The 71453-nt window shown below is 50.8% G+C and overlaps 6 protein-coding genes across 6 annotated transcripts; 3 read left to right on the top strand and 3 right to left on the bottom strand.

The window, feature by feature from the left end:
• Nucleotides 1-1654: 1654 nt before the first annotated feature.
• Nucleotides 1655-5284, top strand: MIND_00393600 (CxC2 domain-containing protein; the record flags this gene model as incomplete). Its single annotated transcript, XM_037360765.1, has 13 exons — nucleotides 1655-1813; nucleotides 1865-2327; nucleotides 2375-2598; nucleotides 2649-2842; nucleotides 2900-3062; nucleotides 3113-3261; nucleotides 3309-3709; nucleotides 3755-3934; nucleotides 3986-4130; nucleotides 4179-4445; nucleotides 4489-4889; nucleotides 4940-5043; nucleotides 5090-5284. 13 exons carry the CDS (start codon nucleotides 1655-1657, stop codon nucleotides 5282-5284), a joined length of 3045 nt encoding a protein of 1014 aa, XP_037223650.1.
• A 17475-nt stretch (nucleotides 5285-22759) lies between these two features.
• Nucleotides 22760-23962, bottom strand: MIND_00393700 (uncharacterized protein; the record flags this gene model as incomplete). The annotated part of the gene is made up of 1 exon (XM_037360766.1): nucleotides 22760-23962. The coding sequence occupies one exon, from the start codon at nucleotides 23960-23962 to the stop codon at nucleotides 22760-22762; it is 1203 nt and encodes a 400-aa protein (XP_037223651.1).
• Nucleotides 23963-24890: 928 nt separating this feature from the next.
• MIND_00393800 (uncharacterized protein) lies at nucleotides 24891-26783 on the top strand (the record flags this gene model as incomplete). Its single annotated transcript, XM_037360767.1, has 5 exons — nucleotides 24891-24956; nucleotides 25029-25161; nucleotides 25210-25624; nucleotides 25673-26243; nucleotides 26292-26783. 5 exons carry the CDS (start codon nucleotides 24891-24893, stop codon nucleotides 26781-26783), a joined length of 1677 nt encoding a protein of 558 aa, XP_037223652.1.
• A 12610-nt stretch (nucleotides 26784-39393) lies between these two features.
• Nucleotides 39394-40884, bottom strand: MIND_00393900 (uncharacterized protein; the record flags this gene model as incomplete). Its single annotated transcript, XM_037360768.1, has 1 exon — nucleotides 39394-40884. Exon 1 carries the CDS (start codon nucleotides 40801-40803, stop codon nucleotides 39394-39396), a length of 1410 nt encoding a protein of 469 aa, XP_037223653.1. The 5' UTR covers nucleotides 40804-40884.
• An 8332-nt stretch (nucleotides 40885-49216) lies between these two features.
• Nucleotides 49217-51419, top strand: MIND_00394000 (uncharacterized protein; the record flags this gene model as incomplete). The annotated part of the gene is made up of 5 exons (XM_037360769.1): nucleotides 49217-49553; nucleotides 49594-49778; nucleotides 49828-50152; nucleotides 50200-51181; nucleotides 51236-51419. The coding sequence occupies 5 exons, from the start codon at nucleotides 49217-49219 to the stop codon at nucleotides 51417-51419; spliced, it is 2013 nt and encodes a 670-aa protein (XP_037223654.1).
• Nucleotides 51420-57627: 6208 nt separating this feature from the next.
• On the bottom strand, nucleotides 57628-59536 carry MIND_00394100 (uncharacterized protein; the record flags this gene model as incomplete). The annotated part of the gene is made up of 3 exons (XM_037360770.1): nucleotides 59020-59536; nucleotides 58524-58969; nucleotides 57628-58476 (listed from the first exon to the last, which is right to left on the bottom strand). Exons 1-3 carry the CDS (start codon nucleotides 59423-59425, stop codon nucleotides 57628-57630), a joined length of 1701 nt encoding a protein of 566 aa, XP_037223655.1. The 5' UTR covers nucleotides 59426-59536.
• Nucleotides 59537-71453: the final 11917 nt, after the last annotated feature.

A 71453-nucleotide genomic window follows, 5' to 3' on the forward strand; every position in this document is an offset into this window, starting at 1 on the left:
CAGCCCGCTCTCGACTGTTTGGACCAAAACGACAGAGACGCTCCCTACGCTGTCATCGTGGGCGCTCTCACCTTTATCTGGACGACAATCAAACCCCTCCTCTGGCCGACGTGGTGCTCGAACCGAATCATCTTTGCCGACTTTGCCAGCGCCTGAAGTCTCACGCAGTTCTGTGAGTTCGTCATTACCAGTCCGTATAACTATTGATGTCCAGCCAGTTTCATGTGCAACCACAGCTTCTGTTTTTTGTATGTGCGCGCATCCACCTTAACGTGTCATGGCGCTGCCCAGTCCCTCAGTGCTATGCAGTCCAGCATCGTTCTCCACTTCCCCTTCTCCCATTGCAACGGGAGATAAGTGCACTCTATATGGGGTTTCATGATTTTACTCGAGTGCGGATGGATTGGTCTGATGTTCGCTTTCCTCCCGCGCGTGCCACGGACCCTGGTTCATCCTAATCTCGATCATATCTGTCCATAGCAAAATTTATTTCGCTGTAGTTGTGAATCATTGAATCAGTGACCAAAGATCTGTCGCTCACCTGACCGCTTCTTCGTGACTACTCACCACCACGGACGCTTCTCTGTGTTTAAGGTTTCAGGTGGGAAATCAGGATCGGCACAGTGCTTCCCGCAACCTACTTTTGGCGCAATGTTGCCGTATGATGTCCACGCTCGTCTGGGCAGCATGGGCCGAACACGTATGTAGCCAAACTTGAAACTGCAGCCTTATTTTGTAGATCCACCCTCCAGACGATTTAAAGCGCAGTCTGGTGCGTTTCGAAAGTCGCGCCAACATTTCCGAAGCTCAAAACAAGATGGCACTGGTACTTTACCGTGGCACAAGTGGGCTTGGTCCATTCATAGCCCTTACAGATAACTGACGCAGTTTGAATCCCAGACAACCTGAAAGACTCAGACCGCCAACGGCAGACCTATAACAGCATCCCGCGCCACATTTCCGACCCAGTCGACTTGCTTTTGGGCGAGCGCTACTTTATGAACGACTACTCGAAGCTTCTTCCCAGTGACTGGTCATTGGTGACCTCTTACGATATCTCCTGCGATTGGCTCTGCCGCTGGAATAATTTTCTTTCGACTTCTCCACACCATTTCTGGACAGGCCAACCACATGCTCTTTATCTGCCTGAACTTCTCCCAATGATTACGTGCGGAGAGGCGATCGAAACGGAATGGGCTAGGTCCTTTTCTTCGTCGATCAAGCAATCCTGACTCTGATTTTTTTTCCCCAGCGCGAACCAGCCTGACGACCGCGATACAGTTCTGCCCGAGCCAATGTTCAAGGCTAAGCTTTGAAGCTGCAGATGTCGTAGTAGCGATGCTTGTAGTCACTAAAAATGAATGATTCAAATTCGCATTTGTGTCTGATCATCTCATCAGTATCTGCACGTGTCACTGTGCGTGCCATCAATTTGTCAACGCGTCTCACCAAGTACTGCCAAGGCTCTTCTGACCCGTTGTCCTGGTCTGTGTATTTGCCTTTGCCCTCCATCCACTCAATGTCTAAGCAGCGCAGGAGACAACCCAAGTTCCATGTTGGCGGTCTTCCTCCGAGCCAAGTACAAGGAGACACCACGATAGCCTTCTCAAGTGGCCGCAGAGTCGCATCCCGTCTGCTCAATGTCGTCCCCACGATGGCAACCCGTGCGCAGTTGACGGAGGATCTGGCCGAATGGATGCCTTTCACGGAGCTGGCCGACGACGAGCTGGCGGCAATAGCTCAGACGATATCTTCAGAACCACAGCCATTAGACGATGACCACACCTCCGGCAAACGGAAACGAATTGCTTCTGTATGCTCCTCTTGGGCCATATATATGCTTCTAACTGACTTGCTTCCACAGGAAGACCCGATGGCTCTTTGGCGCCGGATGAGCGGTGCCTATCTGGACGAGTTGCTACGAGGGGAATCTTTAGGGAGACACCACGGCCGACCCTCGTGTGCGGCCTGTGGCGAGATTCTCACCGAGAATGCCGAATCCCGCGCCTTTCGCTGCGTCGACTGTGGCCCCTTTCTGCAGTGTGAAGAATGTCTTCGCAATCGTCACGAGCAACTACCTTTACATTCTGTCCAGGTGCGTGAACGGTTAAATTACTGTTACTCTGGCCTAATACTTTCTTCGAGAAGGTCTGGACCGGATTCTGGCGCCAATGTACCCTTTTCAGTCCGTCCGTCTCACAAACAAGCATTGGTCTCGGCATGGTGTACCAACTGGGACACCACGGATTTCCATGCCCACATCCCGACCCGCGACTGCGAAGGATGGTTGTTCTCGATGCTGGAGGCGTTTTCAAAGTCGATATCAGGTACGCAACCAGTTTCTCGGTCTGCAAATCGAGCTGACAATCCCGAGATTTTGCGCGTGCAGTCACAGTCTGCGTCATAAGCATATGCACCCTCTCTCAGTTACTCGACAACGCTTGGTATCCCGCGACGACCATAGAACCCGCCACATGTGCCACATTCCGAGTTCTGGATCTATTTAGGACTCTCAAGGTCGTGGGGAACATGAACGCCCACGACTTCGTGGGTTCTTTGGAGCGATTGAGCAATGCGACATTCACGGAGCAACTCCCCGTATGTGCCGAATCTGTCTTCAGTTTTTAAGATAATTTGACGCTGGTTAGGATCGCTACAAGGCCTTTGGGCGTATGAGTCGACAATATGATTTCCTTATGCGGGCTAAACGAGCCGGGCGTGGCCATGCGATGGATGGACTCGCAACTACGCCTGCGGGTGGTCTGGCCGTCCGTTGTTGGGCATGCCCAGATCCTGAGCGTAACTTGCCTGATGGATGGGAGAATGCCGACCCATCGAAATCGTAAGTTATTCAACCTACCGACCTCTGCGATGACGGAACTGACAAGGCTTAATACAGATACATTTACTCCTTAATGCTGGCGCTGGATGCCAATTTCAGACTGAAGAACCGCCTTCGCGCAAACGAGCGGCAAGACCCTGCCTTAGGAAATGGTCTTGGTTATTTTGTGGAGACCAACGAGTACAAGGAGCACCTGCGCCACTACGTTGCGGAAGAAGATGTGAGTTTTGTTGTTTCAAAGAGAATCATTTCTAACCCATTTTGCGCCAGGTCAGCACCTGCATCGCCTTCGCCGCCTTGATGCAAAAGGAGACAAGACTGACCACTGGTCTCAGAGTATCGGGTGTAGGCGGATGTGTATGTGCCCGCCATGGCATCGTTCGGCCGTTAGGATTGGGGGACTTGCAAAAGGGGGAGCGGTAAGTGGTGACGAAGTCCTTTCATCGTCACTTATCCAAAATTGCAGCTATGCCAACATGGACTGGGTATTCCTCAACGCAGTCGGGGGGTTGGGGGTGCGACGACTGGTCATCTCCTACGACATTGCATGTCAATGGAAGCAACGCATACGGGAGCGAGCAACCAAACTCAGCAAGAACTCGGTCATTGTCACCAAATTGGACGATTATGCGCTACAATTCGCTCTTCCCGTCTGGCACGCGGTCGCGCACGAGTCAAGTTGTCAAGCCGCCAATTCCTTGACCCATGCAGTCGGTGTCGGGAGAACGGATGGAGAGGGCATTGAACGCACATGGGCAATCCTTAATCCTATTGGATTCTCTACAAAGGAGATGGGGGAAGGCAATCGACACGACACAATCGAAGATAAGATTGATCATGTCAATTTCGAAAAGAACGTGAAGCAAGGTTAGATCCAATATTGTCGCTGGTCGCAACTAACTCAAATGACAGGAAACACACTTGCGAGGAAGATGCTTATTGCTTTGGCGGAGCGGGAGACGCAAATCAACGAGTTCGCGGAAGTTGACGACAGCTTGGAATCATCCTTGCGCGAGCAGTGGCAACGTCAAGTAAATGCCTGGAATGCGGACAATACGAGCCCGAACCCCTACGTTTCGACGGCTAAGCATGGTAGGTTGTCAGCGACAAAAGAGTATGTGCGCTTATATGTCGTTTGCAAAGCTGGGCCTTCCGAGGCTCAAATTCTGGCAGAGTTGAAGAAGGCGGAATTGGAACAATTGCGTAGCGGCCGCGGGAATGAATTGGCAGCAGGCAGAACAACGGCGGCGGCATTCATCAAGGGTGCATTGCAATTGGAGGACCAGCAGTATGTCATTTATTATTTGAATTCGTCAGTGCTGTTGACACTCGCTAGACGTCGCATTCGCTTCGAATCCAGTGGACAAACGACGCTGACAGCCGAGCGTTCCAGCCAGCTCGATGAATTGCGTGTATCTGTGCTGAAGAAACTGCATACACTGCAAATGCACCAGATGGTCTTCATGCCAGGTGTTGAGGAGCTGCGAGCTGCAGAGGAAGAGCGCCGTGATGTGGATGCTGCTCCCGCCCCAGCGGAGGTTGCGAAACTGTGGCTCCCGAGCGACCTATCAATGGAGCAACGTGAGGCTGTTTGCCGGCCAACGTTGGTGGAAACGGGAGGCCCAGTTGCGTCTTGGACAATGCAGCGACACCCTAGCCAAGATTCGAGGTCATCTCCATGCGAAAACCCACCTAATCGACACTCGTAATGCCAACGCCGTTGGGCAAAACTCGAGCACCAGGTTCGGCACCTTAATCGGGCGAGTGGGGGATCAAGCGCGGCGTCAAGCAACGAAATATCGAGAAGCCAGAGCGGCTCTGGTGCGTTTGAAGGGGCCAGAATTTGCACCCCAGTTCCGAGAGCTGCATGACGATGATTTACGGGTGCATATCGAATCAGAGAGCGATGCGCAGGCCCGAGCGGCATTGGGCAAGCTGGGCTCGTCAAAACGTGCGCGCAATGAACCCTCGTTGACGAAGAAGGTGGTGCCTGTCTCATGGATATGGTTCGCAGGGGGGGAGGCGAATAAAGAAGAGCTTCACGATTGTGGGTGGTTTCAAGCGCTCATTTCATTTTGGCTAATATACATTGGATAGCGGTGCGTGTTCAATGGACCAAATCACTCGCTCGACGTGACCGCTGGATTGAAGAGGTACATCTATTGCGGGAGGAGATGCGGCGAGTTATCAAGAGTATCGAGGTTTTTGCGGGGGGAATGGAAGGAACGCGAGGATGCAAGGACCGAGGTGGACGAGGAATTGGCGGCAGGATTGATGGCGTACGCCAAGCGTCAGAGCTTCGTCTACGGGGAGGTCGAGAAGGCCTTTCGGGGCATCTGGAGTGCCTCCACTGTGGCGGCAATCCGCGCAGCTGCAGATAATAGCGCTGAGCCAATGACGTCAGCAGCTGACACGGCTGAGCTGACACACGGACCGCTGTAGCGTTACTGCTGTATTAGGACATAAATATTGATCTATCATCACTCATGAACAAGGGACTGATCTGTAAATCTAGCCGAGCTCGGCTGTGGTTAGGTTTTTTTCAGAGAGGGTTTGAAGTAGGGGGAATTTGACAAATGCACTAGCTCAGCTCAGCCTGGCAGGAGCTAGCGGATTTGACACCGGGTTGCCTGGCAGTTGCTAAGACAGTTGTCAAATGCTGGCAACTACAGGTGCACCTCCGACTTTATCGACACGAACTATGTCGCTCGGAATGGCATTCCGGTCCGCACCCTGGCGCAACCGATTCCGGTCTTTAACGTTGATGGCACTCCGAACGACGCCGGCTCCATCAACCAGATCGCGGACTTGGTCTTACGCTACAAAGGCCATTCCGAGCGTGTTCAACTTCGCCGTCACTCATCTTGGTAAACAAGACCTTATTCTGGGGTACTCCTGGCTGCGGAAGCATAACCCGGAAATCAATTGGGAAACCAAGGAGGTCAAGATGACACGGTGCCCCCGCGGTTGCTCCACTTGCCGCGAGGAAGAACGCGTTGAACGGACTGAGCTACGGCGACTCCGGCTGCTCCAGAAGCGACTCCGCTCCGGCCCGTTCCCCTCGCCATGGACCTCTCTGGGCCTGACGACGGAGACGATTCCGTCTCCGGTGACGACTCCGCCCTGCCTGATCTGATGCCGGACTCTGACGACGATGAAGACGATGGTCAGCTTGAAGATGGTGACCGCATCTTCTACACCTCATTCCGCCCCTCGGAGGAGATACGCGCTGGCAGTACTGTCTCACAGCGCCTGGCCGAAGCCTTCGCCAGGAACTCCGCCCCTCCGCCCTCCGAGATCCCGGACTGGGCTAAGGAGTTCCAGGACGTCTTCAACAAGGAGTCCTTCGACACGCTACCGGAGCGGAGAGCCTGGGACCACGCCATTGAACTCGTCCCCAACGCTAAGCCCACCAACTGCAAGGTGTACCCCATCTCACCCCTCGAGCAACGCGAGCTCGACGCGTTCATCGAGGAAGGGCTTTCGACGGGCCGGATTCGCCCCTCCAAGTCTCCGATGGCGTCTCCGGTCTTCTTCGTCAAGAAGAAGGACGGCGGACTCCGCTTCGTCCAGGACTACCGTGCTCTCAACGCGATGACTGTCAAAAACCGGTACCCCCTTCCGCTGATCAACGACCTCATCAACCGGCTCAAAGGCGCTCGTTACTTCACCAAACTCGACGTCCGTTGGGGCTTCAACAACGTCCGGATCAAGGAAGGTGACGAGTGGAAAGCAGCTTTCCGGACTAACCGAGGCCTGTTCGAGCCCTTGGTGATGTATTTCGGCCTGACAAACTCGCCCTGACGTTCCAAACGATGATGAATGACATTTTCCAGGACCTTATCCTCTCCGGAGACGTCATGATCTACCTTGACGACATCCTGATCGCCCATTCCGACCTCCGGAAACACCGGCAGATTGTCCAGGAGGTCTTACGGCGACTCCGGGAGCACAAGTTGTACCTTCGAGCGGAGAAGTGCGACTTTGAAAAATCGTCAATCGAGTACCTCGGAGTCATCATCTCCCACAACCACCTCGAAATGGACCCCGTCAAGGTCGAGGCGTCTCCGCTTGGCCGACTCCGGAAAACAAGAAGGACATTCAGCAGTTCCTTGGGTTCGCTAATTTCTACCGCAGGTTCATTCGGGACTTCTCGACCCTTGCGCGCCCTCTTTTCGTGCTCACCAAGAAGGACCAGCAATGGACTTGGGGCGACGCGGGAGGCCTCCGCGTTCCAAGCGATCAAGGACGCAGTCACCTCGGAACCGGTCCTGGCGATTCCGGACGATGCACGGCCTTTCCGACTCGAGGCGGACAGCTCTGATTATGCGACGGGGCGGTTCTTTCACAATCCGCCCCGGACGGGAAGTGGCACCCTGTAGCATTCTATTCCAAAAGCTTAAATGATGTCCAGCGCAACTACGAAATCCACGACAAGGAGATGCTCGCGATCATCCCGCACTTGAGGAGTATAGACACTTCCTCGAGGGCGCTGCGCACCCTGTTGAGATTTGGACTGACCATAAGAATTTGGAGTACTTCAGGAAGACGCAGCACCTCAACCGGAGACAGGCCCGCTGGTCCCTCTACCTCTCCCGGTTCGACTTCACGCTGCACCACAAGCCCGGCCGCGACATGGGCCGACCTGACGCCCTCTCTCGGAGACCCGACCACGGAATCGATTCCGACAACTCCGACGTCGTCCTTCTGCGGCCCGAACTCTTCCATGTCCGCGCTCTCGAAGGTGTTTCCGTTTCCGGCCCTGGTTCTGAACTCCTTCGCGACATCCGCGATGCCCTCTCCGGTGAGCCTGACTTAGAGGAGCCCGTCGCACTAGCGGCCCGGCAACTCCTAAAGGTCCAAGGTCAAGCTCGAGGCCCCCGCTCCTCGCGCTCCGACGAGTGGGCTGTCTCCGGTGGTCTTCTTCACTTTCGTGGGAAGATTGTCGTACCTAAGGATAAGGACCTCCGGAGACGCATCATCGAGCTCTGCCACGACACTCGAGTTGCCGGACACGCTGGTCGCTTCAAGACCTTGGAGTTGGTCTCCCGGAACTACTGGTGGCCTCAGATGTCTCGCCATATTGGCCGGTACGTCGCGACCTGTGACTTGTGCTGTCGCACCAAAGCACTCCGGAGACTGCCCCACGGAGAGCTGCACCCGACGGAAACGCCCCCAGAGCGTTGGCATACCGTCTCCGTCGACTTCATCGTCGAGCTTCCGGAGGCCCATGGGTATGACGCGATCATGGTCGTCGTCGACACCCTTGGGAAGCGTGCCCACTTCTCGGAGTGTCACACCACGGTCGACGCAGTAGGGGCGGCTCGCCTCTACTACCGGAATGTCTGGCGCCATCACGGGACTCCGGAGAAGTACGTCTCCGACCGCGGCTCGCAGTTCATCTGGACTTCACCCGAGAACTCTGGCGTCTAATCGGCATCAAGCCTGCCACGTCCACCCGTACCACCCGCAGACAGACGGTCAAACAGAGCGCGTCAACCAGGAGCTGGAGCAGTACCTGCGGATCTTTACCAACTATCAGCAGGACGACTGGGATGAGCTGATTCCGGCCCTGGAGTTCGCCTACAACAACCACGTTCACTCCTCCACGCAACAAGTCCCCTTCATGATGGACACGGGACGACTCCCGCGCATGGGCTTGAACCCGGAGTCCGTTCCGCTATGGAGTCCGTGAACGAGTTCCGCGACCGGATTGCCACTGGTGTTGCCAAAGCCAAGGCCGCGCTCGCTAAGGCCAAAGAGGAGTACAAGCGCTACTACGACCGGAGACGCACTCCGTCTCCGGAGTTTAAGGTTGGCGACCGTGTTTGGCTGGATGCCTCTGACATCAGGACGACTCGCCCCTCGGAGAAGTTCTCCCACCGCCGCCTCGGACCGTTCAAGATAGTCAAGGAGATCAGCAAAGGTGCCTACAAGCTCGACCTCCCTCCGCGCTACTCGAAGCTCCACCCGGTCTTCCCCGTCGTCAAGCTCGAGCTCGCCCAAGACGACCCCCTTCGACGGACGCCCCGGCTACGACCAGCCCCCTCCGGACCTCGAGGACGGAGTCCCGGAGTGGGAAGTAGAGGAAATCCTGGACGCAAGGGTGAGGTATAAACGGCTGAATTACCGTCAGATGGAAAGGCTACGACGCGTCGCACGACCAGTGGGTCCGCTTCGACCGCGTCTTCGCCCCGGAGAAAATCGCGGAGTTCTATCGTAAGTACCCTGGCAAACCACGGCACATCGCCTCTGCAACCTTCGACTCGATTCCATTCCGGTCTATGCGTCGGGACGCCGCATTCAAAGGGGGGTGATGTCAGGGGAACCTCCCTTTCGGCCCCTCGGAGACGATTCCGATTCGGTCCGACTCCGGTTCCGACTCCGGCGATCGCATCACCGCCTCCGTCAGGCGCATCGCCGCCCCCGCCTGGCGATCCCCTGGGACCTGGCCTGCGACATGGCGCAGGCATACTGCACGGAGCAACGATCAACCTTGGCGCGTCAAGAGCGCAGTATATAGTTCCGCTACCTAGCAGGCGGACCCTTAGAGTTTCTTCTCTTTGGATCCTCCCCTGCTAGGTCAGCCTCACTTGTATTTGCTTACTTCTATTCACTCTTTGGATCCTCCCCTGCTAGGACCTTGATCTCAGGCCTCCGGGGTTGCCCTTACAGATGCAAGTGCATTAGTTGCGGCTCAGGTGGTTGGTGCGCCTGCCCCGAAGGACGTTGGGGTGCGGTGCCTTGTGAAGAATCATTTGACCCGTAATCCGACTCCGAGTCCAGTAAAGCTGTGTCGCCAGTCAGCCTCCCAAAGGTTGTGGGTGGTGGATTCAAGATGGGGGCAATCGTTGTCGTTGGCTGGATAACTGGAAGAGGGGCTTCGGGTTGCTGCTTCTTTTTCTGGAACTTCAGATTGCTGAAGAGTCCCAGACTGCGAGGTCGAGCGGAATAACGCAAAGACAGCCGCGACAGTTGTCCTCCGTTAGCTACCAAACTGGTCCAAAAACGAGTGGATCCTGACGTTGTGGTGATAATTCGCACATTCTCTTGGTGAGCCAGATGCATGTATGGGTTATCCAGTTCTAGACTTCGTTTAGTTGCTGTGTGCTCCATGAAATTGGGGTGAATTTTCTGGTGTGGCAGTAGGTCGTTGAATTGGACTTTGGCAGCCACGAAGCACGGAATCCTGGCCAAACGTAGGCCGCGAATAAGTTCAGGCAATGCTCTGTTGACCCAAGTGCCGAGATAACCTTTGTCCGCCAAAGGAAATGCCTTGTTAGATTGAAGCGATGTCCGCATCCCGACCCAGGCAATCCACGCCTCTCTTCGTCGCAAGGCCCATTGCAACTGTGTAAAGTCATCTAAGGCGGACTCCTAGTTTTGCTTTCTGATCAGCTCGCTCAGGGTAGCACCTTCCGTCCATTCAGGAATGCATGCGCAAGCGTCAGCCGGGAGATTTTGCCCTGCCTTCAGCAAGTCGATTTGCTGTCGGATGGCTAGCATTCTGGATCAAAAAGGTTTTGTGGCAAACCCAGTGGTGGGCGGGAGGTGGAAATCTCCAGTACATATAGCTGTATCTATGCAAAAGATATGGGCACTGTCCCAAGATGTTAAGACAGATGTATTTCATGAATTTCTCAGTGGAATCGAAAGATATGACTAATACAAAAATATATATAGCAAGAGAAATAACTATTTCTTCAGGCTGATGAGTCGCAATGTAATATTTGGGACTTATAAGCCTAGGGACCAAAAAATTAATAATCGATTAAGTAAGGTTGATGTAGCAAGATATAGTCATCAAAAGCTCTGATGGCAATCAAAAATCGTTCCACATTGATCAACATACCTATATGCCCTGGATCCCATCACTGATACCTTGATATAGCAGGCAAAAACCGTCAAATAATATTATTTCATTTTATTCTTGGGCAGTTGACCTCATCTTTTGCATAAATACAGCTATATAAGCTGAAATCTCGTCACCCATCGTGCGCTGCATCCTGACCCCTCTCGACACAGAGTGGTCTGCATACCACTGGGCTAGTTGAATGATTCGATCAGCCTCCTGCGCATACCACGGAAGTAGCTTGGTTTCAAAGGCATTGACCCTTCATGAACGTCCCTTGTGCGGCTTTACAATGCATGTTGTGTCTTCTTCTGAAGACATGCCTTCATTGCTGAGGGTGTTGATAACCAAAGCAGCAATATCCAAAATCTCCCGAGAGTTAATGTTTCCCTCCGAGTCCCACGACAATGGGACTTGGCCTTCCTCCCAGCCTTTAGTCTTGTCTGTTTTTTCTAGGAAGGGTTAATTACCAACAAGCAATCCAAAGCAGTTTAGCTTGCTCTGGTGTGAGGCTGAACTGCATATCCAACGTTGACGCTGGGCCCTGGCCTGGAGCAGAGCTCGAAGCGCCCGACGCAGTTGGACGTGCCGTTAGGCCAGGACCAGGAAACAAGTTAAGTTCGTTGCGATGCTTGCAGATGTATTTGTCTTGAGCATCACATTTATTAACATATGGGGCGGTTTTGGAGCGGTAGAATGACGATTGTGAGAGGTCATTGTGGCCATCCTGGCTGCCGTCTTGGTCCGTCTGTCGACCATGTCTTGTTCATGGTTTGCCCAATTGTTCTGAGGAAATGTGAGTCGTCAAAACAACCCGTTGATCATTGTCTACCTGGCACAGCTTCTGTTTGTTCTGTAGCTGCACGTCTTTATCTCAAAGACCTGTCTGAGATTTCCTGTTAACGATAGGGATGACATGTCTGAGCATAGCATACCTGGAGCTCGTGAACTTGAGCTTCGTGATTTCGGACTTGTTGCACGCATTGTTCCTCTGCATCAGCTCGGACGGATGTCATCGTCTCCTCCAAGAATTTTGATGCCGCTGCCATTGCATTCTGGTCGGCTCTCTGCGAGTATGCCTAGGCTTCTTGTTGGAAGTTCATGGTCAGCTGCGTGTTTAAGTGCTGTAGTCGAGCAAGTTCAGCTCGTAAACCAGCGTTTTCATTTTTTTTGTCCTGAATTTCGCTCGCGGTGATGCTGGGCCGATACTGGTCGTTCAAGCTTTGATTAAGTTGCTGCACTTGAGCCAATTGCACCCTCAGAGTTTGGTTCTTGTGCATTTTGTGCCGGAGCTGGGAATCCAATTGAAAGTTCAAGCTTTTGCTGTCTGTGATCTAACTCAATATTAAGGGGCATAGATAAGAAATTAAGTTGAGACTCACTCGTGCCTGAAGATCTGTTTGACGATTCTTGTTTTTTGTGCGGTTATAGCGGTGAACTTCTTCAGGATCCCACTGGGGTAGCGGAGAGACGCTTTCATCCTCTACAGCCTTCATCTTCCCTTTGGATTTTCGTCGAGAGAAAAGCTTCGTCTTCCTTATCATACCGCGGGCGACGCCTGCCAACCATTACGCCAGACGAGGGGGGGGGGAGACTCTGGGGTCTGTAGCATATAAGTGATACCGTCGGTTGGAGGATAGGAGGAGCAGGCGACGGATGCTGGAGTAATAGAAGGCGGATTGACAGGAGTAATAGAAGGCGGATTGACAGTTTGACTGGTCCCCGAACGCAAATCGAGCATTGGATAGTCCTCTGTAAAGGTTTGGGTTTGCATCACTGTCACCGTGGTCTGCCTTATTGGCGGTGCGACTGTGCTCTGCCTTGTCGGTGGCGCAATGAAAGTGGTTGTTAAGGCTGGCGATACTGTTGGCGTGGGCTGCCTTGTTGGCGGCGCAACGGAGGCGGCTGTAAAGGCTTTGCGCTTGTGACACCCCGTCTTTGTCATTCGCAGAGTGAAATGAGTCGAGTGACTGAGAGGAAGGAGGCCGAGGAATGCTAAAATTCCCTGGCATATGGTCATTCGGGTCGTCGATGTCCATGGAAAGAATGGATAGAGTGCGCAAAGGTGGGTCAATTATATGACATGGCTTTCTTTTGTTCAGAGAGTGACCGGTATTGCCAATGCACAAAGGATTGTGATTCACTGCAACAAAGGGGACAATTTTCTGAACCCCAAAGTTCTCAACGGTGACCCAACGACGCAGTGTCTTTATGGGATGTATAGATTACTGCGCAAATATGTCTACAACTTGGATGAATGGGAATGGTGGTCGCGTCTATTGGGTGAATGAGCGTGCGCGCTGTATAGTCAACAGCCTCGGAAGGCAACGACGTCCCCGCCCCTGGAAGGCAGCTACACGACTCCGAAATTCAGCACTGTACATGAATCAGTTTGAAAGAAATCAAGGAGCACAAAAAGACGCACGACTCGAAGATGTAGTCTGTCATAACTGCATGCCGTCCTCCCATGCTAACCAGGGACTTGTTGTCGGCTCCACCAAGGCGAAGAAAGATGATGTCACCCACCAGTTGGATAGGGTTGTCGTTGGTCCCGTTCCAAGCAATGGACTTATTGACAGGGAGAGTTTTTCCTCGTTTGAGAAAGACACGAAAGTGAGAACGACTGCGTCCATGGTAGAGAACAACGTCGAAATCATGAGTATGAGCTTGGAGGTGTGCGTCATCAAAGTTATCCTCGATGCATGGATATCGAGGCACTTCGAGGGCAGCCGATTCACATTCTGTTCTCGTATCCTTGAAACATGGTCTGCGAGGAGATGAATGATAGCGACGGCACTATAGAATACGTTGGCAGTTCTACAAGATATAAGAAAGATTCGTTGTAGCGGAAACTATCGCTGACCTCACGCTTCTTCTGAACAGGGCGACGATTGTTGACCATGGTAAAGAACGACTAGCCAAACAGACCGCCCAGCTGCATCTTTCTTAAATCGGGTCGTGAAAGGATCTGGCTGTGAAAGGGATCACAACACGTTGATAGTCGGCCAACTCTTTAGAATGCAGGGAGATACCGCCGCAAGTTCCAAAAGATTTGGTCAAGATGGGATATGGCGGGAATTGAGACGAGTAAAGCAGGCTGGGAGAGGTTGAGCGTAGTGGAAGGGAAGGAGTTGTGGCAGCTCAGCACAAGTCAGGCGAACTCTTGAAAACATGGGATACCCTACAAATTTGGAAAACGAGGGCTAAAGAGACTCCCACAGTGAATTTTTGTAACCTGATTTTCCTTTGTGCTGCTTTCTTTGTGGCGACGACTTATATTTTGCTATTTGGCACTCCCCATTGCGACCCAGTTCCTTCCAAATCCTTCCAACTCCTTCTAACTCAACACCAACCATGGCTGATCACAACCAAGATCTCCGCAACGAGGTCCCAAAGCACGCACTCTCCAAACTTGGCAACCCTCCTCCTCGTGCTATGGTGCTGATTGTCAAACCCTGGGTTCAAAAACCCTTTTTCTTCGCCTTTTAAACCTTTTATTTTGGCCCTGGTTGATAAGATAAGACAAGGAGGAGATAAGATGGACGATAAGATGGTGATTGGATCATCAGATGTCGATGTTGATGTTGATTGACAGCGTGGAGTTGGACATGAGGCAAACAGCGTGTAAAAGCATGGCTAAAGTATGACGTCATTGCCTCTCGTATTAGGCATGGTAAACACATGGTAGTAGTGTATATAAGTAGAGTAGATTTCGTCTTGTACCCCAGTCTTCGAATTCCATCATCTTTACGATATCCTTTCACGGTGCTTCTTGCTTGCCTTCACTGGCCAACTGGCATCCTCTGAATTGGTGTTGTTTGTGACATAATTCGAAGACTACCCTCTTACCCTCATACCCTCCTACCTCTTACCACCTACCCAAACCACTCCCCTACCCCGTTACTATCGCCAAATTTCCCACACCCTTTTCCCACGCCCTCTCCCTTTCTAGGTCGTCTGCTCTAGATCCTTTTGCTCTAGGTTCTTTTCTTCTTGGCTAGGTACACTCGGAGACGACAATCCAAGGGACCCACTCGAGAGGACACGCGCTTCATACTTGCAAGAGAGACGTCTGGCCCAACCCAGGTGCTTTCGTAGAGTCATAGCTGCTACAAGGAGCGCAGAGGCAATCTTCGGAGAACCCTAGTTCGTCCAGCGCGGGGTGTGTCGTAGAAGGCCCCGGTGGATTCCTCTCACGCAACAGGTCTCTTGGACCCCCGACAACGGACTCTCCGGTCCATCCTCTGTGGCGCTCTCCCACGCGCTTTGATCCCTGACCTCTCGTCAGGGGCTCCTTCTGAGGAGTCTTCAAGAAATTCTACACCCCGCTCTCTCTCCCCTATCCCCTCTCCATTGAACCACTTTTACCTCGACTCTCTTCCTCCTTCCCCAATCTCTGCTCTGGCTACTCTTGCCATTGCTCCTACCCCCGCAACTGTACCCCAACCCACACCTGCACCCGCACCCCAACCACCAACCAACATGTCTCGCGTCGTACTTGCGAACCCCCCTCCTCTCTTCTCTGGCGAGAAATCGCTTTGGGAAAATTTCTACGATTCCGCCACAACTTATATTGCGGCTTACGCTGATGCGCTCGATACGGATCATAAACAAATTTGGTTCTTGATCTCGTACCTTCGATGCGCAGATGCTTCCGCATGTACGGCAGCTGACTGGGTGCGCAATTGGAAAAAGCGAACCCTTAAGAATGGTGTGCTGGCAACTACCTATACATTCGACAACCTCATTGCGGAGCTGGAACTCTCGTTCAAGGACACAAACGTGGCACAGGCGGCGCATCTAAAGCTGACGACTACTTGTCAAAACAAGATGTCGCTGACCGATTTCTTCCAGTCATTCGAATTGCTGGCAGAACAGGCTGGCTATAGTCCCAATGCCAAGCCTTGTGCATATGATGCGTTCCTAATCCAGCTGCTTGAGGAATTAGTCAATACGGAGATCACTGGTCCTATTTACGTGGGAGGCACTGCCCTGCCCAAGACCTATCTGGAATGGAAAGAGCGTCTGATGCAGATCGACGCGAACTTGTCTCGGAACAGGCTGCGTTTGGGCCGCCGCGGACAGACGTTTGGATTCATTCCCCAGTTCCAACGTACTCCGCCTGCCGCCCCACGCGCCCCAGTACCACAAGCAGCCGCGCCTGCTAAAGATCCCGATGCCATGGACGTCGACCGCGCTCGACAGAAGTGGAAACCCTTGCGCTGCTTCAACTGTGGCAAAATTGGTCACATTAGTCGCAACTGCCCGGACCCCCCTCAGAAGAAACTCAGCGTTAGGGCCTTGATGGCTCAAGTTGATGAGGGTGACAAGTTCGATGGCACGTTGACGCAGTTGATCCAGAAGTTGCGCGAGGCGGGTTTTTAAAGCGCTCCTCTCCCCTGGCCAAGGAGACGGAGCGATCCGAAATTGTTGATTCGAAATATGGACGTTATTCTCCTCTCAGTAAATTAAATGCGACTTCCAATATGCCTGCTACGGACTCTTTTTATGGTACCGACTCGGACTCGTTACGAAAGGACATACATGAATTCCTTTACAACTCTCGCCGTATCCATGTTTTGCAAAATCAGAATCGTCTTCATAACTTAAAGGAACAAAAGCGTGCTGAGAAAGATGAGTGGTGGACTGAGTTCCAAAAGGCCTGCGGAGAAAAAACCGCATCAACAAAGACTGAGAGAGGAAGTGAGGAGGCGGAAGCTGATGTGACTGTACCTCCAGTCCCAGCGCACACTAGGTTTGAGACTCTATCCGGATGCAAGAGGCTGCTGCGCGACAAGCTAGAGCCAAGCCAGATCATCTTAGTCAGGAACTGAAAGACTTTCAACGGGAACGTAAACGCTATGAGATGTTGGTCCCAATAACTCTCATGGTTCCCGAGACTGGCAAGGTTCGCACAATAAAGGCTTTGCTTGACAATGGTTGTACAACGACCTGCATTGACGGAGCATATGCCCAAGCAGAAGGATTTGAGTTGAAAGAGCTGGACTCTCACATTATCGCCCGCAATGCAGATGGCACCGAGAATACTCATGGCAAAATAACACACTATGTCGAACTACGCATGGGTGTTGGCGATCATTGGGAAATGCAACGCTTCCTTGTCACTGGACTGGGTAAAGCCCGTGTCTTCATTGGATACGACTGGCTTCTTAAACATAACCCGGAAATTGACTGGCGTTCCCAAAAGATCAAGTTTTCTCGCTGCCCTGTTGAATGCAATGCTCGTGATGAAGAGTTCCAAGCTGACCCTGATCTGGAAGAAGGAGAGTCAATCTTGCTAGTGGACTTTGGTCCAGCAGTTGATCTCCGACTGAAGGAGACCTAAGCACAGCGAATGGCAGAAGAAGCTGGTCGAAACAAAGAACGAATGACCGAGGAGAAGATTCCCAATCAGTATTGAGAGTTCGTCAAAGTATTCGCTAAAGAATCATTTGACTCTCTACCTGAACGTCGTCCATGGGATCATGCGATCGAACTCAAGCCAGACTCTAAGGCTGTAGATTGCAAAATCTATCCTCTGTCTCGTGATGAACAAAGAGAGCTTGACAATTTCCTGGAAGAAAACCTAAAGAGCGGACGCATCCAACCATCAAAGTCACCGATGGCGTCCGCCTTCTTCTTTGTCAAGAAAAAAGACGGCTCTCTTCGACCTGTGCAAGATTATCGGAAGTTGAACGAGATGACGATTAAAAACCGTTATCCTCTGCCCTTGATCTCTGAGCTCGTCAATAAGCTCCAAGGTGCCCGATACTTCACAAAGCTTGACATTTGCTGGGGTTATAATAATGTGCGCATCAAGGAGGGAGATGAGTGGAAGGCAGCTTTCCGAACCAACCGAGGACTGTTCGAACCCTTAGTCATGTTCTTTGGGCTTACCAATTCGCCGGCAACATTCCAAACAATGATGAATGACATCTTACGAGATCTGATCAACGAAGGACACGTTGTCGTCTATCTTGACGATATTCTTATCTTTACGGATTCACTGGAGGAACATCGGAAGATTGTTCGCCAGGTGCTTGAGGTTCTCCAGAAGCACAAACTCTATCTCAAACCCGAAAAGTGTGAATTTGAACGCACTGAGATTGAGTATCTGGGAGTGATTATCTCGCACAACTCAATGAAAATGGATCCCGTGAAGATCAAAGGTGTCATGGAATGGCCGCAGCCCAAAACAGTAAAGCATGTGCAAGCTTTCTTAGGGTTCACCAACTTCTACCGCCGATTCATTCGGGGCTACAGCGAAGTGGCTCGACCTTTGACCAAGCTCACTGGCAAAGGCGGTTGGACTTGGGGACCAGAACAGCAACAAGCCTTCGATGGACTGAAGTCGCGAATAGCCGAGGATGCAGTACTGGCACTGCCAACGGACGATGGAAAATTCCGTCTTGAGGCTGATGCTTCTGAAGGCGCAATTGGAGCTATTCTTAGTCAAGAACAGAATGGCGTATGGCGTCCCGTCGGGTTCTTGTCACATAGCCTGATGGAGACAGAGCGAAATTACGAAATCTACGACAAAGAAATGCTCGCCATCATGTTCGCGCTGGAAGAATATCGTGCCATCCTCATGGGTGCTAAGGAGACTTTCGAGATCTTCACTGATCATCAAAACCTCGAATATTTCAAGAAGCCCCAGAAGCTGAATCGCCGACAAGCCCGATGAATCACCGAGTTGTCACAATATGACTTCACACTGCACCATCGGCCCGGAGCGCTTAATCGGAAGGCTGACCTGCTATCTCGACGGGCTGATCATGATCAAGGAAAGGACGATAACAAGGACGTCATTCTCCTAAAGCCAGAATTATTCAGGGCGACTCAAGTACACTTCGAGGGACCAGAAGATGATCTTCTTAGTCAGATCAAAACGACTAGAAGATTAGATACCAGTGTCAAATTGGCCCTTGAAAAGTCGCTGCCTGATTGGCGAAAAGATGGCGACCTAATCCTTTACCGAGATAAGATCTATGTGCCTCGAGATGATACTCTTCGTGAACGGATCATTCACTTGCATCATGATACCCCGCTTGTTGGACATCCAGGAGAATATCGGACCCAAGAACTCATTGAACGAAAATATTGGTGGCCCAGAATGGGTAATCAAATCAAGGAGTATATCCGAACCTGTGATGCATGCCAACGGACTCGATGGAGACAACGAACTCATGGATTCCTGAAACCCCATAGTGTCCCCAATGGACCATGGGAGACAGTGTCAATGGACTTGATCGGCCCACTACCAGAAAGTAATGGCTTTACAGCTATCCAAGTTTGGGTCGACTTGTTTACCAAACGGATCCATATTGAGCCCGTGAGCATCAAGATTAACAGCGAGGGAATCGCACGCTTGACACGCGATCGGATTGTGCGATATCATGGGGTTCCTCGGAAGATAATCTCAGACCGAGACCCCCGTTATGTATCCGACTTCATGCGTGAGCTTAATCGGCTGCTGGGAACAGAGATGAACCCAAGCACGGCATACCATCCTCAAACCGACGGTCAGACAGAGCGGATGAACAAAGAGATTGAACACTATCTCCGCATCTATGTCAACCACCACCAATCAGACTGGTCGGAATGGTTACCGTTGGCCGAGTTCGCCTACAACGACAAAGCTCATGCTTCGACCAAGGTCTCGCCATTCTTCCTAGATCATGGGTACCATCCCTGGAAAGGCGTCGAAGGACCATATGACTCTAAGGTCGAGGCAGCAGAAGAATTTGCGAAAAAGATGCAGCGCGTGCGTGAGGATGCAACGGTGGCAATTAAGAAGGCCCAAGAGCGGATGAAGAAGTACTATGACCAGAAACGTGTACCAGCACCTGAATTCAAAGTCGGAGACAAGGTGTACGTTGAAGGGTCAAAAGTGCAACAGAATCGACCATCCGAGAAGCTCAATGATCGATGTGTGGGACCATTCAAAGTGGAGGCAAAGGTTGGACCTTCGGCATATGAACTCAAGATGCCAGGTTCTAGTCAGGCTCATCCAGTCTACAATGAGACAGAGCTGACACCCTACCACGAGCCACCACCCCACCGGCGAGAAGAAAGGCCGCCACCGGACATTGTGGATGATCACGAGGAGTAAGAGGTTGAGGAGATTATGAAGAAGCGGAAGCGTGGTCGTGGTTGGCAGTATCTGGTGAAGTGGAAGGGATACCCGCATAGCGAGGATACATGGGAGACGGCGCAAAGGCTTGAGAACTCTCAAGAATTGTTAGACGAGTTCAACCAGAAGAACCCAGTAATCAAGACCCGTAGTGTGCCTGTCCTTGCCCAGGGTCATTGGGATTACCTGGTCAAATGTTATAAGCCGACGCAAGAGAAGCTCCCATATCCGTCCCGGAAACTCTTTAATTATCAGACTGGCCATTTTGTGGAGGCTGAAGGGGGGGTGGATGATGAACGCGCTTTAATGCCCTCTGTCGATGAGGACGTCGACCTTGAAGGGAGGGTAATGTCAAACCCTGGGTTCAAAAACCCTTTTTCTTCGCCTTTTAAACCTTTTATTTTGGCCCTGGTTGATAAGATAAGACAAGGAGGAGATAAGATGGACGATAAGATGGTGATTGGATCATCAGATGTCGATGTTGATGTTGATTGACAGCGTGGAGTTGGACATGAGGCAAACAGCAGGTAAAAGCATGGCTAAAGTATGACGTCATTGCCTCTCATATTAGGCATGGTAAACACATGGTAGTAGTGTATATAAGTAGAGTAGATTTCGTCTTGTACCCCAGTCTTCGAATTCTATCATCTTTACGATATCCTTTCACGGTGCTTCTTGCTTGCCTTCACTGGCCAACTGGCATCCTCTGAATTGGTGTTGTTTGTGACACTGATTCTCCATACCAACCTATCTTTTCCCGATACCGCTCCGGTTTCACTGACCCACAACATAACCCTGCCGCCAGAAGCCCTTCCCCAGGCAGTCGCACATCTTCTTTGGCATCCAGAGCCTGACTCCAGCATACTGCATTGGGCAACATCGCCAGCCCTTTCGATGATGTCCGAATTGACCGAGAGTTCTTCAGCCTCTGTGAAGTCGGAGGAAGGGGATCGCCTTCGCAGCTGGGTCCTCACTGGTGCTGGCAAAATCGAAGTGCCTCCCAAAGCTCCCAGCAAAGCAGATGTCAAATTGCTTCTCAAACAGCTTTACGGCTTGTGCGTAGAGTTCAAAATCAAGGACAAGTATACCGAGTTTCGTGTATGTCCGTGCTCTTTTCCCTTTTTGTTCTATCTCATCGTTCAACACCAGACTGCGATGGACACTATCGCAGCACGTACACTTCAACCCGAAGTCGTATTCTCCAAGCAGAACAAGGAGGATATAGATAAGGCCTTCAAAGAGGTGTGTAAACATTCCACCCGGTTTTTTTTCGCTAAACAAGACTAGATCGGCGACATATACACCTGGTTTCATTGTTGCCCTGATGGATGGCCAGCCCGCCCATATCTTATGGGCCGACAAAGCAACTGTTCGAAGTGCAAAGACCTAAGGGCGGCAGCGGCAGTGGGGCGTGAGGCAAAGAAGGTTCTCGGAAGATTTCCTTCAATGCCAGCGAAGACGGCAAAGGAGATTACCTCCCTCCCACTTTGGAAAACCCGTTCTAATTCTGGTTGTTAATAAGTAGATTGATTACATGTATTTTCGAATGTGTTACACAAAGTCCAATAGTATCAGTAATCTACCTGTGCAGCGCAGTACCCACCGTGAATTGTCAGGTCCACCCCGGCGGGTTGGAGCAGACAATTCACGGCTGTTTTTCTCTCCACCATAGTATTAATGAAAAGCAGAATGAATAACTACGAGTTCCAAGGCTTTTTCTCTTTAAGTCTATCGGGTATAGATAATTATGAATAATTCTGGCATTATAGGACTCGGACAACAAGATGTGACACTGGTATGTGACATCTACAGGCTTGTTATACTCATCTATATTATACTATATATATTGATAATCAACCATAGTGTGCTATCCAAAGCCCATGCGACAGCACATCCAGACTGGGACAAAATCTTGGTGCGCCAATGGGAACTTTGGACGAGGAGGAAGCGACACGCAAAAAGCCTTTTGTCTCGCCATGGATCGTCTACCAATCCGACTGCTGCCATTCTCCCTCCCCGCAAAAAGGCCAAGCCGGCCTCGGCGGAGCCCTCCTCCTCCAGCAACGACAAGACTTTGATTCGTGGACCCCCCCACTGCTCGTAATCGCGCTTCTGACCTACGCACAGCAAATGGTGCGGCTCAGTCGTGATCAGGATGGGCCTTCCACAGGGGATCATCTCTGAGTTTGGTGATGGGCACTTGTAGCATATAACACTCCGTCGTAATGTACATTCTAGTAGTCGCTCCAAAATCTGATTATTACTGCTTTTCAGTCCCTTGCAGGTCGAACGCGTTGTGACCTGCAAGGTGGACTTGATGGTTGACCTGTAGGTAGCCCCGCAGGTCACCGGTATACTGCTCATATCTGTATTGGTTTCTGTGGCACTAAAATTAGTTGTATTTGTTGTAGTATATGAAAAATTGATTCCTTTCTTTTCAGAAACAATATACATGTGAATGAATCCCTTTGTTTATAGAGGACTGAAATGGACACAGAAACTCACTGTTTCTGTCTGCATTTCAGCATTGTTAAAGTGCTTTGTTTATAGCTCACCGATTCTTACACAAAAACAAGTTGCCACTTTCAACGGCGCGGAAACTAGCGCTGATAGGCGTAGTTTCCGTGGCTGTTTCGGGTCAGAAGAAAGAAGTGGTTTTGTTGGAGCTGATTTTTGTACATATTTGTCCAAATTCTGAGTAGGTTTCTGCTCAATTAAAACTTTGCATTTAAGTCGACCTAATTCTACTACAGATTGGTCTAAAATCAATTATAGTTTCTGTTCAAGCTGATATTTTGCTTTTTCCGGTGTGTCGTATTCACGCCTCGGATCCGGTGCACCGCTCGCCGTTAACCCCCGATTCTACTCCCTTCAGTATTTCAAACCCCACCGTAGGCCCACCATGTTCCCATTACTCCTCCCACTCCCATCCCTAACCATCCGAGTCCGCTAGGACACGCATCCCCAGCTTCATCGCCCACGGCATCGCACCGCACATCGCCGCGCTATACTCCCCCAAATCCACCTCCTCCCCCGTCCGCTCCCCATCCGCATAGACGAACCGCGGCACCCAGCACGCCTTCCTCGTCGACACCGGCGCGGGGCACATCCCGATATACCCCGCCACCAGCGCGTCCAGCTCGCCCAGCGCCCCACCCACGGGAGGCACGTGCGTGCGGCACTCGGTGCACACGGGGACTGCGGGCCGGAGGACGAGCCGGCGAAGCGCGGGCGTGCCGAGGAGGAGCGCGGCCAGCAGCGCGAGGAGAAGCGGCGGCGGCGGGTGCGACTCAGGCGCGTTGCACACGCGCGGGTCGGGGAAGGAGAAGTGCAGCGAGAGACTGAAGAGCTGCGGGAGAAACGGGAGGAGGATGGGGGACTCGGAGCGGCAGCCTGAGGGTGGGGCGTGGGGCGAGAGTGTCAGGGAGAGATGCGTGAGCGTGTTAGCCGTGATGCAGAGGAGCGGTCCGATCAAAGCGGTCGGCGCGAGGCCGAGGTCAGTGATGGTGAGGCTGCGCAGCGCGGCGGCGTGCGGAAGGAGAACACGCAGCAGCGGAGGGTGGAGGGTGGGCACGCTCGTCGCTAGGCGGCTGATCGGATTGATCGTCTCTGCAGCAATATGATCGTCTTCTTCTTCCAGCGCGACGGTCACGTCAAACAGCGTCACATCGCGACTCGCACCCCAGAACAACATCAACACCTCCGCCGGTACTTCACGGAAGCCGCAGAGGCTGACGCGCCGCAAGCCGCCGTGTCTCCATCGCTCCTCGACCGCTGCTCCAAACTTCTCCTCGATAGTGCTCCACCTACCTTGCCCCTTGACGCTGAACACCCGGACGTTGCTGAATCGTGCCAACAGAACATCCAGCAGATCGCACTCACTGGCTTCCGCGTATTCTAGCTGCACCTCCACCACGTGCGCCGCGAGATGTGGGAACGCTGCGAAATGCGCGTTTGTCGAAGGCAGGCGGTCCGTGCGGACGTTGGCGGTCCGGTAGAGCCGCTCCTGACACAGGTAGGTCATGGCGCGGGACGCGGCGGCGGTAGCCAGGAGCGCGGCCCTTGCGTCATCGTGATCGGGGTCGAGCTGCGCGACGATGTGCGTGAGGAGCTCTGGCGGGAGTACGCAGGGCATGGAGGATCGCTGGCCCGACTTGGACGCTGGTGTGATATATACGCCCGCAGCCAGACAAGGGAATCGATCCGGGTGATTGTTCGTCGCGTCCTCCCCGCGGCGAACACGCACCGCCTGAGCACATGCGGGACAACAGCGCCAAGCGGCTGACGAGGCGACAATTTCCTCTGAGTCGTTTCCGCCACGCCGCCGACCTGGCTTCCCCTCTACTTCTGAAGCGATCCGCTGCTATCCGGGACCGACCGCGTGGGAAGCTGCGCGGCTCAGCTCCTAAGCTTGGCCTAAGCAACAATGAAAACGTCAGAGGCGGCGCCGAAACAACGCGTGTTTAATGGACGCACCGGCTGCCGAAGGCCCCGCGAGGCTACTGTGCATGAGTATGGATGCTCGCCAGTTCTCCAGCCACGTCGTGGCTTGGCCGAGGTCATCCAAGCGCGGGCGTGGCCACGGGCAAGCGGCAACTTGAAGCCAATTAACCAGGCGGCGTGCGGCAAAACGGAGAGCCACTGGCCAGTAATGGGCGGACGAAAGCGAGAGGCAACGTGTCGTCGTCATGGGCGGAGGCAAAGAAGAAGCGGCGATCGATCGCTGTCATGATCACCGGCTGCCACGTCACGCGATCATTTCTTCTTTGCTCTTGGCCACGTCGTCGGCACGCTCTGCTGCTCACAAAGTCGTTCCGCTGGGCTTTTCTGGGTCGAGCTGGCGGTGACGCGGTGAACTGGGAATCTGGGATGCGCAGGTGCGCCTTACTGAAAACGTGCTGTTTGTCGGTGACTCGTTATGACACGTTCTGCAGCGACGCGCGTCCGTGTTGCGGCGCATCGCGGCCTCCCATGCACGAGCGGAACAAGGGAGTCCCCGGTTTGTCCACATTGTTGCTCGGTATCTGGAGAGAGCACCCCAGGGCTTAGGACGTCCTTAGACCATGCCTTCCTCGCTGAAAGTCTTCCTGATGCTCTTCGTCCTCGGCCTCTTTGCATTTTTGCTCGTGGTTTGTCATGTCAGACATTGTCAGTCTCGAATTCAAGCGCGTCTGCGGGCAGCGAGGTCGCATCCCGCATAGAAGTGGCGCTCAGACACCGCTGGTCTGCGACAGTACTCGCCTTCCCCGCATCGTCTCTGGGAGACTTCTTCACCGACATCCCCAGATATCGACCATGTTTCCTCCATCAACTACCCCACTAGAAAAGCTCAAGGTCGACTTCAAAATGATTGCTTTGACTTGAGACGATCTCCGAGTGTAGCCTCTGACCCCGGCGGCCCGGCTCAGGCACAATGCCATCTCAACAAAGCGCGATCGAAAGCACGCATCAACAATGCGCGTGCGGGTCCAAGGGCCGATGAGCACCGAATAGAAAAGGCAGCCTCTGCGATGCTCGCATCCAAACGAAGTATGCCCTCCTCCTTCGAACTTCTGCCATCCGAAATCATCGAGCGCATCGCCGAGCACACGAAGGACGATCTGGAACACGGCTCCACCCTTGCCCTTACGAAGACATGCCGCCGCTTGCATGACATAACTGTGCGGACGCTGTACCACTCAATCTACATAGACACCTGTGACGCCTCGGAGTGTGGCATCCTCTATACCCTGATCGACAATCCGCACTATGCTTCTCTGGTTCGGACCATTGAATTCGGTCCTTGGACCACCTGGGGGTACGTTATTCACTGTGAAAATTTTTGCCTGTGTCGAGAACCTCCTAGGCCCGTTGCGAACGACCCCCGCATCTATCTTCCCGGCCTGGTGTGCGATGCGCTGGAGAGTATGCCGCTCCTTCAGTCCATCATTCGACCGCACGGCTGCGCAGAGCCGATCCTGGCCATGCCTTCTCTCGTATTTACACACCTTCGTTCCATCACTCTCCGGAGCCTCACGCCTGACACGGTCACCTTCGTCGCCAAACACGCCCCACAGCTACGGGCCCTCACTGTGAATTCCGGCCCAGCACTCCCCCTACTGGTGGACGCACCTGCTCTGCATATCTTGGAGGGGAACTGCTTGGTCGTCGCTGTCGTTTGTCCAGCAGCACCCCTCCTTACGCACCTTCAAATCAAGCATCAGGAGGAGGATGACCCATCAGTTTCGTCAATGCTCGCAACCGTCGGTATTCACATGCCCACCCTCCGCCTGATGAAGATCGTGTCGTGGTGTATATCAGGAGACGCCTCGCTCATGGACAGCATTGCACGCTTTTCTCCGAATCTAGTCTCTCTCGCGCTGTCGCTCGAAGCGGATTGGGTGGGCCGAGGGGGGCCTGAGGGGCGTGATTGTAAGGTGTGTCATCAATCTCGAGTACTTTCACCGACTAAACGATTGATGCAGCCTGAGATCTTAATTTCCACCATCGAAAAAGCGCTCCCCCACCTACCACACCTCTTCCACTTCGAAATCTCGCAGCAACTCGGATTGTACGCTTTCCGCCTCGGCGGGGAGGTCCTCTCCGAGTGCAATTACTTGGTACAGTTGGACGTCGAAGAGGCATGGGTAAGGAGATGGGGCGCGGCCTCCTCAACGATCAGCGTCTGCACCCTTCCGGCGGCGCGCTGGTGGCGTCTGTCGCGCGACTTGTGGGTGCCCGTTACGATTACCGTGCCGGTGGGCCGTGTGGATTTCATGGATCGTGTGGGGCTGAGCCACTTGTCCGCGTGGACGAGGCGCAGAACGGCTGCGGACAGCAGTGATATCGCCAGCGCGAGTATGCATCGACGGAAGGAGATTAGAGAGGGCACGTCCATATTTGCGCGCAGGCTGGCTGAGCTCGTGGCGTTGAATGAGGAGATTGCTCAGGATTTTGACGTAAGATTGGTTGTGTAGAAGCTATATGTATTTGATACAGAAACAAAGTGGATGAAGTACTCAGCGCCCGACCGCGAGCAAATGATCAAGGAGGTGAGCGGGGTTGGGACAGTGAAGAGACTGCCGTGGCACCCTATATCCATCTCCACTTCATCTTCATCTTCTAAGTGGAATGCATATATCAGAAATAATGGTCCAAACAAATTGTATCTGATTTACAAGAAATCACGTTCTATATCAGGGTACCCCATTCCTATTTTATTGAAGCCCAAATACTTATTTGTCAAAAAAATAGTGTCCTATTTAATGGCAATTTGTCACTGATTCAACACTGATTTCTAGTGCTGGCCTATTATGATATTATTATGAAGACCTTTCAGTCACATATCTATGATGAATTACCTCATTTAGAAACTGTGGCTACATTGTGATATTTATAGTATGTAGACATAGGGAAATATGGGTACACCGCCACCATGGATACGGATACGGATAGACTAGACAGGGCTGGGGCTACGCCCCAGCTTTGAATGTTGCTTGAATAACATGAATTTCTAGATTAAGAACATTGCCAGTAACTACAAATGCTCAATAGCCTTTTTATATGTCTGCTCTAGTATTGTTGCTAGTATATGTAGATTGCAACCTAAGTCCGTAAAATCTATGTATTTATTTCTCAATTTGTGGGCAATTTGAGAATACTTACTTAGTATACACTTCAGTGTTATCATGGTAAATAACCCTAGATATAACTTGGTGATAGTACTGGGTGCAAGATATCACTAACAGCTTTGTGTCCCAATTAGGATTGGTGACATTTTACAGCTTTCCTTACTAATTTAGGGCTTTAACAGCAATGATCCCAAAAATGGAAGTGTGGAGCAAATCAATTGTTAAAGTCAGTGCCAAACATGTGCATACATTCACACGACATCTGCTTAATATAAGAGTAATAGAGTCCCAGGTACCCAAGGGTATACCCATGCCACTATGTCAAGATAGTTTTTTTTTGTTCAAGCTGACCATTCTCTCAATCTAGTTGTCGATAGTCAGACATGCAAGTCTTTCTCAACTGACTAGTATGAACTAGCCTTATGAATTACTGTAAGATTTTATTCAATTCGTATGTCACATGTCACACGACCAATTTTATACGAAATTCTTTCGTATGTCACAGCAAAAAGTGGATTTTGGCTTCCCGAAATTGGTAATTTTCCACAATTCCGGCGCCTTCGGCGCGCCAAATTGCCAAATGGGGAACATCATATCGGACATCAATGTGTCACAGCCCCCCGGGCCATTCGAATTGAATAAAATCTTACAGTATCAGCCATGAGACCATTCAAATATAACTAGGACAACAATAAGCTGGTTTTGTACAAAATTTATCAGTTTGGAGCTGATATGTAAGTCACTTGAAGAATATATTATAATTTATCAGGCTAGAGGCATAATAATGATATAATAATACTATAATATAATATAATATAATATAATATTGAATAATAATCATATTGATTCCTGCCATCAGGCATAATATAATTATAATAATTATAATAATGATATGGTATAATAATAAAGCATAATATAATAATGACCAGCACTACTGATTTCTGAGATACTTCGGTGCTAGCACAGGTTTATGATAGCCCAGAAATTCTGAAAATCTTCCTGATTGGGATGCATTGGGACTAGACAAACTGGCTGTGACCTGTGACCAACTAAAATATTTGGGGTGATATAACTGTGACCAGGAGACTTGACTAAAATGCAGTACACCACCACTGGGACGATAGCTGATGAGAAGCTGTCGATCACATGTGTGACAGGGCCTATCAACAGCTGGATGCCACCCTGTCATCAGCTGGATCCCAGGTCTTGTCGCAAATGGAGCCAGCTTGGCGCCACCTCCGGCCGGCTATCAGGGAATGATGATGGTTGTCTGGCCCAGTCAAATCACTCAGTTTTTCCGCTGCTCATGGTTTGAAAGCCATAAAAAATTTATTGGTATATACAGAAATACATTATGTCAATAGAAAAGGAGAGGCTGAGGAGCACATGGACCAGGAAGAGGTGGGGGAGGGAAGAAGAGGAGGGGAGGGCACAGTGGAAGCCACCAAAAAGTGCTTGAGAGGGTGCTTGAGTCTTGAATACTCTTAGAAGGTGATATTGACGACTTGAGAAGACTTGATAAGGGGAAGGACTTGACAGATGGCTTGATTCATAGGGTTTGTGGATGCATTTGAGGCTTGAGGAGGCTTGAAGAGCAATTGGACTTGTGGGGAAAAGAGAGAAATGTGTTGCTGGCAGTCTCTGGGAACAGCACATATGGGCGCTGATCGGCAGAACCGCACATCAATCATCTGATTGACATCCAGCGCTGGGTTATCCGGGAGATTCTCAGGCCTCCGGATCGTCCAGCTGGCCTTCCCATGGTAGACAGCCGCTGCCATGTGGAATGTCAGCTGGTAACAGCTGGAACAACCAGCCGCACAACAGCTGCAGGCCAATTGGTGGTGTAGTATTTGTTGCAAATCATTGCCACAAAATTGTCAGTTGCTCCAATTCTGATAACTTAATACTGTCAAACATCTCTTAAGTCAACCCTCTTCATATCATTAGGCTTAATAATGCCATATTATATAGTTATGTTATATCCATGCCGACTCCGATATCGACTCCGGTATTTAGTTTTTATGCAATGAAGATTTACTGAGCGTTTCCAATTACCCCGACTTATAATCTATGCAATCATCTATGCCTTGTTCCTCGTATGCAACTCCTCTTCTACTTTACTTGACTTTGTTCTAATCTCGTTACTTACTTTGTTATCCCTTATTCCGTTTCTGTTACTTCTCATACTATAAATACTTTGATATATTACTACATACTTTAGTTTGTAAATTAACGTTGCTGGTCTCTATCTCCCAGCGTCGTCTCGACTCCGCTCTTGTCTTCTTGTCTTATCTTGGTCAACTGGAAGCCCCGGTCACCCAAACATCCTTCTGTGGTGTTCCGCCCCCCAAGTGCTCTCCGACTTTGATTCCGTTTCCGACTCCGACTCCGACTCCGGTCCTTTGGTCAACACGGCACTTAACAAGTTATTAGTATGGTTACTGTACTATTTCAATTAATTGTCTGCAGCATGTAATAGATAACATGAACTGTCTGCCAGATAAGGTGTCCAGATTACCATAAAGAGCAAGTTCGGTGCCAGCCGGAATGAAAAATTGCCTTTTTAGGCCAGGATTTAATGGCAAATCGGACTGGAATGTGTAACGGTGGCTGCAGGTATCCGCGCAGGGACCGCGTGTAACATCCGACATGGTCAATCAATCAAAATAGTACAGTAAGTAAGTCTGATCATCAGAATTAAAATCCTTACGCAAGATCTTCTTCTTTCTAATCTCTCTAACAGACAGTTGAGCTTCCAAGTATCTTATAAGTTTGGTGTAGTGATTGTCATAGGTGGTGTGACCCAAGGGGTTCAAGATCCTTATCAGGCACATGGGGTAGGGGGGAGGGGGGTCCCCGGGGGGTAAAAAAAAAACTTTTTGTATATGAAAGATTTTGTCAGGGGAACCTCCCTTTCGGCCTGGAGACGCACCCGATTCCGGTCCGATTCCGGTTCCGACTCCGGTCCGGCCCTCCATCTCGCCTGCACAATCACCGATCCGTCAACGCCCTCCCGACGGTCGCCCTGGGACCTCGCCTGCGACGCCGCCCAAGCCTTCTGTGCCCGACAGCGGCAGCTACGGACAAGCAGTATATAGTCAGCTACCTAGCAGGCGGACCCTTAGAGTTTCTTCTCTTTGGATCCTCCCCTGCTAGGTCAGCTTCATTTGTATTCGCTTACCAATGTTCACTCTTTGGATCCTCCCCTGCTAGGACCTTGATCTCAGGCCTCCGGGGTTGCCCTTACAGCAGAAGAAACTCTCTACGGGATCAACCGGACAAGATTGCCAGGTTCGGCGCTGACTCAGGCTCGGAGTACGAGTCCGTTCCGCCCTCATCACCGCCCCTGCCACTTGTCCCCTCCTCCTCTACTCCTGTGGTCCCCGCACCCGTCATGCTGTCCGGAGTCACTCCTACCGCAGACGCCCGGCTGGACTCACTCGAGGCGAAAATTGATAGCCTAACTGAGGCCCTTGCTTTACTCACCAGCCAGGCTTCCGCTGCCGCTGCCGCCGCTAATAATGCTGGCGGACCCCAAACACCTTCGCCGGAGACGTCGATTCCGACTCCGACTCCGGTCCAGGGCGACTCCGAAGCCCTTTTTGGCGACATCAACCTCGCCTCAAAATTGGTCTTGCGACCAAACCCCCGTTCACCTTCAACGGCGACCGGAAACGCGGCCGTGCGTTCCTTTACGCGGTCCGCACCTACGCCCGCCTTGCCCCTGAGGCCTTCGTGGTCAACGGAGAGGCGAGCGAGGAAAAGGCTGTCCGCTATGCCATGTCGTTTATGGCAGAAGGACCCACTCAGCAATGGGCGGAGCGCCACGGAAGCAAAGCCCCGTTTCCGTTTACCCTCTCCTGCCCCTGCCTCGACTCCGTCTCCGACTCCGCTCGCGACTCCGGTCATCGTCCTTCGCCGCCTCACTGCCTGGGAAAAGAAACTGCCCAAGCAGTACACCGTTGCCGCTGCCCCTGGGGCGAACTCCCTCCACCTCCCGTTGGAGCTCGAGTCCACCACCAGTGCGCTGAAGCTCTCACTCTCTGGGCTTGTCGACTGTGGTGCCACCTCCGACTTCATTGACACGAACTATGTTGCTCGGAATGGCATTCCGGTCCGCACCCTCGATCAGCCGATTCCGGTTTTCAATGTCGATGACACCCCCAATGACGCTGGCTCCATCAAACAGATCGCGGACTTGGTCCTGCGCTACAAGGGCCATGCCGAATGAGTTCAACTGGCCGTCACCCATCTTGGCAAGCAAGACCTCATCCTGGGGTATTCCTGGTTGCGGAAACGAACGGACCGAGCAGCGGCGACTCCGGTCGCTTCAGAAGCGTCTCCGCTCCGGCCCATTCCCCTCGGTTTGCACTATGGACCTCTCTGGCCCTGAGGACGGAGACGATTCCGATTCCGGTCTCGATTCCGACCTGCCCGATCTGACGCCGGACTCGGACTCGGATGATGAAGATGACCAGCTCGAAGATGGTGACCGCATCTTCTACACCTCGTTCCATCCCTCGGAGGAGATACGCGCAGGTAGCACCGTCTCACAGCGCCTGGCCGAAGCCTTTGGCAGGAACTCTGCCCCTCCACCCTCCGAGATCCCGGACTGGGCTAAGGAGTTCCAGGACGTCTTCAACAAGGAGTCCTTCGACACGCTACCGGAGCGGAGAGCCTGGGACCACGCAATTGAGCTTGTCCCCGACGCTAAGCCCACCAACTGCAAGGTGTACCCCATCTCGCCCCTCGAGCAACGCGAGCTCGACGCGTTCATCGAGGAAGGGCTTTCGACGGGCCGGATTCGCCCCTCCAAGTCTCCGATGGCGTCTCCTGTCTTCTTCGTCAAGAAGAAGGACGGCGGACTCCGCTTCGTCCAGGACTACCGTGCTCTCAACGCGATGACTGTCAAAAACCGGTACCCCCTTCCGCTGATCAACGACCTCATCAACCGGCTCAAAGGCGCTCGTTACTTCACCAAACTCGACGTCCGTTGGGGCTTCAACAACGTCCGGATCAAGGAAGGTGACGAGTGGAAAGCGGCTTTCCGGACTAACCGAGGCCTGTTCGAGCCCTTGGTGATGTATTTCGGCCTGACAAACTCTCCCACGACGTTCCAAACGATGATGAATGACATTTTCCAGGACCTCATCCTCTCTGGAGACGTCATGATCTACCTTGACGACATCCTGATCGCCCATTCCGACCTCCGGAAACACCGGCAGATCGTTCAGGAGGTCTTGCGGCGACTCCGAGAGCACAAGTTGTACCTTCAAGCGGAGAAGTGCGACTTTGAAAAATCGTCAATCGAGTATCTCGGGGTCATCATCTCCCACAACCACGTCGAAATGGACCCTGTCAAAGTCGCAGGCGTCTCCGCTTGGCCGACTCCGGAAAACAAGAAGGACATTCAGCAGTTCCTTGGGTTCGCTAACTTCTACCGCAGGTTCATTCGGGACTTCTCGACCCTTGCGCGCCCTCTTTTCGTGCTCACCAAGAAGGACCAGCAGTGGACTTGGGGCGACGCGGAGGCCTCCGCGTTCCAAGCGATCAAGGACGCGGTCACCTCGGAACCGGTCCTGGCGATTCCGGACGACGCACGGCCTTTCCGACTCGAGGCGGACAGCTCTGATTATGCGACGGGGGCGGTTCTTTCACAATCCGCCCCGGACGGGAAGTGGCACCCTGTAGCATTCTATTCCAAAAGCGTAAATGATGTCCAGCGCAACTACGAAATCCACGACAAGGAGATGCTCGCGATCATCCGCGCACTCGAGGAGTATAGACACTTCCTCGAGGGCGCCGCGCACCCTGTCGAGATTTGGACTGACCATAAGAATTTGGAGTACTTCAGGAAGACGCAGCACCCCACGGAGACGCCTCCGGAATGCTGGCATACCGTCTCCGTCGACTTCATCGTAGAGCTTCCCGAAGCCCATGGGTACGACGCGATCATGGTCGTCATTGACACCCTCGGAAAGCGCGCCCACTTCTCGGAGTGTCATACGACGGTCGATGCAGTAGGGGCAGCCCGCCTCTACTACCGGAATGTCTGGCGGCACCATGGGACTCCGGAGAAGTACGTCTCCGACCGCGGCTCGCAGTTCATCGCGGAGTTCACCCGAGAACTTTGGCGTCTAATCGGCATCAAGCCCGCCACGTCCACCGCGTACCACCCGCAGACAGACGGTCAGACAGAGCGCGTCAACCAGGAGCTGGAGCAGTACTTGCGGATCTTCACCAACTACCAGCAGGACGACTGGGATGAGCTGATTCCGGCCGCGGAGTTCGCCTACAACAACCATGTTCACTCCTCCACGCAGCAGGTCCCCTTCATGACGGACACCGGACGGCTGCCGCGCATGGGCTTCGAACCCGGAGTCCGTTCCGCCATGGAGTCAGTGAACGAGTCGGTGAACAAGTTCTGCGACCGGATCGCCACTGGTGTTGCTGAAGCCAAGGCCGCGCTCACTAAGGCCAAAGAGGAGTACAAGCGCTACTACGACCGGAGACGCACTCCGTCTCCGGAGTTCAAGGTTGGCGACCGTGTTTGGCTGGATGCCTCTGACATCAGGACGACTCGCCCCTCGGAAAAGTTCTCCCATCGCCGCCTCGGACCGTTCAAGATAGTCGCGGAGATCAGCAAAGGTGCCTACAAGCTCGACCTCCCCCCGTGCTACTCGAAGCTCCACCCGGTCTTCCCCGTCGTCAAGCTCGAGCTCGCTCAGGACGACCCCCTTCGACGGACGCCCCGGCTACGACCAGCCCCCTCCGGACCTCGAGGACGGAGTCCCGGAGTGGGAAGTAGAGGAAATCCTGGACGCAAGGGTGAGGTATAAACGGCTGAACTACTTCGTCAGATGGAAAGGCTACGACGCATCGCACAACCAATGGGTCCGCTTCGACCGCGTCTTTGCCCCGGAGAAAATCGCGGAGTTCTATCGTAAGTACCCTGGCAAGCCACGACACATCGCCTCCGCGACCTTTGACTCAATTCTGTTCCGGTCTATGCGTCGGGACGCCACATTAAAAGGGGGGGTGATGTCAGGGGAACCTCCCTTTCGGCCCGGAGACACGCCCGATTCCGGTCCGATTCCGGTTCCGACTCCGGTCCAGCCCTCCATCTCGCCTGCACAATCACCGATCCGTCAACGCCCTCCCGACAGTTGCCCTGGAACCTCGCCTGCGACGCCGCCCAAGCCTTCTGTGCCCGACAGCGGCAGCTACGGACAAGCAGTATATAGTCAGCTACCTAGCAGGCGGACCCTTAGAGTTTCTTCTCTTTGGATCGAGCCATAGGCGTTATATTTTTACAAATGCAACTAGCTACAGCTAGCATAGCAGTTGTCAAATACACTGAGCAGGGCTTTTTGTCACATATGTCACCTTCATTTAAAGGCTTATTTTATTTATTTAAGACTACTATTATGGTAATTGATGATGGAACTGATAGCATCTAGATAATGTCATCAATGTGGAAACATTTTTGATTGCCATCAAAGGTTTTGATGATTGTAACCAGCTACATCATTTCTGTCCAAATTGGGATTATTCATTATTTTCTATATATATAGTCTTTCAAATTATATAACGGGTCTTCGGCCTGAAGAAAAGGAACTTAACATTCATTTATTAAGTATAACAATTATTAATACTGATGTTATATCAAAGTTTGATCAGTCTTATAGGGGAACAGAAGACAAATGCACTAACTGCACTCAGGCCTCAGTGGAGCTAGTGGATTTGACACCAGGTTGGCTCAGTGCACTCAGTGCAGTTGTCAAATGTGCACAACTACAGGTGTTGGATCCTCCCCTGCTAGGTCAGCTTCATTTGTATTCGCTTACCAATGTTCACTCTTTGGATCCTCCCCTGCTAGGACCTTGATCTCAGGCCTCCGGGGTTGCCCTTACAGGTGTAAAGACACTGAAAATATAGTTTATACACTTTAATTTCTATAGTTCACAACTCTCATACTTATATCTATAGATATTTAGGCCTATGAGCTTGGATAGCCAACTCTGTCATAGGCCCATTGTCAGGCAATTGATGAGAGGTGAACATGTTGAAGAGTTGATATAGCTTGCCATGTGTGTTTGAAGGTTCTGGGTACATACATACATACATACACATGCGCATATATAAAATTTTTTACAAAAAAAGTTTCACAAAGATTGAATTTTTTATCCCAATTTTGATTGCATCAGTGGTAACATGACATTGATCGTGAGAATATATTACCATATATGGCAGGAGGGGGAGGGGGGGGTCCCTAGAGGGTCGGAAAAAAACTTTCCGACCCTATATCCATGTTTCGAATCTTGAACCCCCCTTGGTGTGACCTGTGACGGGCCGTGAGGCCAAGCCTACATGGGTACAGGTGCAAGCAGCCGTTGCTCGGAAACCTCACCACACACCTCCGAGACAAGCATGGAGGGCCCAACATTCCCGTTCCAATCCAACCCAACGAACTAGCTGTTCGAGAAGAGCCAGCCGCCTCCACAAGACTAATGGAGGATTTGCTGCTGGAGGGTGAGCTACGACGTGGCAGAAATACGATGCAGGTGAGCTTTTACAAAGTGTTTGCAGCAGGCTTCAACCATCCACCAGCTCTTCACTTACATCCAGACGTGCTTCTAGCTTCTAAGCGATATGACACAGAGCTCTAACGCTTTGTCCTTCCCTATTGGCTATATTTATGTGGGGACCAAGACAAATCATTAGATTGGTGGAAGGTGTGTTTATTCATGATATTTTATTCACTTTCTTATCTGCAACAGGAATTTGGACACCTTTTCCCTGTGATCTCACACTGGTAGCAAGCGCAATGGCAGTTGGCTAAGGGGGGTCCAACGGGAGTTTGAAAGCAATTTTTTTTCCTTTGTTTGAAACAAAGAAATCTTTGTCTTTCTTTCCACTCCCGTTGGGGCTCCCATTAGCAAACTGCCTTTGGGTTTGCACCCAGTGTCATGTATGGCGTGGGATTATCTGGTGATTCCCGGAACCAGCATCTCTGTCCAACACCTATTTTCCAAATCTCGGCATCTACTGTAGCATTTTAATCAATTCAGCGGTCACGCGTCACACCGCCGTTAAAATGCTGAAATTTTTTCGGCGGTCACATGCAACAGCGACAAACGCTGAATTCACCTGGTAAACTGACCATTTTTGGCTGGCGCGGCCCCTGCGGGCCGCGCCGTAATGTGCCGAAAATTTTCGGCGGTCACACTCGGAGGCCTCGGACGCTGAAAATTTCAATTCGGCGCCGATGTCACACACTTTTTGGGCGCCGAATTAGCACATACTGTAGTATTTTAATCAGTTCGTCAGTCACGCGTCACACAGGGCTCAAGCCGACGAAAATTTTTCGTCAGTCACGCATATCCGGCAGAAATTGGCCCCAAATTGGTCCATATATGGTAATTTTCCGTCCGATCCGGCGCAAATTCCCTAATGGGGAAGGCCTGACGAAAGTTTAAGTTCGTCGCACATGTCACGCAGGTTGGCAGGTGACTAATTGATTAAAATAGTACAGTATGTGTCGATAAAAGCAGAAACGATAATAGAAGCTATGCTGACAAAAAATGTGGATCAAGGCTGGGTTTTTTCCAAAATTATAAGTAGTCAAAAAGTACTGTTTACTGTGGTGAACTGACTAGTGAGACATACTAGGAAGTGAGACACAGCTTTCCCACAGCTCGATTAGCATTAAAATTTGGGAGAACATGTCTTCTGGCGTGCTGAGTATATCCTCAAATTTTGATAGCATTTGAACAACTACACCACACCAAATTAAAAAATTTGTTTAGATTAAAAAAATGTCACAATGTAAAACTTGTCAGAAAGTGCGCGGTGCTGCCAGTGTTAGCTATTCATCCAACGGGATAGGTTGAAATTTGGTCGAGACATTCATAGTACATGGCCGGATATCCCACAAGCTTTATTTGGACCATAGATATGCGGTAGGATGTACTATTCCTGTTTGTCTCACTTCCAGGTATGTTCCTGATATGGAAACTAAAAGTAACACCCTCTATCTGCACATTGAATGGGAAAGGAAGTCTGATCTTTTAGGAGCAACTACTAGACCCTACTCGGCCCTGGATTACCAAGTTTCAAGGGCAGAAAGCTACCTATTGCCTCAGACCATCCATTCTAAAAAATTGTCTCGCTAGTCAGTTCACTATAGTATACACTATTTTAAACATTTAAATCCATTTATATTTGTGTTTCCATTTTATTTAAGACTTGGACAAATGGAAATAAAATAGTTGGAGCCCGATGTACATGTCACGCACCTTTGGGGGTGACGAACTGAATAAAATAGTACAGTAAGTAGTATGATAAACTGTGGCCAGCATCTCGCTGTCCGAAATTGAATGCTGCTTTGCGGGAAGCAGTGAGGCCCCCTCGCAAAGGGTTCGAGACAGGTGGTCGGCTGAAAATTTCGCAAATTTTTATTTTGTACAGGTAACAGCCCAGGGCCAGGCTGTGTGGATGCCATGTCTCTTGAACCGATTTCCGACGCGTGCTTACAGCATCGTGGAGCCATCATCGCATCAGCACGGGCAACGTGACTAATCACCATCATCTTGTCAACAATGTCCATGTTCGCCAGCGCGGGACGACGATTCTGGCACGGGCGCGCCGCTTCTGCGACAGGTTCGAGTCAACGTCGCCGCGCGGGGTAAAAAGGGGATCCTGAACAGTCCAGGGGGTACCTGGCTCGAACCCATGCGACGGGACTCGTCGAGTAGTGCTGGCCAAATATGATTATATTATTTTATGGGCATAATATATTATAATCATATCATATTCAGAGCTCCAACCCAATAATATATTTGTAGTATAATATAATCATATTCGGCTAGAAAATATGAATATGTTATGAATATATTCAACTATAATCTAGTATGCATATCTCTTGATATGTTTGATATATTTGCTGCTAGAAAAAAGAATCAAAAACATAAAATAGATACTGGATTGTAGGGCAACTTCCTTTTGGGCCTCTCTAATTCCAGCCTGGGTTACATAGGACTCTCAAAATACAATCAGGGGCATTGCCACTAGTATTAGGTTAGCCAGTAGCCACTTGATCAGAGGTCCTATACTATGTTTAATAGGGTCAACCCAAAGTGATCACTCCTGACACCTGTTCCTACGAAGAGTAATGTATGAATCACCATATATAACAGATAATATGTGACATTTATCAGAAGTAGGGCTAACTTAGACTAAGATTAGTACTATGACTAAGTAGATGGACTGAGAAAATAGCTGTAATCATCCACCTTACTATAGTTGAATATTCTGTGACTATAATATAGTATAGTCATAATATAATATAATATATTCAAACATAATCATATTCAAGTGATCCACGAAGGACATCATATATTCATAATATTCTGAATATATTCAATATTTAATCAAGCATAATATAATTCTGGCCAGCACTATCGTCGAGCTAGTGTGCTTCGTGGCCGCCAGCCTGGGGATGGCAGGATGGCGCATGGTAACGCACACGCCGGCTGCCAGGCAGTGAAGGTCGGGGAGACACGTACGTCGTTCGCTGTGCAGTGTGTCAAGGACAAAGAAATGACTGATACATCCTGTTGTAGCGCATCAAATTCACACAGGCAAAAAGACATTTCGTCAAAGAACGTTTTTCATTACCTGTCTCGAACCCCGTGCGGACGGGACCTTGGCCGCTCACCGGTGCGCAGCGGGACAGCGGGTGGTTGCGCGCTGACGAGTCAAGAGCAACGCAGAAGTTAGCGGGTGAAATCGGGGCACCGAAATGATATGGTGGAGAGACTGGAGGGTATCAAGCGTACGTCCATTCGTCTACTCCCGCATTATGGATCGTGACAATCATACTAGTAGCGTCTACAAATAGAAGGAAAGGTGCATAAGAGAGCGTTTATTACCAATTCGAACACATTTTCTCTCAAATCGCCATCACCGTCCACTCGCCCAACACCTTCCCCGAGTCCCGCTTCTCCGCGCGCACGCGCACGGACCCGGCGCCTTGTTGGTGGTCCACCGTGATCGCGATTGGCTCGGGCGTGAGCCGCCACGCGCCGAGGTCCTGGCCCGACTGGGCGTCGTCGTCCGAGCTAGACTCCGCGTTGAGGTCGAGCCAGCGGAGCTCGGCGGGCAGGCGGTGGGCCGAGTAGGGCGATGGCGACGGCCCAGGAGAAGGCGAGAACGACGGGCCGAGGCTGGGCGGGCGCCACTGCGGGCTATCGGGGGAGAACGAGCGCACGAAAGCAGGGGAAGCTGAGAGCGATCGGCGGTGGGAGAGCAGGGAGAGTGAGTCGGCGCGGGGGAGGGGAAGGCTGGCGGTAGAGGACACAGGCGAGATCCCGCCGAACGCGATCGTGCTGATCGTGATGGTGGAAGAGGCGCGCTGTAGATGCCAGGGGGCAGTGGGAACGGGAAGATCCAGCGCGTCGAAGTCCAGAGAGAAGAGAGAGTTGCGCGGGGCGAAGGTCATGCCGTGGTCTAAGTCATCGTGATCATCGGAGGGGGAGGGAGATCGTGGCGGCCAGCCGAAGATTATCGAGTCGTCTTCCACTAGTGAGGGCGAATGCGAAGGAGAGTTGGAGTTGGAATGGGCGAATGTGATGGGCTCCAGTGGGCGGTCGTTGTCTTCATCGGTCGGGGATGCGGGATTGGCGAACATTATCGGCCCCAACGAGTCCATTGACGCGGCAGAGGAGCTTCGCGGATGCGCAAACGTGATGTCTTCCATCTCCTCGTCCTCGCTGGTGCTAGGGATAGACGCCGGGGCACTCGATGGGGATCCCGGGGAGCCCATGCGCCTCCGGACGGCAAACGTGATCTCCTCTAACTCTGACTCGTCGTCTGTCCGCTCCTCATCGGGCGAAGCGTTCCTTCCAGGCACCGCGAACGCCATCTCCTCCAGCTCCTCGTTGTCATCATCCGCCGTCACCACCCTTCCCATCTCTCTCCCCTTTGCCATCGCCACGACATCATGCACATCCAGCTCATCCACATTAATTGCTGGTGCTCTGGGACCTCTCCTTGCCCACTGGCCCAGCGGCGCCGGCAGCGCGGGCGGGGGAAACGGCGGGAGGGGCTTGTTCATCGCTGGCATCGGAGGCGGGCCGCTGCCCGTGCTCCTGCTCGACGTAGACACAGAGGAGCCCGTGCTCTTCTTTCTTCCAAGGCGGAAGAACGCGGACACCGGCGACGTCGGCGACTGCGGCTCGTCCTTCGCTCGTTGGGACGATTTCCGATTTAAAGGCGGGAGCGGGCGGGGTGGCGGCGCTCGGGGGCCGTCGAAGGCGACGTACATCGACACGGGCGAGCGTGGGCGGCGCTTCGGCTGCATGCCCGGGTGGTGGGCGGGTCCAAGGGACGCACGTCTCGCAATCCCATCGCAAAGAAAAGAAGTGCGAGGCTCGGAGCGAAGTCCGCGCGTCTGGCTTCTGCGGGTGATACCGCCGCGCTGTGTGCGGTGCAGATCATGATGCTAATGTCCACGATCAGCTTCGCGGGCTTCTTCTGGGGATGTCCGAGGGCGGATGGGTATCTGGATCGGGACGGCGGGCCGCAGGCCGGGGATGCAAGGATTGATAGCGGGAGGCCTCGTCGACCGGTTGCATCGCCAGCTGTCTGCCTCCGCCGCCGCCACCTGCCGCGGGAAGGAACCTCACACACACGGTTCGAGACAGCATGCCTGCAAGGCCGCGTTGGATTTCTTTTTCACCAGGGAACGATGTTCGACCAGTACGCTGTTCGATACGAGCGGACACATTGCGCCTCGGCCCGGCCTACCCAACCACCGATACTGACCCAGTAACCCTACAAGGATTGATAAACAATCCAATATGAAGATGGTAAATCAAGTTTAACACTGTTAATTAATACAATATGTGCTACAATACTACCAGACTGGAAAATTCCTGTTAAACATATATGAGTTCAACAGAAACAGAGTGAGCAGGCTGACTTACCAAGGGAAAGGAGAATTTAACACATTTAACTAGTTAAACACAGATCAGTAATAATCGGGTTCCAAACTCGAGCTCAAACTTACCCACCTGGAGTTTCCTGTTAAACAACACATTAAACCAGCACTGCAACCCTTATGAGCTTGATAAACACAAATGATAGAATAATATAGTGCTGGCCAAATATAATTATATTATTTTATGGGCATAATATATTATAATCATATCATATTCAGAGCTCCAACCCAATAATATATTTGTAGTATAATATAATCATATTCAGCTGTGAAATATGAATATGTTATGAATATATTCAACTATAATCTAGTATGCATATCTCTTGATATGTTTGACATATTTGCTGTTAGAAAAAGGAATCAAAAACATAAAATACATGCTGGATTGTCAGTGCAACTTCCTTTTGGGCCTCTCTGGGTTACATAGGACTCTCAAAATACAATCAGGGGCATTGTCACTAGTCTTAGGTTAGCCAGTAGATACTTGATCAGAGGTCCTACACTATGTTTAATAGGTCAACCCAAAGTGATCACTCCTGACATTTGTTCCTACTAAGGGTAATGTATGAATCACCATATATAATAGATAATATGTGACATTTATCAGAAGTAGGGCTTACTCAGACTAAGATTAGTACTATGACTGAGTACATAGACTGAGAAAATAGCTGTAATCATCTACCTTACTATAGTTGAATATTCTGCAACTATAATATAGTATAGTCATAATATAATATAATATATTCAAACATAATCATATTCAAGTGATCCACAAAGTGCATAATATATTCATAATATTCTGAATATATTCAATATTTAATCAAGCATAATATAATTCTGGCCAGCACTAGAATAATACCCCATCAAGTTTTGCCCGCCGGCGCGCCCTTGACAGGTCCGAGTACACGCGGAAGCGGCGGCGGCCGGGGTGCTCGGCGTCGACTTGATTTTCGGGGCCCATCGATATCAGTTTGTATCCTGCAAAACGATCAGTAATGAAGCCAAATGGAAGTATGGTGACTTACACCGCCGGCCCAGGAAGCGGAACAACTCGTGCGCGTTTTGCTGGCTTGCTGGTGACCAGTGAATTGTCATCGGTTTCGCCAGCCTTGCGCTTCGTAAGCACCTTTCGAGGCCGGGCCGGCGCCGGCGTAACAACAGCAGTGCTCGCTGGCAGCGGGGCGATTTCCGCCGGTTTCTGAATGAAGGGGGCCTGTGCGAGTGCCCCAGTGGGAGACGAGGGTCGTGAAGGGGGTGTCGAAGGTGATAGTAACGGGGGCTGGTTTATGGGCAGCCCGAGCGGCGGTTTGGAAGCACTGGCAGCGGCTGCCGACTTGCCCTTGGGGTTCCCCACTGGCAGAGCGGCCAACGTGGACGTGGGAAGCACCACTGCTGGCGATGCGGAACGCGAGGATGGTGGGGTGGGTACATTCACGTCGTCAAGCGGCGGCGGAGCGGCTGCCGACTTGCCCTTGGGCTTCCGCAGAGCAGCTAATGTGGACCGTGACGCGGGAAGCACCAGTGCTGGCGAGGCGGAACGCGAGGATGGTGGGGTGGGTACATTCGGGTCGTCAAGCGGCGGCGGCGGCGGCGGCAGAGGTAGAACTAAGGAGAAGAGGGAGTTGTCGACGAGTAGAGCGCCATCCGAGTCGATAGGTGGACTCGGAGTTGGAGATGGTGCCCGCGACGGAGGCGGGGTTGCAACGACGACGGCCGGATGATCTGGAGCCGGCAATATAGCTTGCGCAGGCTGCAGAGACGTTACGGACAGGGGAATGTCTGTCGTCTGGGTAGTCGTTGAATTTCCTAGAGCTTGTCAGAGGCCGCCGGACGAGGAAATAAACAAGAGAACTTACTCGGCAGTATCTCATCGGCCCATTCCGCAAAAGGAATGCCGAGATCCCGTTCCAGCCGCTCGCCGTTGAAGCGCGAGGTGCGGTTGTGTTTGCTATGCCCTTCGATTCTAACATATGATGCGTCAGTAGGTCCCGCCAGCGCCACGGAGATTGAATCACTTACGCGCCAGCAACCAAGTTGTCGCCATCTGGATCACGGAACGCATAGAGCAACAGCATCTCCGCGTCCCCCAGACGACCGTTTTGACACAGATCCCGAAGTGCAATGCGCATTTCCAGCGTAAAGTCCGCTTGATTTCTGAGGCGGAAATATCAGCGCCGCATGGGGATGTACAGAATAGCGGAAAGCGACCTACTTTGATCTATCATGCACCAGGGCATCTGCCTGAGTGTCCCAGCTTCTCCTCTCGTCGTCAGATAGAGCCCCCCACAGGTCCTTCAGGACCTTCTGATAGACAGGTCGACCAGGCTTAGTGCTGGCCAAATATGATTATATTATTTTATTGCCATAATATATTATAATCATATCATATTCAAAGCTCCAACACAATAATATATTTGTAGTATAATATAATCATATTCAGTTGCAAAATATGAATATGTTATGAATATATTCAACTATAATCTAGTATGCATATTCCATGATATATTTGACATATTTGCTGGTAAAAAAAAATTAAAAACATAAGATAGATGCTGGATTGTCAGGGCAACTTCCTTTTGGGCCTCTATAATACCAGCCTTGCATACATAGGACCCTTAAAATACAATTAGGGGCATTGCCACTAGTGTTAGGTTGGCCAGTAGACACTTGATCAGGGGTTCTATACTATGTTTAATAGGGTCAACCCAAAGTGATTGCTTCTGACACTTGTTCCTACTAGGAGCAATGCATGAATCACCATATATAATAGATAATATGTGACATTTGTCAAAAGTAGGGCTAACTCAGACTAAGATTAGTACTATGACTCAGCAGATGGACTGAGAAAATAGCTGTGATCATCCACCTGACTATAGTTGAATATTCTGTGACTATAATTATAGTATAATCATAATATAACATAATATATTCAAACATAATCATATTCAAGTGATCCACCAAGGGCATAATATATTCATAATATTCTGAATATATTCAATATTTAATCAACCATAATATAATTCTGGCCAGCACTAACCAGGCTTGTTGGTAGCATGTCCACGCAAGACTGCCGATATGTCGTCTTTTTTCGAGGCCGCGAAGAGCTGCCGCCCAGAGAGGGGTAAGGCGGACAGAATGGTCGACTTGGATGGGCTTGCTGGAGTTTCGGACGGTGCTCGAATACCGACACGGCGCCAGACATGCCAGCGGTAGTTTGTGAACTTGCGTACAATTTTCTGCGCCATGTCAGCTTGTGTAGCTTTGGAAGCGAAATGGACACAAGTACGCACCTCAAACCACTCTTTGCGCGTGAATTCGTCGTCAAGTCCCGCAAATATTGGCTGCTCTAGGATTTTTGACGCGGTTTTTTGCTTCCATCGTGTTTGGTCCTTGCCCTCCAGTCCACGGTCGAGTTGAGCACTAAATTCAGCGAAGAATGTTTCGATATAGGCGTCCTGCTCGGCGGAAAATGGACTCTTTCGCATAGCGGAGTAGGTGGAAGCAGAGACAGGTGGTAGTCGAAAGCAAAGGTGGGCTATTGCACCCGGGTTTCGGGTTTCGGGACTTCGGCAAGCTTCGGAGATGTGACATCATGATGCTTGTACCACGTCTTCATCCTGTCTGCGTCTGCAGCTTATTCGGATGGTGCGCGACCGAATAACCGCCATGCTTAATACAAAGTTCCAGGTTGATGCGCCAAGTCTGTCATGAAACCATTTCATGACGCAACTTCAAGTTGCAAAATGAGCTACACAGTTCGCCTCCGCTGCTCCTCAAACCATTTCGTCTTTCACAACTTGAACCCATTCAGCGGCTCTGCCTTGTTATACACGATGAAGAAACAAGCCCCATCGTCGACGTCAGATGATGAGATCGATGATCTATGTGTCAGCCGACGTTGCTTGACTTTCACCGCATCGACGTGGCAGCTTAAAACGCGGTTAAACATGGATAAACTCCTCCAACTCGCTGTCCACGCTCTTTTAATTCTCACTCTCTGTCTCTACACGCGAAACCTACCTCAAAATGCCAAAGGCTCCGTCAAAAACGTCTCCCACTCGTCGTCTCCCTACTCTGCCATATCGGATGGCCTTTGGCCCCGGCCCGCAACTGGCAACTGGCAGTCGCATTTCGACATCCCCACTCCCGCCCTCTTCTCCGCCGACTGAATCGTCGTCCTCGGGCCCTTCTACTCCATCGAGCAACTTGATCTCAAGCACTGCCGTGGCTCGTCACGCTGCGCGTTCTGACTCGGAATCCCGTCAGAAGCGCAAAGGCCCTCTGACGCTGCGCCGTGTGGCGTCCACGTCTTCTGCCCACTCTACTGGAACATCTCCGAGCTCAAGTCCACTTGCGTCCCAGCTGCGTGCGCGAAACTTCCGGTATGCCCGGCTGTTATGCTGACCGCTAATTGGACTCTGACATATAATAGACGTGCGCGACTTGAAGAGATCGGCCTGGACTATGCGGCTGTTACCCTACGCACACAGAACAATGCGGTCGCCCGAATTGTAACGGAAGTCGAACGCGAATTGGGACCGTTCTCGCCGCCAACGGAGTATACAGGGACCGCAGCTGAGGCGTGTGTTAAGGAAGGCCATCGGCTCGGGACTCCATTCCGTAGTGTGGGCAAAACTACCCGGGGCGAGCGTCGGCGGCACATTCGTCATTGTAAGTGGCGCTACTAGTATGCATATTTGTGCTCTAATTGACGTTCGCGATTCAGTGTACAGACGCCTCTCACACGGCTGAAACACGCTTGCGCTCCGTTGATCGTGTAGTCCCAACTCTCTACCTAGTCAACCGACGCATTCGCGAATTGGTCGACACCATCCATGCAATTAAGGCATTCAATCCTGCCAGATCATCTGGAAAAATTTGGTTACCAATGTCGGGATATAGTACCAGGATAGCTCGCGTAGCCTCGTTGCCAACCCCCCAGAATACTTCCCGTGTTGCTGTCGGCCAAGGCTATAGAGTGCAATCGCAAGCAACGGTGATCAAATATCAATCAATATATCTCAATGTAGATCAATTGCGCCGTAGACAACATTGTACAATAGTGCTCGGATAGATATAAGCTCAAGTTATAGACAGTCCAAGTAAGGAATAAAACAGAATAAATAAATCAAAAAGAGAACAATAAACAATCCAGTAATATCTAGCCACTGCTCGGGCCTTGGCCGACTATCCCGCTCTGCCCGTGCTGGTACTCTTGAATAGCCGCCATAATATCAGCATCATCAATCTGAGAGACGACCGAAGAGGCAATAGGGTTCGCACCCGAATGGTATCTGGGGAAACTGTCAGATAAATCCAGTCAGAAAAGGAAGACATACCGGCCGTTATCGTACAAACCGCGGCGGATGTTGTCGAGGATGCCATATTGGGCGGTGTGCTGCTCGAACTTCTTGAGTGACATGATGTGGCCTTGATACACGGTGCGATAGTCATTGGCGGTGAAGGGGATGGGGGTTTGGGTTCCTGTAAGCCATTCGTCTATACAGTTCTCAATCTAGCCATATGAGTTAGCTCGGATATACTTATCGCTGGGGACAACATACCACAGTTAGAAGAAAAGCCATCGCAGGGATGGGCAGGGGACTGAAGCGGTCTGGGAAACTTGGCCCTTCGTCTCGTCGATTAGCAAACCAGAGTTCGTTGGCCGCCTTTTGGAGTAAGTCAGTCTGGTACATGCCAGTCTTGTTGATAGGGTCCTAGAAACAATTAGTCAATGGTCGTACACAGAATACAAAAGTACCTTGAAGATGAACCCGTTGGAAGACTTGAGTGTATGGGCTTGAGTGTTGTTGGCTTTGATAGTGATTGGGTTATGACCGGATTGGAAGCATGCAGTTGCGACAATGGGCGAAATCTTGGTCTTGGCTTCGCCGCGAAGATGGGAGAGGCGATTGAGAAGCTGTAAATGAATGAATACCATGGCAAGGGAAGATAAACGGTGTACCAGTTTCGTCTCCTGCTGTGTAATTATCACAGTACCACCCAATTCCTCCTCTGCCTTGGCAGTCAACTTTTCAATCCATTCCAACGCTGCTACCCTATCCACAAAGACATTCTCGACACTTGCTTCGATGCGGAGGCCAGCGATGATATGCTTGAGATATTCATGTTTGGTTGGTGGTGAGTCCTTGATTGCGTGTTTGGCGCGATGACCAGAGGCCGTTAAGCGTGCCTCGGGGAGGGAATGGAGCTCGCTTTCGAGGTCTCCATCAAGTTCGGGGTCGAATTGGGTGTAGGCACGTTTCCGAGTGGGAATGGGAGAGTGAGGCAGGTTGTTGACATGGCTTTCGCCAAGGCGAAGATTGAGCGTCATTGGACCAATGGGTTCGCCTGTGTATGGGCTCCTAACAACCTGCAAGACGCCTTGGTTATTCAATCACAAAGATAGAGGAACAGAAAACATACCGAGGGCTGTGAGGGTGATGACTCTATACGATACTGGGACTGCGGCTGCAGCGAGTGCTCTAGAGACCCGCCAGATAGATGCTGACCACCAAATGAAGGCGGCGAGCGAGCGGCGTCAAAGCCAAGCCGGCTCGACGACAGTGGCTCCTGACGGCGGAAGTCTGGCAAGCCTGATACATAACCCAAGTCAAGCGGGTCATCGTTGGTGGAGAAACCCTGCTGGTGGTGGTCAAACGAGAGGTCGGAGTCGTCACGATATGGCATGTGGAGCCTGTCGTCATTGGTGACGTAGCCATTGCCACCGCCAGAGAAGTGTTGCTCGTTGGTGGGTACACGTTGAGCAGCAGGGTGAAGATGGCGAGCAGGAGGGTTACTGTGGGGAGAGCTACGCTGGGTTTGCTTGCGAGCGCTGTCGTGGTCTGGACCAAGTCCCGTAGCAACATGACCGTGATGCGCGTTGTCAGGGGGAATCAGACGCGCACTAGGAATTGCAGTGGTGAGTGAGGTAGGAGGAACACGCCCATTGCGTTGAGCAAGAGTCGTTAGGGTCTTGGGTTTCGAAGGTACGATGTGGTTCGACAGCTGGAATTTGTCAGCTTGGTAGTCCAAACAGGAGTAATGAGAATGCCCACAAAATTGTCGTCGATAGGTCCACGAGAATCTTCTGCAGGTTCGCCAGCAGCCTTGCGAGCAGCACGATCAAGACGAGCCTGTCGTTGAGCAGCTGCAGAATCTGCATTGTTGACTGAGCACTGTTAGTGAGGACAAGAAGGAAGGTAACGATGGTGGCGCACTGAGTTGCTGCTGCTTCTCGCTAACACGCCGTTCTCGAGGGAGCGAGATAGTGCCTTCATCATCTTCATCGTCTTCCGTAACGTGGGTGGAGTGGTAGTCTTCGTCGTGGTCACTTTCATGCTGGCCATTGAGGTACTTGTTGTTCTTGGCAGCGGCTGCAAGCACAATATCAGAGCGAGGAGGGAAACCAGACAAAAGACTAACCACGCTGAGGTCGGGCGATGGCTACATTGGCCGCTGGGAGACTTTGAGTAGAGGCGCGGCCACGAGGGCCAGAAGAGGAGATAGTGTTGGAGCTGGTGTTTCTAGCCATGAAAGTTAACAGAAATGCGTCAAGGGTGTATTGGGGTAAACGTACAGCGTGTCCCGCGCTTTTATAGTGACGCGTCGGTTTGTTGTTGTTTATACATGGTTGTTGAGAGCAAGAGGCGCGTTTGTTGATCAACAAACGCGCCTTTGCAAGTCATGCCCTCTTCGACGATCGGGCACCGCATGTTTCAGGGTCTACGAAAGGGGGAAGTAATCAGCATTTTGATCCCCTCTTGCTCTCAGAATGGCCCCTCACCGTTGCCCTTACTGCAAGCGCCTGCTGAAAAGCTTCTCTGGTGTAGCCCACCATGTTGCGCTGTCCGCAGAATGTCGTAAGGCTGAGGCGGCAAAGATTCGCGGCCGCCGTCAGCGGGTTGCTGAGCCCGTAATGGCGGTGGACGAGACAGAAGATGGTCTGACTCCACCCATGCCGCCAAACCTCGATAACCCGGCCGATATGGCTGACCACTTCCCACTTCCCCTTCGCAGTCCTACCCCCATTCCTGCCCAGCCCATCCCACGACCCCAGCATGCCTCCGTCGAAGAGGTCATGGATCAAGATGACCCCGAGAACCTCAAACGTTTTGTCCTACCATTCATCGACCCAGTGACAGGAAAGAGTGGTGTCGCGGGCCAGCCCGCTGCGACAGGAACAAACAGCGTTTGAGCGTCTTCGAGATAAGCTCAAGCACCGAGGAGAGTCCAAGTATTCCCCGTTTGTAGACGATGAAGAATGGGAGCTGGCGGAGTGGTTGACGCGGCGAGTAAACCAGACAGCGACAGACGAATTCATGAATCTAAAGAGTGTGAGTTTTTAAGCCACTATACATTCCAGCGAAACTTACCTCTCTTCAGACACAGAAACAGAAGTTTTCCTTCCACAACAACCGCTCCTTCTTGCAGAAGGTCGACAGTCTTCCCACCGGCCCCGACTGGACTTGTCATGTTGTTACTATTACGGGTGACCGTGTCGACGAGAATGGCGAGAAGATGAAAGAGGAGGCAGAGCTGTGGATTCGGAATCCAGTGGACTGTATTCGCGAGATTATTGGCAATCCAGCACTCAAAAATCACACGGCATACGCACCAGAAAGAGTCTATTCGACCAACCCAGCCAGCGAGGATGATCGTGTTATTGATGAATCGTGGACGGCTGACGAATGGTATAATCTTCAGGTTTGTGGGCCATCTTTTCGAGAGTTTGCAGGTAGCTGAATAGACCAGGAGCGTTTGCCGGCTTGCGTCGCTTTAAGAAGGGAATCTCTGGCGTGTCGCAGTGGATGGGGAAGGAATACAAGGAGATGGAGCGAGTGCTAGTGGGAGTTATGACCGGAGCTGTCGAGGCTCCGGTTCTCACAGTCGTCAAATCGCTTGTCGACTTCATCTACTATGCCTCACTCCAATCTCACACCAAACGGACTCTTGATGCTCTCCAGCATGCCCTCGACATATTCCATTCTCACAAGCAAGTCATCATTGACCACGGCATTCGCGACCACTTCAATATCCCAAAAATTCACTCGATGCAGCATTACGTGGAAGCTATTCGTCGGCTAGGAAGCTGCGACGGCTTCAATACTGAATCTCCTGAACGACTTCACATTGATTTCGCAAAAAATGCATACAACGCATCAAATGGAAAGGACTACACGGAGCAGATGACTGTGTGGCTTCAGCGTCGAGAGGCCATTGCCCTCCGCTCACGTTTCATCCTCTGGTATGACTCCCACGAATTACCGCCCCAGGCTGCCAGTTCAAAAGCCCCTCTTCCGACGGCTGACAGTATCGATGAAGACGCTCGACTTACCAGCAATGAACCTGAGATGGTTGGGCAAATCACATCTGGCTCTCGTCCAACCACCACCTATGCCATCGCCAAGTCCCCTCCAGCCCCACATCGTACAGTCGCTAGACTCGAGGCAGAATATGGTATATCCGACTTCGTTGCTGTCTTGACCGCCTTCCTGCGTCAAAACTTCCTTTCCCTTCCTCTCCTACCCAGCTCTTTCGACTTCTACGATATCTTTCACCAGATCAAGATCTCCCTCCCACGTAATCGCTATCTGAGTCCCAAGCAACGTGCTCTACGAATTCGTGCAGTACCAGCCGCACCCAATGTTGGCAGGAAGGAGGGTGCTCCTGCATCCTTTGATACCGCTCTTGTCATTGCCAACCCCGCCCGAATATCGTCCATCCTCGGGTCTCGCAGGTCTGTGTTTTCCCTTTTTTTTTCACCGTTTGGCTTGATGCTGACCAGTTCCAGGGCTTCAGCCGGCGCGAATACGTCTCATATTTCGTCTTCCCCCACATCTCGGCACATACTCCCACCCGCTCGCATTCATCGAATGGTACACGCCTCTCAATGGGCCCGACCCTGTCTCGGGCATGTACACGACTCGTCTATCGACACAGAACCACCTCCCGAACACCGCAGTTATCTCCGTTGACCGCATTGTGCGGTCCTGTCATCTAATGGGCCAAATGCGACGTGTCCGTGACCCAAAATGGACCGCTTTCAATGTCCTTGACAAAGCTACAACATTCTATATTAACCCATACATACATTATGATACTTTTACACGACAAAAATTAGTTGCTTGAAGTAATGAAAGTTGGTATACACTACACAGGGAAGCCCAAACGGACAACTTGAAGACAAGTAATTTACCTACTAGGCTACCGAGTATTCCTATCTATAGTACCAATACACATTCCTCTGTGAGTAATCGCAAGCACCATTGAGCTGGAGAGTCAATATAGTGCACGCAATTGCATTGAATGGTTGCTATATAAGGCAATGATGCAATGGTGGCTATATTTCATCAACGTCGATCTACGCGGGCTATATCAGTCTACACTGGCAATATTGTCCTGGCATGTAGCTACTGTCCCCAGGATTTTTGCAGATGATCGTCAACGGGACACGGCGGTGAGCTATTTTCTCAGCTTTATTCCTTCTTGGGTCTGATTGCATCCTCAGATGCGAGCATCAACAACGGAGTATCGACAGCAGGCCAAGCATTGGTGGAAATACCATCAGTCGGTAGCAAGGGGCCGAGTAGGCGGACACGCCGGCTCAACCGCAATGCCGATGAAGTTGCACCACCGCTGGCGAAAGTAGAGCCCGATTACGAGCGAGACCAGGGGCGTGATCTCCAGCGGCTGGCATCATCTCCAGCGCTTCCCGCTTGCGCCACGGAGGATGATTGCAGTGATTATATTGCCGCCTCTCCCGTGCTCACACGCAACGCACTCCCAGATGTTGTTTACCACGCAAATGGTGATATTGCGCCAGCTGGCCTTACCTGGCGAGACGATATTGCCGATCTGGGGGATAATGTTACAACATTTCGTTTGCCAGGCTCCCGCACCATACAGTTCACAACTACAAGTCAAACTGAATCAAGAACCACAATATCCAGCATATCAACTCCAGCAGCAAGTTCTTCAAGATCAGAGGCAATCCAGCCATCTCTACCACCAGAAGACATTGAAATGGGAAACCCAGAGGAAGAAGAACCAGCTGATGAGCCCAATCAAGCCCCCAAAAGGGTTGAGTTTCTCACTAGGATATATATATATTTACTAAAATCAAACAATAATAGCGTGCACAGCTACTACAGGATTTTGAAGAGCACTTTGAACAGATTACTAGATTACTACTGGAGCAAGAAGCAGATACAGAATCAGGGAACCCATGTGCCTGTGGGCAACCAAACTCATCATGCACTGTACAGTGCCATGACTGTATAGGATACAAAATTACATGCAGCAAGTGCTTTGTTGCTGCCCATCACAATAATCCTTTTCACTGGGCTGAGGTCTGGGATGAGCAACAGGGCTTCTTTGTCAGGCATGACATTTCAAAGCTAGGATTTGTATTACAACTAGGTCACAAATCTGGCAGCTGTGTAGCTCCTACAGGAGAGCGTCTTTTTACAGTTGTTGACTCAAATGGAGTGCATTCTACAAGAGTTGCTTTTTGTGGTTGTCAAGAGCAACCTCCAAATAAACTTCAACAACTTCTACGGCATGGACTCTTCCCAGCTACTACACGGGAACCAACTACAGCTTTCACCATAACAACTCTGAAACAGTTTCAGCTACATAACTTTGAATCTAAAAAATCAGCATATGATTATCTAAAGGCAATTCGTCGTCTGTCAGATAACTCATTCACAGCTGATGTTCCTGTAAGTTTATAATTATCTATAAGTTTTGTTTTGCTAAGAGTGTTATAGAATCCCTATGCTGCCTTTCTACGTGTTGTTAGGATTTTCAACTACCTCACACTTCAAAAGCGCTCTGGTCAAAGTCATGGAATTGATTCCATCCTTCCATTCCGTCCTGCAGGAAATTTACTAGTATGGTGCCCTGCCTGTCCTCAGCCAGGTTTCAATCCTGACCCAAATGTCACTTCAACCCCTGCAAATCTAAGGTAAGGCATAGTTATAGCTGCAAAATATTCTTAGCAATCACAGTCATCTTAATCAGATCCAAAGAACTCTGGATGGTAACTTCCAGTGCAATCAGTTCAACAAAAACACAGATCCAGATGATGTCTCCTTGTGTGCAGGAGCTGCATATTTTCCTTTGGAATCAGAATATAAGGAATATCTCAGTAAGATTCCTTTGACCAAGGAGGTAAGAAATCACATAATACTTCAACAGAGAAAATAACTCCTAACAGAAATCAAATTGCAATTATCTTTCAGCAGTGAATAAGCAAGACAAAAAGAAATTTAAAAACATGGCTGTCACAGGCACTGTCAATTGTCAATGCAGTCATGTTTTCATCCTAACTACAGTGGATCTGCATAATGGAGAAAGGTAGATGAAATCTGTTGTCTTAGAGTATTAATTCATATTAACAGATATGGAAATACTGATAAAGCTTTGGCTAAGGCACTTGAACAATGGTGCTCTAGCAATCACAATGAATTCAAGGTCATCTTGAAATTGGAGATAGAAGACATAGACCAAGTGGTCACTTATGATGTTGCCTGTGAATATCGGATATATCTCCATGATCGCTTTAAACAGAATTTTCCACATCTACTGTATCTAGTAGATTGCATACGCTGGGGGGTTCCTGCACTTCATGTCCAGGGTCATCAAGAGTCCTGCACCTACTTATATGGTACTGCATACATGGATAATGTAGGGCATTTCCATGGAGAATCAGCAGAGCATTACTGGCCTGAAGCAAATCAGGTTGGTGCCCACACAAGACAAATGAACCTAGGCCATAGGCAGGACACACTGATCAACCATCATGGAGACTGGAACTGGAAAAAAACTATGATACTAGATAGGCTTGCCAACTTTTTGTCAGTCTTTACTGATTTTGGAATTTCAGCATCAACTCTGGCAGAAGACCTTAGCCTAGCCAAGACCAATTATGAGCAGAAACGAGCACATCTCATTGGGCTCAGTGCTTCATTCAAAGAACAGGTTGCAAAATGGCAACTAATTCCTCGCACATCTACTTTAGATGGAAAGGATCTCCAAAGTGTGTATAGACACAACTCAACAAAAGGTATGTTGTTTATCTCTCTCATTATCCTAATAATATGTGTTTTAGTGCCATCCCAGCAGGCTATCTTCCAAAAATTAATCAAGGATGATAATAACTTTGCACGGTCAACAATTGCCAAAGGAAAGGTTGCAAACTTCATGGATGAAGGCTTGAAAATTGAGGAGTTACAGTAAGTATATGTTTAAAAAAAAGTTATAAATATTTATTGGTTTAACTATTTAGGCGTGAACTAATAGCCTTGATTCTGGATAAAGAAGAGCATGATCTTGTAGCAAGACAAAAGGAAATTGCAAGCAGGACTAACAAGCTTCAAACACGGTTGCAGGCATGGCGTAAACTGCAGAAGGATATCATGCCAATGATTGGAAATTTTGTGGCTACTCAGGCACTGGTCTCCCCTCCCATTCAACAAGAGAAGCTTTTCCTGCCATCTTCATTCACAACAGCAGCACAGAGACTGTAATTAGACCTGGATGATTTAGCTGCTGAAGAGTCTATCTCGAGAGAAGGTCAAGGATTTGATGCTCTGAGGGCACTGCAAAACAATGTGAAAGCTGTTAATGCACTTCGTGCAGACAAATCAAAAAATGATCGTGGACAAAAGCAAAATACACGATCACTTAATCAGGTTAGGGAAGCCTTGAAGAGGAGAGAGCGCCACAAAGCCTCCTTAACTGCAGCACGCAATGCTCAAATTATTCTCTGTGGATCTAGCACATTTCCAGTCCTTACTGATGATGATCTTTACATGAAGCCAATTATGGATAAGCGGCGACTTGGAGATTCCAAGCGTTTAGATGGGGCACTATGGACTGCATTAGCTAAACAAGTACCAGAAGAGGATATTGAAATGGATGTAGAGCCAGCTGCTAGTCAGTATTTTATATTTCAACTAAAATCAACTTAATATTTTTCAGGTACATCAACTGTAACAGATTTTTCCACAACCAGAAGTGGAACACAAATGGACAAGAGAAAAACTGGTAAGGATTATAAGAGCTTTTTCTTAAAGTTTAACCTAATGTACAGGGCCCAGAAAGCATACAATAGCCAATGATGAGGGAGAAACTGGAAAAAAGAACTCAGCCTCAAAAGATGAACGTCCTAATGGATGGATCTGGCAGTTGGGAAAATTAACAAAAATGTCAGACACTGAACTTGAGGAATGGTCACAGGAAGGTATCTATTCAATTATTTGTTTTTAGATAAGAAATACTTAAATATTTATTTAGGGGATCGTGTTCAATGGTTTAGAGCTGAGGCAGAAATGCTTCGGTGGAGGGAACAAGTTGAACAAAAAATAGCAGAACTTCTTCGTGTCCGCCGGAGCTTTTTGAAAATGGAGGACACTTGGATGCAATTAGCCAAGTCCGTAACATATCCTGGACACTGTGCATATGCAAAACAGAAAGCTGCTATGTACCAACAGATGGCCCAGGATACAGAGGTGTATATCAAAAAGGCTGGACATGATGATCTGCTTCAGGAAGATGCTAATTTGGTTCAATGGGTCCAAGCCAAGAGAGCAAAAGAGGATGACTTTTTTACTACAGCAGTAAATAAGTAGTTATCAGTTGTAGCAAGTATCATAACCCAGCAGTAAGACAGCAAAGTGCTTGCTAATTAGTTTTATTTGTGGTTAAATGACATAGCTGTCAAAGAAAATGCTATGTAGTGCGATTTTAAAGTTAATAAACATCCTACGTAGTCAGCTGATAGGTGGTGCACATTGTATAACTTTTATATCTTCTTGGACTTGTGGTTCATAGTATGTGTTTGGTTGATGGTTGTGGGTTCGACTCCCAGTGGTGTCACTTTTGTGGTCCCACTTCGGTTGTTCAGCACTGTGTTTAACCTTGTTTAACTTGAACAGGTTAAACCTGATTTACCATCATCATGCCTGTTGGCTTAACAATCCTTGTAGGATTTATCTACTGACTGGCACGGTCCACAGCCGCCGACTCCCGAGGCAGGAAGCCAAGCCACAGGCATTCAGCAGCCCGTCCGCTGCCGGTCGTGGTGGCGGCAGAGAGTTTCTAGTGGGCCATTTTTGGTAAGCAGAACTGGCGATGCGGGATGAACCGAACGCGAGGTTAAGGTGCCGGAATTCACGCTCATCAGACACCACAAAAGGTGTTAGTTCATCTAGACAGCAGGACGGTGGCCATGGAAGTCGGAATCCGCTAAGGAGTGTGTAACAACTCACTTGCCGAATGAACTAGCCCTGAAAATGGATGGCGCTTAAGCGTGATACCCATACCTCGCCGTTAACGTTTAAGTGATGCGTTAACGAGTAGGCAGTCCCGTCGCCCGGGTTTGACACATGAGTTATCGATCTTTGGCCTATCTTTTGCCAGTCGCTGGAACTTGAAGAGGGACTTTGCTCCCAGCAAGGTCCGGCGCCAGTTTCTCCAAGCCAGAAGGTGCGAGGACACCCTGTACACGTCTGCGGCAGTCCGTATTCCCTTCGCTCCTCTTCATAACGTCGTCTGCACCGTTTTCGCCAGCCGAAATAAACGAGGGCCGCCCCCGCTATCCCTTCGCACGGGCGTTCGACTCATGTTCTATGAAAATCCGCGGCATTCCTTTTTGCGCGGAAGTACGGGGCAGAAGTACTTGCCATCATAGTATACCGATACTTACTTACCTTGTCTTCACTATTACCTATAGGCAAAGACATTCCGAGTCGCTCCCCGATAAATTAGCCGCGGCTTCAAGTGTTCTACAGTGTACACACGTACATCGCCTAGTAGTATATATAACATAATGTCCAGTCCGCGCACAGCGATATAGGTAGTGGGTACAGTACAAAGCAGATAGGACAACGATACGCGTAGGACGATATGGTGCCAGTGGAGTCTAATATCTACCGTAATCAGGCAAATCGAAAGAAAAGGCGACATTTATAAAACAGAGCGGAAACACTCACCACTCACGCAGTCGACGCCCGCCCCAGTGGCGGGCGCGGCAGCGGCCTAACCGTCCCCACCGCCCCCGCGGCCGCCACCGGCATCTCCGCCGGTTCCTCGACGATCGCCTCGCCCACAATCGACATCCCCCCACCAACACCGGACCCGGTGCCCGCGCTGAAGAACGAGCTGCTCCCCGTGGCCGTGCTAGCGTTGCTGCTCGTCGTCGACCCGCGCCTCAGCGTCGGACTCTCCCGCTCCCCCTCCCGCTCTGCCCCCGCCGGCCCCGGCGTCATAGCCAGCGGCAGCCCCAGCCCCGCCGGCCGCGTCACCGGCGTCCCCGGCGCGCTCCCCGGGCGCGAGCCAAAGCTCATGCTCAGACTCGGCCTCCTCCCCCCAAAGTGTCCGTGCTCGCTCCAGCTGGCGAGGGAGGCGCTCGCCGTCGGCGTCCCCGGCGCGCTGCTGCCCACCTCGCGCGAGCCGAGGCTCTCGATCGTGGGCATGCGGCGCACGTACGCGTTCAGGATCAGCACGCGGTCCGGCGCCGGCTGTGCACGGGCGCTGGGGCCGGCTGGGAAGGCGGGGGGCGTACGAGGCAGAAAAAGCAGAGGCGGAGGATGCGGGCGGGAGCACGGACCCCGCGGCGGTGTCCCTTCCGACCTGCGACACGAGGCTGCGGAAGCGGTCGACGAAGCTGGTCAGCTCGCGGTCTGGCGCTGGGGGCAGGTCGGCGTACGGGTCGAATTCGTCCTCGCCATCCGAGCCGGACGACGACGACGACGCGGAGGACGACGAGTAGGAGATCGTGGTGAGTGTGGAGCCGTGGTGGCGCGAGCGTGAGCGGGAGCGGGAGCGGGTTTGGCTATTCGACTGAGATTGTGACCGATCCCTTGTGCGCCGGAGGGAACGGCGTTCCGGCGCCGGCGTCAGCGGTGGACCAGGCCCGTTCCGCAGCGTGGACGAGGCAGAGGGAAGCGAGCGGTGCGAGGCCGCGCTCGACTCGGCGGAGGGCCGGCGGGTGTGGGAGTACGCCGTCAGTGCGACGACGTATACGATCTAAGCGCCATCAGCGAACGGCGGGGGGGAAAAGATGTTGAGCGCACCAGGACGATGAGCGTCAACACCAGCCGCAGCAGCGCGAGTATCAGCCAGTGCACCCACGGCGGCGGCGCACACTCCTTCCTCTCTTGGACGGACCACACGACGTCCACATCGAGCTTGCAGCGGACAGAGAGCGCGAGCGAGGCGCTGCCGGCGCGCCGCCAGACGAGGGCGAGGACGAGGTTGGCCACGGCGGGCGCGAGGAGCAGGGCCGCGGCGAAGTAGCGCAGGCCGCGGCGGACGGCGCGGACGGTGGGGACGGTGGGGGTGCGCCGCCCGAGGAGATGCGTCTCGATGAGCGGAAGGAGCGCGGTGGCAAGCAGGAGCGCCAGCGCCGCTAAACTAACCGCGGCCAGGGCTAGGGCGGCGCCTTCTGCCGCGGGGGAAGCGGCGGGGATGTGCCCGTAGGCGACGAAGTATCGTGTGGTACAGTACACCGTCCACACGCCTAGCCCGCCCATCAGCAGTGCGGCGATAAGCAGAATAAAGCCCACGCACCCAGGACGCCCTCCGCCCCAACGACCGCCCTCTTCTCCCTCTTCAACCGCCGCCGGATCCCGCGCTCCGCCATCTCCTTCCGCTCGCGCCCCGTCATCGGGTCCCCGTCGAAGCTCAGCCCCGGCGGCGGTCCTGCACCCCGGACACTCGGGTGTCGTGGCTGCCGCGCAAGCAGGTCGAGGTACGCCACGTCCGCCGACGACGCCGGGCGGAGCAGCGGCTGTGTCGGGTGCGAAGCCTCCGAGAAGCCCGCGAGCGTCGACGCGCTCGTCGTCCGGCCATGACTCAGACTCTGGCTGTGCCTGGGCCCGTAGTCGCTGGAGGGGATGTGTGTATGCTGCACGGACGGCGGCGGGCTCTCGGGGTCCGGCACCCACAGCGAGTTGTGCAGGAACAGCGCGGCCATCGGCGCATCCGCTTCTGCTGTGACCTGTCTTTTGTCCTTGTCCTTTTCCTTAGCGTTAGCTGGCGCGGACGGGCGCTGCTGGTGGTGGTGGTGGTGGTGGTGGGAGGGAAAGGAAGGAAGACGCCGATCGGGCGCTGGGCGCTTAGCCTAGCGATGACGCGTAGGCTAGGCCAGGCCCATCACGTAACGTAACGTGACGCCTGTCAGCCTGCCAGATACAGCCAACCGCCACCGTCAGGCGTCCCCGGGCGGCGAGCCTGGCTCTAGAGCTATGTACTTGAGCGCCACACTCAGCCAGAGCTGTGTTCTAATTTCTCTCACCACTCACCTAGCAGACGACCTGTACCCGCCCTATACGGACGAGCGCCCGGGGGCTGTGCCGGCGCTTCGACGGCCTATGATCGGAAGCCATGTTGATCGTGAAACGGCGATCGCCCGACGTCGGCCGCACAGCAGGCGCGTTCCCGTCCCTCTGTGGTTGGGACCTGGCCCACTGCCCCTCGTCTGCCCACCTTGCTCAACACTCCGACCCATCGGACGCCCGGACCGCGCGCCGCTCCGCCGTCACCTATCAATCAGCACACCCGCGCCGCCCCGATCGATCGCGGGATTCGCATGATGCGTTCGCGCGGAAGGAAAGGGTCGTCGGCGTGGCGACGCGCTCTAGGCTTCACGTCAGCGCGGCTCCTTCCGCCTGGGCGGGCATCAGCCGCATTGGGCGCACGGTAGTCTTTACCCCCAGTAATTAGCAGGAAATGTGATGCAATGTGGGTCTCTATTTTCATGACACTATGCTTTTTGGGCTAAGTTCTTGATACAATTTGCATATTATAGCTGTTGCAAACGGTAAAACCCATGATTTACAGAGTTTTGCATGTTTTCTAAAATAAATGATGGTGACTGACAATATCATCAACAACATCAACCAAATTTCCAGAGTCAAAAATTACTGAGTTTGTATAGATTCTGAGCTGCAGATACATTTATATATGCTGTAGCTCCACCTCCCTGCTGTATACCAGCCTGAAATTCTCAAAATACCAAAGATATGCTAGGTTTAAGCTCTAGACGAAATTTGATAGCATGGGACAGGGCCTCAGAGAACCCATAGTGCAATGGGCTGATAGAACCGGCCACTTAAGACCAGACTCTCATGACGGGTTCCCTTTGAGGGTGTCGCGAGAGTCTACGTACCGAGACTATATGAATTCTATCATCCTGCCAGTGCCAAGTAAGCTACCTGAAATTTGTCCAATTTACTCACTATTACTTTGGTCTGACATGTCAATTACACCTGTGCAGCCCAGTACCCACCCTGGGTGGACCCGACAATTCACGGCTGTTTTTTTCTCCACCATAGTAATGAATAATTATTGAAAAGCGAAATGAATAATTTCAACTTTCAAGGTTTTTTCACTCTAAGTCCATAGAGGTATGAAGAATTATGAATAATTTTGACATGGTAAGACTCAGATATCAAGATGTGACACTGGTATGTGATGTCACGAAGAGGCTATCATCCAAGTATACAATGTTATGAATAATAATGAATAATTCAAGCCTCTAGAGACTTGGGTTGGACTCAGCGCCCAAGTCACGCTGTTACATGTGTCATATAGGGTGACAGATGTCCCAAAAAGGAAGTTTTCGCCGTTTGACTGTACAATCATCAGGGAATGTCACAGATCGTCACAAATTAAAGTTGTGTATTTTGACTATATAAACAACTTTCATTAAGTGACCTATAGTTGCAGCTGAATAATTGTGCTGGCATTAACCAATGATTGGCTGATCTACATCTATTACAGTAATATATCACTGAGTAGATAACCTATAAAGGTGATTGAAGCACTACCAAGGGTGCCTAAGTAATAAGATCAATATCCTGGACAATCAAATGTCATTAGTATAGCCATATCATCTGATGATGATTCATCACCTACATTGATGCTGCAGTATCTCTACCAATCCTGCATCAAGTCAGATGATTCTTGTACTGGTAGGTAGATCATAACCTAGTGTTCATATGATCTGATGTGATCATGGTCTTATATCTTGAGACTATGATATTACACCGTTTTTCTCTAGTTTTCATGTGTCAAATTTAATCAAACTCAATGATTACTTGATATCTCACTGGGAAATCCATGGATAAGCATGATCGAAGTTGTGCTCTGTTATAATAGATGTCCATCATAGATATAGCAGCTCCCCATAACTTTAGGTATCATATCTACCTCTATATATGACATATATCTTATTGCACCGATATCCCAATAACTGTAAGGGCAACCTCGCGAGGCTCGAAATCAGAGTCCTGAGCAGAGGGGGAATCCTTGGTGAACTACTACAACAGGAAGGGACGCTACAGACTCACCTGAGCAGAGGGGGAATCCTTAGAGAACAAGCCAAGGAGCCCTCTGCCCAGGTGCACTACTATATACCAGTGACCGGAGTAATGATAGAGTGACTGCATAGCGACGGATGACGGATGGGAGAAGTCAGGCGTCGCTAATGGACCCTAGGTGAGTGTCGAGTAGCCCTTGAAGCTCCGGAGAGGCAGGTTTGGGACCGTGATGCCAAGGGAGGGGCCCAGGCATCCCTAGAAGGCCTAAGAAGGGCTTCGGGAGGTCCAGGCTGCCTCTGGGCGTCTCCGCTTGTGACCGTGACCGTGACAACCGGAATCGGAATCGGAATCGACTCCGGGTGTGTGACTGTGACGTGACGGCCGGAAACGGAGAGGGAAGGCGTGGAGCGGAAAGGGAAGGAGTCTGGTCTAGCCCAAGGGCCGGGGAGTGTCGAAGAGGACCAATGGGAATGGCGGCCAGCCATGACCACTGGAGGGTAGCGACAAGGGGTCACTCGGAGACGCTCCCCGGACGTCTCCAGAGAGGTGGAGGTGTGAGGGCGTGCAGCCTGGGGCGCTGCGGTAGGCACGAGCCTTAACGGCAGTAGGCCTCACCCAGGGGAAGGCCCGATGACGGGGGCCGTGGTGGCGGAGTGGAGAGCGGAGCCATGGCAAGGCTCAGCCATCCGAACATAAGCCCGAACGCTGACATGGGTTGGGGAGACCCAAGAGGTCCAGCAGGTAGAGATCGTAGGGAGACCTTGATAAGTGACAGCCCAGAGAGGCTAGAAGGCCATAGGCTCAAGGTCTCGGAGGGAAGTGGTGCGTCCACATCCGGAGAGGTCTCCGATGGCATTAGTGATCCCTGATGGTGACTCCGCCGGCGGAGAGACTCCCGGAAAGGGGTGGCCAGGGAAGTCGAAGACTGAGGATCACTGGATGTGGGATGTGGTGCAGGCAGTGGAGGGAGAGCGTCAGGGTGCAGAGACGCGGAGACACGAGCGGAGACGCGGAGACGCGAGCGGAGACGCGGCGCTTGATGGGATCAAGTGACGGCATCAGGGTTTCCCCTGACAATAACTCACTTAGAAGTGAGGGATCCCCAATGGTATAAGGGTAGGAAACAAGCCGAGGGGTCCCCCTATAAGATTTAATTTCCCACACCATATTATATGGATGGAAAATCTTGTTATTCACTATTATAATAATGAATAGTACTGCACATCATATTGGTAATACAGATGTAATCTGCTAGTTGATGATGGATCAAATATGTAAAACTTGGCAAATGAAGTGTATAAATCTACCTACATACTCTGATCGATCTCTATATTCTTAGAGATTGAATTGGGGTGAATATTCTGAGATGAGTTGAGTGCAGAACTAGTTTACATGAATAGTGGGGTCTATAGACTGAGCACTGGATGTTTGGATGCATGTATGGGGGTATTTGGATGTCTACTCAGACTCTGTACTATAATTAGTTGTGGTTCCATAGAGCAAAAGAAAGTGTCTTCGCTATTACAACTGGTCAGAAAATAATTTCAAGTATGATCTAAGACATGAATGTAGGATTGTATGGACCCCTAAATGAACCTGTCCAGCACTTGAATTAACCTCATAGCTATTCTGGATCTCTCACAGTACCATTATCAGTGTTATCTAACCCAAAAATGATGAGTTCACCATAGTATGGCCTTTGCAAATCTCATTGATTTGAGCACATCTACAGGTAGGGGTCTCATGCACCTCCCAGAAAATGGTGCCCTTGGGCTTTCAGCTTATCTCCATCCTAGAATATATAGCACCCAAGGTATCAGGGAATTGACTGATCCTCACAGTTGCTGTGTGGTTACAAATGGATAGAGATGTGGTGGACTATACTATGGTTCCATATCAACTTGGATCATGAGATTCCATGCATGTAGTCCCAAGATATCAGCAAAATACTGCTCCACTTAGTATTTAGGTATTCTTGGGAGTGAATAAATGAAGGTAATGATGAGGAAAAACATAGCTGATGAGGCTCAAAAGATAGTAGAATGGTATATCTTTCCAATGAACTATGTCCCAGCTTTATCCACCAAGGCTACCTAGCAATATATGCTTATCTTTCAGAGGTGATGGAGATCAAAGGCCACTGATAAATGAATGCATTACATTCTTGGTGCCATATTCACTAGGACTTCGGAGCATACATACCAGAGCTTTATGTTAGAGTAGCCAAACTTGCAAGTTGGTCACCTGACATTTTTAAAGTACTAAATATTCAATTTTTCATAACTGAATAGTCGATATTGCCATCATATCAAATGATAGTAATCCAAATACCTCATGAATCAATAGTGCTTTTGAGACCCTTCCTGCTAGTACTTGATTCATGCTTTTAGCTCAAGCAGGTATGGATATAGAGGCCTATCAGTCATACATGAGCTAGTGATGGGTCAGTGCTAACATACTTATTGAGCTGCTGCCATAGGTTACTTAATGAAAGTTGTTTATATAGTCAAAACACACAACTTTGATTTTGTGACAATGTGTGACACTTTCTGATGGTCATACAGTCAAACGGCGGAAATTTCCTTTTTGGGAGATATGTCACACCTGTGACCTCGTATGACAGTGTGTAACAGCATGTCCGGAAGCTGAAAGATTATCAATATATATATAGTATAATATAGATGAGTATAACAAGCCTGTAGATGTCACATACCAGTGTCACATCTTGTTGTTCGAGTCCTATAGCACCAGAATTATTCATAATTATCTATACCTGATGGACTTAGAGAGAGAGAGAAAAAGCCTTGGAACTCGTAATTATTCATTCTGCTTTTCAATAATTATTCATTACTATGGTGGAGAGAAAAACGGCCGTGAATTGTCCGCTCCAACCCGCCGGGGTGGACCCGACAATTCACGGTGGGTACTGGGCTGCACAGGTGGTCAATTACCCTACAGATACCTATAGTTAATCAGTTTTCCCTCTTGAATTCATCCTTTCTAACACTTTAGATATTAAAACCAATCAAGGTAACTAATTCACCTGTGTCTCCCATTCCCCACCGTCAGTTATCGGGTCCATGGCGGTACATCGGACCCGATAAGCTCATAGCAATTTCATCTTCTTCCATAATGATGAATAATTATTGGCTAAAGGTACAAATCATTTCCAATAGCTTGACCTCCACAACACTGTTTGAGTCCCAAGTTATAGCTTATCAGTCACTTCATGCTACGAATAATCACAAAAAAAAATTCTATAAAGCTATTGAATATTTTTCACAAGAAAGGACAACTACTAGACATATGAGCCAACAGCTACTGATTATCTGTCTACATCTCCTACAATCAAGTCTTCTGACAAGCTACCCCTTTCTTGTTGATCCAGTCCAATAACTGAGAGTCTGTAGGCGATTTCGGACATGAGTTCAATGCCATCATTCATCAGCTCTTCCTCATCATCCCACCCAGCATCATCGTCCTCCAAACCTGGCCCATTCTCCTCACCAGCGAGTAGTTCTGATCCATCGATTTCCATGCTCGAATCTGGTACTTGCAGCGTTCCGAAGGCATGTCCTGCCTGAAGACTTCCTGTGAACCGATTCTTATGCGTGCGTCGAAGCGCCCGAAAGTTGCATGGGTGATCTTCGTTATAGATACTTCGCCGCTCCCGATAAATGCGGACTTGCATCCCCAGCGCCATGTTTCCAGCAGATCGAAGTTCATCCTCTTGACGGCACAGCAGCTCGTTCTCATCTCGCATCCGGGTTATGAGTTGGCGTATCTCAATATTGAGACGCTTAATCTCCTCGCGTGCTCTTTCCATGAAATATCGGTCCATTAAGGCCCGGAATGGCCTTGTTTCCCATTTCTCTCCTTCCAACGAGTTGGTATCATCATGGAGGATGTCGAAGTCGGACAAGAAAGCATAGTCCACAATATCTGTCCAGGGCAGCGTGCGACACAGTGGAACCATCGCTTCTGCTGCCTTGTTATACCGTTCAACCACATTTCTCACTGCTGCTGAGCGGGTTTGTAGCGATTTTGTGATATGTTTTCGTTGCTTGTAACCTAGAATATATCAGCAACGATTCAGTGGCAGAGGCAAGAAGGGCAGATAAACTTACAAGTCCCAGATTGATTGATTTTGGTGAGCTCCAGCAAACGCTGAACGACCAGTAGCTTGACACTGTCGATAGCCTTGCGGTATTCATACGTTCGGGTCTCATCAACAGCAGCAAGCCATTCGGGCGATGTCAGAGTCCACTGAAGATCAACCTCTAATTCCGCCTCCAAGTTCTCTCCACTGCCTGCATATCACAATTGTATTGATCTTGAGCATGTCGTAGCTTGATAGCTAGCCTTGAGGTATCGGGACGAAAAGGTGCGTCTGGACGATTTGCTGCATTTCGTGCCCGGAATATAGCAGCAACTTTTGCCTTGCTGTCGTCAAGCTTCTTTAGCCATCGAAGATACTCCATTGAACCTGTCTCGTCTGTTGCCTTGGAGCTAGCCTGAAGCATCGCAAGATACTCTTCTTCACGCCACAGTGCTTTGTCAAACTCTTCCACGTCGTGAATGCCCTGCAAGGTCATTGTATCCTTCAGGTCGTCTTTGCCGTCCAAGATATCCAACGCTTGAGTGTAGACAGAGGAATGTACCTATTTGAATCAGCACTGCTTTCTTATGGTCACACATTACTCACTGAGATTTGTATACAAATCTACATTGTCCGTATATGGAAAGTAAGAAGCAATTTCTTGCTTCCAATGGAACGGGGGTGGCATATCGGCATGCATTGGAAAGGGCATTAGAGCGAGAGAATGCTCGCTCGCAGCCTTCGAAGTCTTCCAGACCCGCGGCTTTGATGTACAAGGGGAGGTGCGACAGCTGGCAAGTCCGGTTGTGTGCGTGGCCATGAAACCTTCCAACGATACATTTGAGCCCTGCCAGTACTGCCTCGGGACCGAGCTCGCTTTCAGCGATGGTTGTTTCAATGCTGCAGCCAATGTCATACGTGAGCAAGGTGTCTTCATCGAGGTTCTCCAGTATCGCTTTTATAACGGCCAAGGGATACTTGGACCTTTAACGTTTAGTGATCAGGAAACAGAAGAGTAAGAAGACATACAGTTCACCGCTCTTGATCATTTCGACAATGACTTGCATGAACCCGTGGCGACACAGGCAAAGGAATATACTGGTCTGGTTGAAGATGGATGAAATACTTGTGAGCCAGAGAATGAGTATGCTGTCTTGGGCAGAGTGACGTGATGCGAGTGTGACAGCTTAGCTACTAAGCTGTCACACGTAGCTAGGCTGTCACACTCGCACACGGCCACCTCCTTTCCTCCAAAGTCTTTGAAGCTTGCCAGAACATTCATTTGACCTTATGGCTTTCCCTCCATTTACAAAAACACTCAGATCTCTCGACAACAGAGATTTATCCAGCACTTCAATATCACGACTCCTCCAAACCCGTCGTGCAAACATTTGCACTCAGCCGCACACGACTTTGTTGACAATGTAAGGGCAACCCTGGAGACTCCGACGAAAGCCTAGCAGGGGAGGATCCAAAGTGTGAATAAAAGCTAGGGAAATACACGGAGGGACCGACCTAGCAGGGGAGGATCCAAAGAGAAGAAACTCTAAGGGTCCGCCTGCTAGGGCGCCAACTATATACTGGTTATCCGTAACTGCCAATGTAGAGCGCAGAAGGCCTGAGCGGCATTGCAGGCTCTGTCCCAAGGTGATCGTTGGGAGGGTCTTGACGGATCGGTGATTGTGCGGGCGAAGGAGGCCGTGGACGATGGTCAGGGTGGGTCGGAGCGTCCGAGGGGGTGCCGGTCGGATGTGCCTCGGATGCGCTCGGACGGTCCGAAGGAGGCCGAAGCAGGGGTTCCCCTGACAGATGACAACATGGACATCATAATCTCAGACCCTGCATTACAACACCTGGTTCCTCTGAGAGACCGACAAGCCTTCGCAGCCAAGCTAGCCGTGGAAAAGGCTGCTGAGCTGGCAGATATTGCTACAGCAGCGGGTAGCAAACAAGCGGGAGCAGTTATTCCAGAAGGCTTGAGTGGTATTCCCGACTTCAACAGAGAAGAGGGCGGGGCCGCTGCTCCAAGGGTCGTCTTAGCGAGCTTGGGAACAGACCAGCTCAACGATTTGCTGCGTCAATATCACCAAGGTGTGTGATTCCTTCAGTAACTGGCCGGTGCTTGTAGCTTACGATGCAGAGCCTCGTCGTCGATTCCTAACCGTCAAATTCAACTTTGGTGAATGGCAACGTAGCGTATGGGAGTCCGAGCAATCCAAACACGCTGCCGAACGAGCTGGAGACTTGGCAAAGGTCGAAGTCTACAAGCTGAGGCTGACCGGAACAAACAACGATGGTCATACACCTCACTTTCACCCATACGAACCTCGTGCGAGCCCGTCTCGCGCTCGTTCCTTTCGCCCTTCCGAATCACGATCTTTTCCTATCCAACAAAGTCCGATGGGCTACAGTCAACGCTTTCGCTGCTTTAAATGCGGCTCTCGAGAACCCAGACATCACACTGCCGAATGCCACGAGACAAAAATGCCCCCGAGGAGAACAGACCTTTCTTGGGATCGATCCACGAACCGGAAGCCGAACTGACAAGTCCGGGCAACGCTATTGCTTCAATTTCAATGGGCACAAGGGATGCATTGCACCAGCCCCATGCCGTCTGGGCTGCCACGCATGCTCCCTCTGCAGTTTGGAAGACCACTCCGCTCAGCAATGCCGGACCGCATAGCTTCTTGCCGGTCGTCACTCCCACTCATAGCCAACAAGTGGGAGACCGTGCTACGCACTGCCAACCTGTATGATAAATTTCATGATGTTCCTTCTGGCATTCACAACAGCTTTCTTTTTGGCATTAACATGGACTTATTAACGTACCACACAAGTCTACTAAAATCTACAAGGGCTGGACTATAGGCGACAAAGTCGGAGGACTAACTGACCACCATATGGTATCAGTGACTGTTTGCGATCCAGGATCCCCATATGTCGGCGAAGGAAGGTTTGCAATTCCACTACACATAATACAGAACGACTCCCAGTTCCGAAACTACGCTGTCGAAAGGGGGCTCGTGATGGCTAAGGTGTTCGATTCCGCGCGAACAGATACTGTGAACCCGCAGACCCTCTTCCAGCAGTTCAAAATAGATCTGGCTGTTTTTGCACGGAAAAGAGCAAAAGAGTCAATCGGGGCGACCCGCCAGAAGATTGGGAAATTGCAGAAGGAAAGGAAAACTCTGCTGGAGTTGCTGGATGACCGCCCGCCGCAATCAATAGACGACTGTCCGCCTGAGACAGCGTGCCGCCCCGGCGGCCAGAGAGCAGGAGAGGGACACCCCCCGGCCGTACCATTTTTGTCGCCCGACCCAGTAGTGACCCCGCCAGAAGCGGTGACTCTGCAATGCCAGTGTGCAACCTGGCCCCCACTATAAACGAGAACACGTTAGGCAGCGATAGCGAACCCGACAGTGACAGCGATGACAAGGCTGACTTTGCAGTTGAAGACGACCAAGAACCCGAATATGGGCCTTCGGAAACCAGAGCGCCGAACGACGTGGCGGTGATCCTAGCACGGATAGAACAGAAGATCCGAGAGCTCGCTCAGCAGAAACGGGACAACGCGAGGCTCTCGACGAGAACCAAAAGCTTCACCGAGAGAGGGAGACTCTCTAAGCACCTAGCGGGCCAGATAAAACGGGCAAGCCCCAGGGGACGACATTGTCTTCCTCCGTCGAACGGACGTAAGCCCGGAGATCAGTGCCAAGCGCTCGGATAAGATGGCTGAGCTAGCGAGAAACTACCACGACGACCTGCAAGATGATGGCGCCGAGGTCGAGGTCCGGCTGAAGAGAGAAGCCACGGATGGTATCCTTAGTGATATTAGCCCAGCCCCGAGCGAGCCCCCTGCAATGCGTGAACTGAGTGAGAAGCTCACTGAAGCGGAGGTCGCAGCATCCCTGCACCGAGCCGCAAAGGGCAAGGCCGCAGGTCTGGATGGTATACCGACCGAGCTCTGGCTCCGCCTGCGAAATATTCATCAAGAGAAAAAGAGACTGGACGGTGGAAGTGATACCTTCGACGTGGTAAAGGCCCTCACTGTCTTCAACGATATCGAGGAATACGGAGTCTGCGAGGGCACCGACTTCGCCGCAGGATGGCTCTGCCCGATATACAAAAAGAAGGACGTTACTGATATAGCCAATTACCGCCCTATCACGGTGCTGAACTCGGATTACAAACTGCTCACAGGAGCGTTGAATGATAAGCTCGGGCGCGTAGCGGGGCATCTAATCCACCCGAACCAGACAGGTTTTGTGAAGGGCAGACAGATAGCTGACCCGATATACCTCGCACAGGAAGTGCTGGAGTACTCGGAGGAAGAAATGCAAAACGGCGCTATAATTGCATTAGATCAGGAGAAAGCTTATGATAAAACCAGGCACGAGTACCTTTAGGAGGTCCTCCGGTACTACAGAATCCCGGAGTCCTCACCTGTGTAGCCCAATACCCACTGTGTACTATCTAGTCCACCCCAGCGGGGTGTCGCAGATAAGCCATGCTGCTCTCAGCATTGCCATAGAACTGAATAAACCTTGGAAAGGGAACTGAATAAATCTGAGCAGTTCTTAGGTTTTCACCATTTCTCGCACCAAGTCCACATGACTGGCTATTATCACCTCACTCATAGTATGAATAATGTTCAATAGTGATTATATACCCAAGTATAGGAGTCAGTTCTGTGTAATCATGAACTACTCAAAAAGGAAATTATATACCAGGTCCTAATAGTAAGTGAAATTCAGATACCTGTGCAGCCCAGATCAGCTCCATATATACTGTTAGGTTACAAGGATGACACAGTTCCCAAAAAGGAAATTTTCACAGTCTAACAGTGGAATCATAAGAGAGTGTCACACTTTGTCACAAAATCAAAGTTGTGTATTGTAACTATATAAACACCTTTCATTAAGTAACCTATAGTGGTGGCTCAATAAATGTGTTAGCACTGACTCATCACAAGCTCGTATTTAACTGATGGGCTCCTATCTCAATAGTTGCTCGACCTAAATACATGAATCAAGTGCTAGCAGGAAGGGTATCAAAGGCAAGTATTGATTATAAAGTATTTTGATCATCATCATATGATATGATTACTATATTGATCATTCGGTAATAAAAAAGAGAATATCTAGCACTTTAACAATGTAAGGTGACAGACTTGTAAGTTTAGCTACTCTAACAAAAACCCCTGGTGTATACCCTCCTCACTCCCAGTGACTATGGCACTGATAATACAATACATTCACTCATCAGTAGAATTTGATCTCCATCACCTTTGAAAGATGGGCACAGATCTCCAGCTAGCCTTGGTAGATACAGTTGAAATAGAGTTCATTTGAAAGGTATACTATCCTACTATCCTTGAGCCACATCAGTTATATTTTTTGTCACCATTGCCCTGATCTATTTACTGCCAAGCATGCCTGAATACTAAATTGAGCAGTATTTTGGTGATATCCTAAGACTACATGCATGGAATCTCATGATCTAAGTTGATATGATATCATAGGATAGCCTAGCACACCCTTACTCATTTTCCACCATGGGACAAATGCTGGGGCCAGTCAATT

The sequence above is a fragment of the Mycena indigotica genome (genome assembly GCF_014461135.1).
Source record: "Mycena indigotica strain 171206Taipei chromosome Unknown Mind.scaff0003, whole genome shotgun sequence".
In the NCBI taxonomy this organism is placed as follows: Eukaryota; Fungi; Basidiomycota; class Agaricomycetes; order Agaricales; family Mycenaceae; genus Mycena; species Mycena indigotica.